The sequence below is a fragment of the Alnus glutinosa genome, chromosome 9 (genome assembly GCF_958979055.1).
Source record: "Alnus glutinosa chromosome 9, dhAlnGlut1.1, whole genome shotgun sequence".
Taxonomy (NCBI): Eukaryota; Viridiplantae; Streptophyta; class Magnoliopsida; order Fagales; family Betulaceae; genus Alnus; species Alnus glutinosa.
This window is the reverse complement of record NC_084894.1, coordinates 22,528,106-22,599,729: the sequence shown is the minus strand read 5'-3', so window position 1 is coordinate 22,599,729 and position 71,624 is coordinate 22,528,106. Positions and strand designations below refer to the sequence as shown.

At 36.2% G+C, this 71,624-nt stretch overlaps 6 protein-coding genes across 8 annotated transcripts; 3 read left to right on the top strand and 3 right to left on the bottom strand.

Annotated features, from left to right (window-relative positions):
- The first annotated feature begins 22,648 nt into the window (after positions 1-22,648).
- On the top strand, positions 22,649-28,720 carry LOC133878576 (protein NRT1/ PTR FAMILY 5.2-like). Of its 2 annotated transcripts, none has more exons than XM_062317144.1 (4): positions 22,649-22,935; positions 23,660-23,877; positions 26,998-27,509; positions 27,598-28,720. In XM_062317144.1, exons 1-4 carry the CDS (start codon positions 22,821-22,823, stop codon positions 28,475-28,477), a joined length of 1,725 nt encoding a protein of 574 aa, XP_062173128.1. In that variant the 5' UTR covers positions 22,649-22,820; the 3' UTR covers positions 28,478-28,720. The 2 variants fall into 2 exon arrangements, with proteins under 2 accessions (XP_062173128.1, XP_062173127.1); XM_062317143.1 differs by having other exon boundaries at positions 22,651-22,935; positions 26,944-27,509.
- Positions 28,721-30,874: 2,154 nt separating this feature from the next.
- LOC133877529 (heat shock cognate 70 kDa protein 2-like) lies at positions 30,875-34,323 on the bottom strand. 2 transcript variants are annotated; one of them, XM_062315864.1, is made up of 2 exons: positions 33,855-34,323; positions 30,875-32,979 (listed from the first exon to the last, which is right to left on the bottom strand). In XM_062315864.1, exons 1-2 carry the CDS (start codon positions 34,066-34,068, stop codon positions 31,019-31,021), a joined length of 2,175 nt encoding a protein of 724 aa, XP_062171848.1. In that variant the 5' UTR covers positions 34,069-34,323; the 3' UTR covers positions 30,875-31,018. The 2 variants fall into 2 exon arrangements, with proteins under 2 accessions (XP_062171848.1, XP_062171849.1); XM_062315865.1 differs by having other exon boundaries at positions 30,875-32,957; positions 33,855-33,942.
- A 5,522-nt stretch (positions 34,324-39,845) lies between these two features.
- Positions 39,846-45,302, bottom strand: LOC133876847 (protein FAR1-RELATED SEQUENCE 5-like). The gene is made up of 8 exons (XM_062315089.1): positions 44,286-45,302; positions 43,389-44,189; positions 42,918-43,004; positions 42,762-42,830; positions 42,231-42,481; positions 41,866-41,927; positions 41,697-41,758; positions 39,846-39,935 (listed from the first exon to the last, which is right to left on the bottom strand). The coding sequence occupies exons 1-8, from the start codon at positions 45,300-45,302 to the stop codon at positions 39,846-39,848; spliced, it is 2,439 nt and encodes an 812-aa protein (XP_062171073.1).
- Positions 45,303-47,779: 2,477 nt separating this feature from the next.
- LOC133877722 (inner membrane protein PPF-1, chloroplastic) lies at positions 47,780-53,158 on the top strand. The gene is made up of 11 exons (XM_062316103.1): positions 47,780-48,224; positions 48,539-48,649; positions 48,762-48,836; positions 48,966-49,026; positions 49,797-49,870; positions 49,982-50,086; positions 51,013-51,120; positions 51,215-51,318; positions 51,601-51,750; positions 51,834-51,957; positions 52,909-53,158. Exons 1-11 carry the CDS (start codon positions 47,901-47,903, stop codon positions 53,014-53,016), a joined length of 1,344 nt encoding a protein of 447 aa, XP_062172087.1. The 5' UTR covers positions 47,780-47,900; the 3' UTR covers positions 53,017-53,158.
- Positions 53,159-53,703: 545 nt separating this feature from the next.
- Positions 53,704-54,698, bottom strand: LOC133877723 (CLAVATA3/ESR (CLE)-related protein 46). Its single transcript, XM_062316105.1, has 3 exons — positions 54,286-54,698; positions 54,028-54,095; positions 53,704-53,915 (listed from the first exon to the last, which is right to left on the bottom strand). Exons 1-3 carry the CDS (start codon positions 54,452-54,454, stop codon positions 53,838-53,840), a joined length of 315 nt encoding a protein of 104 aa, XP_062172089.1. The 5' UTR covers positions 54,455-54,698; the 3' UTR covers positions 53,704-53,837.
- Positions 54,699-63,973: 9,275 nt separating this feature from the next.
- Positions 63,974-65,119, top strand: LOC133878437 (osmotin-like protein). Its single transcript, XM_062316993.1, has one exon. The coding sequence runs from the start codon at positions 64,082-64,084 to the stop codon at positions 64,826-64,828; it is 747 nt and encodes a 248-aa protein (XP_062172977.1). The 5' UTR covers positions 63,974-64,081; the 3' UTR covers positions 64,829-65,119.
- The last annotated feature ends 6,505 nt before the right edge of the window (positions 65,120-71,624 follow it).

Below are 71,624 nucleotides of genomic sequence, written 5' to 3'. Positions count from 1 at the left end.
TTTTTTTTTTTTTTTTTTTTTATAAGTTTATACTCTAATAAATTTAAGCACTTTAATTGCTCAAATCAAAGATCTTAACTTGTTTCGGTCCGTTAATTCACGTACAGAGAAATATGGACAAGTCTTGGATGTCAGCATGTAGGGGTACGACACAGTATAATGACGGGTGTAGAGCGTTCGTGGAATTTGCCGTTAGTAACTGTACAGCCGCCGAGGGTAAAATTTACTGTCCATGTAAGTACTGTCGAAATAACCAGCGCCACTCTCCAAATTACGTTCTTGCTCACCTGACATGGGGTAGGGGAATGACTCCGGGATATAGTTTGTGGTATATGCACAGTGAGACTGCGAGAAGGTTTGCTATTCCTGGCCGGTGTTCGAGTCATCTAGCCATAGATTCGATAGCCGATGGCACAGAACAGGGCGGAGGCCCGAAACTGGGTGGTGACATGCACATCATGTTGCGTGACGCCTTCGGCATGCACGATGTTAGGGAAGCCGTTAGTAGCCAGCCGCATGCAGTTAACGAAGGAACCTCCTGAGGGAACGCATTGAAGTACTACGAGTTGCTAAATACTACCGAGAAGCCACTTCAACCTGGTACCAAACATAGTAAATTGAGTGCTACTGTACATATGTACAACTTGAAGTGCGTTGGAGGTATTAGTAACAAAATTTTCTCTGATATTCTCGAGCTTATCAATCGGTTGTTCCCTCCTTCTGATGAGACCTTACCAGTTAATACATACGAGGCGAAAAAGTTCCTCAGTGACATGGGTCTCGGGTATGAGAAGATTTCGGCGTGCCGTAATGACTGTATATTATTCTGAAAAACAGCAAGGACTTAGATTCATGTATCGTATGTGGAGAATCTAAGTGAAGGGCTGATACACATTTAGACGAGGATGGTAAGGCCTTATCATCGAGAAAAAAAAGTCCAGTGAAGGTGTTGAGGTGGTTTCCACTCATCCCACGGCTACAGAGACTTTTCATGTCAGAACATACTGCGTCCAATATGTGGTGGCATGTAGAAAGCCGCACCAAGGATGGCGTATTGAGGCATCCGGCCGACGGTGAAGCATGGAGATCATTTGAGATTCTATATCTGGATTTTATGGCAAACAATAGGAATGTGTGGCTTGGTTTGACATCTGATGGATTTAATCCTTTTGGGAGCATGAGCACATCCCACAGCACATGGCCCGTAATGCGTGTACCGTACAATTTGCATCCTTAGATGTGCATGAAACAGACGTCGTTCATCTTATCACTGGTTATCCCTGGACCAAGCTCACCTGGTATGGATATTGATGTCTACCTTCAGCCATTGATTGATGAGTTACTGGAACTATGGAATGTAATGGTACGGGCATTTGATGCTTCAAAGACGAAAAATTTTAATATGCGAGCTTAGTTGATGTGGACAATAAACGACTTGCCGGCGTATGCAGATTTATCTGGTTGGCCTAACAGGGGTGTGAAGGCATGTCCTTGCTGTATGCATTCGACAAGGTCTAAATATTTGAAGAACGGCAAGAAATTTTGCTATATAGGGCACAGGAGATACTTGTCAACTGAGCATCTGTGGCGGCTGAATAAGAGAACATTTGACGATACTAAAGAATTAGAATGTGCTCCAAATGTGCCATGCGGGGACGAGATCCTCCAACAGTTGGACAGAATTGCATTTGGGGATGAGAATGCAGGTAAGAAGAAACGGAAGAAGCGGAAGACGGGTGCAGCAGGTTCTAATGATGTAGTGTGGAAATAGAAAAGTATTTTCTTCAGACTGCCGTACTGGAAAGACAATTTGTTTCGACACAATCTTGATGTCATGCACATAGAAAAAAAATGTCATGGACAACATACTTGACACTATTTTGGACATCAAAGAGAAAACGAAGGACAACCTGGTAGCTCAACTAGACTTGCAGGAAATGGGGTTGAAACTTAAATTACATCCATTCACAGCCGCAAATGGTAAAACATGTATGTCCGCAACTTGCCACACGATGTCCAGAGAGGACAAAGAAAACTTTCTAAAGATTCTTCGAAATGTGAGAGTCCCGGACGGATATGCCTCAAACATTTCACGATGTGTTTGATTCAGTGAACGTACGATCTCGAGGTTGAAAAGCCATGATAGCCACGTACTGATGCAGCAGCTTCTCCCAATTGCATTGCGCTAGTCACTGCCAGATAAAGTGGTTAGACCTCTTGTGGAGATGTCTACATTTTTCAGAGGTATATGCTCAACCAAGATAACACAAGATGAGATAGACCGACTATAGGGTAACGTCTGTATCACTTTGTGCAAACTGGAACAGGTATTTCTCCTAGGGATTTTTACCAGCATAGTCCACTTGGTCGTGCATCTTGTGTGCGAGTGTAGACTCGGCGGACTCATGCAGTATAGATGAATGTACCCGACAGAGAGGTAAAATGTAAATAAATAAATATATATATTAATTATTTTGGATGTATTTGGTTTGACAAACTCAAAATGTCTTGATGTACATGTGTGTACACCAGGAGCCTTGGAGGGTTCAAGTCTGATGTACGCAATAAAGCGGCCCCTAAGGGGTGCATTGCGGAGAGTTACATAGCAACCGAGCTAGTGACGTTCTGTTCGAGGTATCTAAATAACACACCAACCTTCCACAACAGACCTTAGAGAAATCCTGATAGTTCAAAAGGGGTGGGAACATGAGTTAGCCTGAACCGTTTGACAATGAACCAGATTCACCATTATATTGTGTTCAACTCTGATGATTTCCTTCATTTGCGGATGTAAGTAGTGTTTATATAGTATGTTGATTCAAATACAATTATGAATAATAATTAGTACGAAATTATATTCGCTGAATATATGATGCATAAGGACGCGCTTAGGCGATCATGCACTAGGGGTCATATTACGAACACTCTTATTGAAGCCCAAAATCATATGCAGTTCTGTGAATGGTATCATGCATATGTAAGGAAATAGTGGTATTTCATTATATAGTATATATATTGCATGTTCAGAGTATTATAAGATAGGATTTACATGTCGTAATTAACCAATGTGGTTTTTAATATTTGTAATACACACATAGGTCGATGGACTGGACAATCAACGTAGAGAGGAATTGGGTCACAAATTGGTTATGCATTGTAGAGGGCTGAAGGAGACAGCAGTCAAGTATAACAGGTACGTGGTCAATGGCAAACTGTTCTGCATGCTTGCCCATGATGTGGGAAGGAGGACTTAGAACAGCGGCGTATATGTGTCAACCGTTGAAGGCGAAACGTACTACATGCAGTTAATCGATATAGTTGAGGTCAAATACTATGACAGGACTACGTATGTCCTATTCAAGTGCAATTGGGCGGACCCCACGAGAGATAGGAGATTCAGGATAGACGATTATGGGCTAGTATTTGTCAACTTCAATCACCTCGTCCACAGGGGAGAACTAATTATTGATGAGCCTTACGTGTTGACATCTCAAGTAGACCAAGTATTTTACGTCGAAGATGGAAGGAACCCAAACTGGGTTTGTGCCGTGAGGACTAAACCAAGAAACGTGTACGACGTTGGTCAGGGGGAAGGGAGCCATGATGCAAGTGCAACCTATAACGAGTGTGTGCCACTTGTATTAGCCACTGCTGACCTACATGATATGAATGATGAATTTGAGCACGACAGGCCTGGCATAGATCCAACTAAAGCCCCCGTTGGATGAATAAATATTAATTGCTGGCACAATTCACTTAAATTCAATCACTTTGTTTGGAACATATAGTAATTAATAAGTGCAATCAAGTCAAAGTGTAATAAATCTCAATTTTCTAATTTGCATGTTCCTTATTAATATATAACTGGGTAATTACATGCATTAACATGTTTCTTTCGTTGTCTATATTTGTTCGTAGGTTTCAATAGACCAAAGACCTGCTCTTTGTGCGCACCGGGCACCACTCATTCCCGTGCCGTCCACATCCACGCCCACACCCCAAGGATCGCTGCATACTGTGCCACGGCCACACTACCCATATGGCGCCTATAGACCATTGCTGCCGGTACGACGGGGTACCAGCTAGAGCACGGGTAGGCCGGCTCTGCTGGGCACTGTTGTTCGCCATATTCTATGATGCCGACTCTCTCGCAGCTAGGGATCACCTCTCCGGGTCATATGGCTCGACTTTGGGCCCAAGAGGGTCTGCCAGGGATCAGCAACCCCTGGCCTTCTTTCCAGTATAGACCATACCCATGGTTTGGACCCCAACCATGTGGATCTAAAAGTGAGACGCAGGATGACATGTTCCCGATATCCCAGCTGGGGGAGAGCCAGATGCCAGCTCCAAAGGTGAGACAGATGCCGACTTCAAAGGTAAGACAGATGCCGGCCCCGGGGGAGAGCCAGGTGCCGCTTTCTGGGAAGAGTTAGGGTCGGATCTGGGGGAGAGCCAGATGCCCCATGAGGGGGACTTCGTGATGTTGGGTCCCGATCAGTCTCCCCCCGATATCCCCCAAGATACGCTTGCAGACGACGACCAGCAGCCTCCCCCTGGGGAAAGGGTTGGCGAGGAGCATGCAGATGACCCAGCAACCCAGCGTATACAGACTGACCAGATTCAGTTGATGGATAAGTACATATTTATACATCATTAAATCCCATATTATATTACTAATTAATATTGAGTTTGAAATAACATAAATTATATCATTGTTTAATATAATTTATCTCTTTAGTATATTGAATTTAATGTTTTATTTTCTTTGGTTAGGGTACAATCCAGATGGGAGCATCTACTATGAGGTGATCAGGGACCTAGAGAGGAATTGGGTGCTCCCAAGAGGGAAAAAGATTGTGTTGCAGTACAATGCTGCAACACAACCCGTAGGACGAGCCTGTAATCGTTTTAGACCTGCTACACGAATGTTTGTGAGGAGTGGGTCTCATATACATATGTAGGACGAATGGGCGAGGGTAGATAAGCAAATTAAGAAGGCTATATGGGACGCACTGATGGTATGTTTAAGAAAGATGTTTTAGTACACATTGGTATTGAAACTAATTTATTTATTTATTTTAAAAACCTTAGGGTTATGTTTTTGTTGAACTTATAAAATTAATGTTTAAATTGCATGTGCAGGAAAAGTTTTATCTCCCCGCATCTGTAGATGAGCGCAAGGCACAACATGAAGCGTGGGCTGATATTGGATGTAAGCACCGTTTGTGGAAGCATTCATTTAAAAAAGAGCTACATATTCGAGACGGTGACACGCCCGAAAGTATACATGCAAGAGTGTTGGACAGAGTTTTTGAAAAGTATGACAAAACGGACGTGGAGCACCTGCTGAGAAATTGGTGTACTAAGCGAAAAATGGTATGTAAGTCTTTGATTGTATTACTATTTTGTGTATTTTCAATAACTGCTCAATTAATTTTATGTCTCATTTAAGTGTGTCAATGCTTAAATATTATGAAATGTTCACTGCGAAGGCGACCTGTGAGCAGATGCGGGAGCAGAAAGACTTCCCCCATTGCTTGAGATCTAAAAGCTATGCCAAATTTAATCATGATGAGGTATGAACAAATATATGTAGATGTTATAATATTTGTATCTAATTGTTTTTTACACTAAATTAATATTACTATTTGTTATTTATTTCATTTGGATGGCGACAGGAAACTACTTCTGGCACGGCCCCCACTCGAACAGCGTCATTCTTGAAGACGCACACTAGGAAGGACGGGACTCACCCGAACGAACGTACACGGGTCCTATGCGTATGCTACTAATCTATTTTACTAATACTTCTAAGTTATGCGTGTGAGAAAGTATATATTAACTACATGTGTAATTTATATTGACGACATACATAAGAGGATGACACAGAGTTTATCTAGTGATCCTGCCGCTACTCAGAGCATGTTAGAAGACACGGTGCATTGGGCATCGAACAACGCGTACGAGCAGGTGTTAGGGAGGCCTGAATACGCGGGGAGGGTTCGGCAGGTTGGGCCGAACGTTACACCCGTATAGAGAACGTGTTTCTCATACCGATCTCGCTCATAGGGAGGACCATCCCAGTGTACATCTCGGGGCTGCTCCATACATGAGGGCAGGATTGCTACAATGGAGACATTGCTACAGGCTCAGACCGAGAGGAATGACACCTTGGAGCAGCGCATGCGACACCTCGAGGCTGTGCTCACCTCCATAGGAGTATCATATCCAAGCCCTGGTGCACAGCAGTCTCCACCTCCAAACGGAGGTATTACGTCGTCTGTTAGTAGTGCATCTGCAGGTATAATTAATATTGTGTAAATTGCTCATTTTTAATTAATGTTATGGACTTGATATGCATAAACTCTAATTTTTTTAATGTTTTAATTACTTGCAGTTAATGCGACAATGATTGGTTCGTTGTCGCCTTTTGGACGACAGCCGTTGGAACACCATCGTCCGATACACCGTCCCTTGCGCAGCAATCGCCTGTTGGCAAGTACACGCCTGGTACAGGAACTCGTGATCCCCAGGAAGGACGGCCTTAGATTTGTAGATATTTTGTGAAACTTTGTTTTGTTAATAACAATAACGTTTATTAGTACAAAATCTATTGTTGTTTTGGATTTATAATTAGGGATAATTGCACCGTTGGTCCCTGTGGTATGCCATAATTATTTTTCACTCCCTATGGTTTAAAAAGTTCATGGGAAGTCCTTGTGGTTAGCAATAATTACAAATCGATCCCTACAATTAAATTCCGTTAAAAATTTTAACAGATTCTGTCAAATGTCACGTCAGCGCCACGTGTCACCAATAAGATGGCGACACGTGTCCATCTTAATAAAAAAAATAAAAATTTATTTAAAAATAAATAAATATACTTACTTTTAAAATTAAAAAAATAATAATAAAATAAAAAGAAGAAAAAGGGGGCAAGGGGTGGCTGGGGGTGGCCCAACCACCCCTTGCCAATGGGGGTGGCCGCCGAGGGTGGCGCATGGCCACCCCTTGTCCCCTTTTTTCTTTTCTTATTTTTGTTTTGTTTTTTTTTAAAAAAAAAAAAAAAAATAAGTATTTTTTTTTTTTAATAAATTTATATTTTTTTATTAAGATGGACACATGTCACCATCTTATTGGCGACACGTGGCGCTGACATGGCATTTGACTGAATCAGTTAAAAATTTTAACGGAATTTGGTTGTAGGGATCGATTTGTAATTATTGCTAACCACAATGACTTCCCTTGAACTTGCAATTATCCCTTATAATTATTGCAGCAATTAATTTGATTTTGGATATATATATATATATTGGGAAGAAAAAAAAAAAAATTTGCATTTTGCCATGTGGCAGATGCCAGATGCGACATGTGGCCACTTGTCTCCAACCCACACGGCTGACTGTAGCCACGTAGATTATGGTCCATGTGGCTGAATGTGGCCATGTGTATTATGATTCACGTCGCCACAGTCGGCCGCGTGTATTACTGTCCACATGGCCGACTGTGGCCAAGTGTATTATGATTCACGTGACCACAGTCGGCCGCGTGGTTTGAGCCACGTTGCCGATTGTAGCGCTAACGTGACATTTGACGGAATCTGTTAAAATTTTTAACGGAATTTGACTATAAGGATCGATTTGTAATTATTGCTAACCACAAGGACCTCCCATGAACTTACAATTATCCCTTATAATTATTGCAGCAATTAATTTGATTTTAAATATATATGTATATATATATTGGGAAGAAAAAAAAAAAAAAAAAAAACTTTGCATTTTGCCACGTGGCAGATGCCAGATGCAACACGTGGCCACGTGTCTCCAACCCACACGGCCGACTGTGGCCACGTGAATTATGGTCCATGTGGCCGAATGTGGTCACGTGTATTATGATCCACGTGGCCACAGTCGGCCGTGTGTATTACTGTCCACATGGCCGACTGTGGCCAAGTGTATTATGGTCCACGTGACCACAGTCGGCCGCGTGGTTTGAGCCACGTTGCCGATTGTAGCCACGTGGACACTGATCCATGGGGCTAATGTGCCACGTGGATAATACACGTGGCTGTCGTGGTCAGATTGCCACGTGGCATATTAGCGACGTGGGCAGCGTGGCCACGTTGCTAATTACACATTTCGCAACAACTAGATCTATCATGCTGCCCACATGTCACCAATTACTCGTGGCTAACAGTTTGCCACGTGTATGGGCCCCATACACGTGGCAACATGCAAATAGCGAATTACATTTTTTTTTTTTTTGTAATTACAAATAAGGGCAAAATAGAAAGAGTAATTAATAAAATGGCATATGGTGCATACGTGATTCATTGACCGTTCAAGTTAATGGGTCTGACTGACGGAAGGGGAGAAAATAAGCAAAATTGGTATTTGAATGCTCTCTTATAGTCAATATAACAATTCATGCGGCATATTAATGAAGGGTGATAGTTCATAGGGAAAAAATGTAATTTCTCCAAAAAGTTATATATATATATATATATATATATGGATAATTACACCATTGGTCCCTATGGTATGCCATAATTACTCACTTCCTATAGTTTAAAAAGTTCATGGGATGTCTTTGTGGTAAATTATAATTACAAATCGATCCCTAGAGTCAAATTCTGTTAAATTTTTTGACAGATTCTGTTAAATGTCACGTCAGCACCCATCAAACCAATAAGATGGCGACACGTGTCAATCTTAATAAAAAAAATATAAATTTATTAAAAATTAAATAATTTAACTTACTTTTTAAAAAAAAAAAAAAAAAAAAAAAAAAAAAAAAAAAGGAAGGGGTGGCGCGTAGCCACCCCTAGCCTCTAGGGAGGCCGTGGCCACCCCCTTCGTTTTTGTTTTTGTTTTTTATTTTTTTGTTTGTTTTTTGAATTTTAATTTTTTTTTAAAAAAAAAATGGTTTATTTATTTAATTTTTAATAAATTTATATTTTTTTTATTGAGATTAACATATGTCGCCATCTTATTGGTTTGATGTGGCGCTGACGTGGCATTTAACAGAATTTGTCAAAAAATTTAACGGAATTTGACTCTAATGATCGATTTGTAATTATAATTTATCATAAGGACTTTCCATGAACTTTTTAAACCATAGGAAATGATTTGTAATTATAGCATATCACAGGAACCAATAATACAATTATCCCGTATATATATTATCTAAGCAGTTGTTCCAAGTTTTGATCACTTATGGTCAGGTATTTGAATAATTATAATATTTTATACAATTATCCCGTATATATAATATGCAAAATTGGTATTTGAATGCTCTCTTATAGTCAATGTGACAATTCATGCGGCATGTTGACGAAGGGTAATAGTTCGTAGGGACAAAAGGTAATTTCTCCAAAAAGTTATATATATATATATATATATATATATGGATAATTATACCATTGGTCCATGTGGTATGTCATAATTACTCACTCCCTATAGTTTAAAAAGTTCATGGGATGTCCTTGTGGTAAATTATAATTATAAATCGATCCCTAGAGTCAAATTCCGTAAATATTTTTGACAGATTCTGTTAAATGTCACGTCAGCACCACATCAAACCAATAAGATGGCGACATGTGTCAATCTTAATAAAAAAAAATATAAATTTATTAAAAATTAAATAAATTAACTTACTTTTAAAAAAAAAAAAAAAAAAAAGAAGAAGAAAAAAGAAGAAGAAGAAGAAGAAGAAGAAGAAGAAGAAAAGAAGAAAAAAAAAACAAAAACAAAAAACAAAAAAGGTAGGGGTGGCTGGGGGTGGTGTGTAGCCACCCCTAGCCTCTAGGGAAGCCGTGGCCACCACTTTCGTTTTTGTTTTTTGTTTTTTGTTTGTTTTTTTATTTTTTATTTTTTATTTTTTATTTTTAAAAAAATAGTTTATTTATTTAATTTTTAATAAATTTATATTTTTTTTATTAAGATGGACACGTGTCGCCATCTTATTGGTTTGCTGTGGTGTTGACGTGACATTTAACAGAATCTGTCAAAAAATTTAACGGAATTTGACTCTAGGGATCGATTTGTAATTATAATTTACCACAAGGACATCCCATGAACTTTTAAATTATAATTTACTCACTCCCTATAGTTTAAAAAGTTCATGGGATGTCCTTGTGGTAAATTATAATTACAAATCGATCCCTAGAGTCAAATTCCGTTAAATTTTTGACAGATTTTGTTAAATGTCACGTCAGCACCACATCAAACCAATAAGATGGCGACATGTGTCAATTTTAATAAAAAAAAATATAAATTTATTAAAAATTAAATAAATTAACTTACTTAAAAAAAAAAAAAGAAAAAAAGAAAAAGAAAAAGAAAAAGAAAAAGAAGAAAAAGAAGAACAAGAAGAACAAGAAGAAAAAAAAGAAAAAAAAAAGAAAAACAAAAAAGGTAGGGGTGGCTGGGGGTGGTGTGTAGCCACCCCTAGCCTCTAGGGAAGCCGTGGCCACCACTTTCGTTTTTGTTTTTTGTTTTTTGTTTTTTGTTTGTTTTTTTATTTTTTATTTTTTATTTTTTATTTTTTTTTTAAAAAAAGAAGTTTATTTATTTAATTTTTAATAAATTTATATTTTTTTTTATTAAGATGGACATGTGTCGCCATCTTATTGGTTTGATGTGGTGCTGACGTGACATTTAACAGAATCTGTCAAAAATTTTAACGAAATTTGACTCTAGGGATCGATTTGTAATTATAATTTACCACAAGGACATCCCATGAACTTTTAAATTATAATTTACTCACTCCCTATAGTTTAAAAAGTTCATGGGATGTCCTTGTGGTAAATTATAATTACAAATTGATCACTAGAGTCAAATTCCGTTAAAATTTTTGACAGATTCTGTTAAATGTCACGTCAGCACCACATCAAACCAATAAGATAGCGACATGTGTCAATCTTAATAAAAAAATATAAATTTATTAAAAATTAAATAAATTAACTTACTTTAAAAAAAATAAAAAATAAAAAAAAAATAAAAAAAAAAATAAAAAAGAAGAAGAAGAAGAAGAAGAAGAAAAAAAAAAACAAAAACAAAAAACAAAAAAGGTAGGGGTGGCTGGGGGTGGTGTGTAGCCACCCCTAGCCCCTAGGGAAGCCGTGGCCACCACTTTCGTTTTTGTTTTTTGTTTTTTGTTTGTTTTTTTATTTTTTATTTTTTATTTTTTTTAAAAAAAAAAAATAGTTTATTTATTTAATTTTTAATAAATTTATATTTTTTTTATTAAGATGGACACGTGTCGCCATCTTATTGGTTTGATGTGGTGCTGACGTGACATTTAACAGAATTCTGTCAAAAATTTTAACGGTATTTGACTCTAGGGATCAATTTGTAATTATAATTTACCACAAGGATATCCCATGAACTTTTAAATTATAATTTACTCACTCCTTATAGTTTAAAAAGTTCATGGGATGTCCTTGTGGTAAATTATAATTACAAATCGATCCCTAGAGTCAAATTTCGTTAAAATTTTTGACAGATTCTGTTAAATGTCACGTCAACACCACATCAAACCAATAAGATGGCGACATGTGTCAATCTTAATAAAAAAAATATAAATTTATTAAAAATTAAATAAATTAACTTACTTTAAAAAAAAAAAAAAAAAAAAAAAAAAAAAAAAAAAAAGAAGAAGAAGAAGAAGAAGAATAAGAAGAAGAAAAGAAGAAAAAAAAAAACAAAAAACAAAAAACAAAAAAGGTAGGGGTGGCTGGGGGTGGTGTGTAGCCACCCCTAGCCTCTAGGGAAGCCGTGGCCACCACTTTCGTTTTTGTTTTTTGTTTTTTGTTTGTTTTTTTATTTTTAATTTTTAATTTTTTTTTAAAAAAAATAGTTTATTTATTTAATTTTTAATAATTTTTTTTTTTTATTAAGATGGACACGTGTCGCCATCTTATTGGTTTAATGTGGCGCTAACGTGGCATTTAACAGAATCTGTCAAAAATTTTAACGGAATTTAACTCTAAGAATCGATTTGTAATTATAATTTATCATAAAGACTTTCCATGAACTTTTTAAATTATAGGAAATGATTTATAATTATAGTATATCACAGAAACCAATAATACAATTATCCCGTATATATATTATCTAAGCAGTTGTACCAAGTTTTGATCACTTATGGTCAGGTACCAAGGTTTAGTGTTTTAATGTAAAGCTTTTCAATATTTTTATACTTAATATAAAAAATATATATATTATTATACTAAAATTATAAGGACCTCATATAATTCGTCTTAGATTCCAGATAATATTCGGGCAGCCCGGCCCCAACTAAAACTATGACAGGATGGATTATCCACACTAATTAAGTGGGTCGCTTCTGGGCTACTGTGATTTGTGCTTTTTTTTCATTGTGTATATTCTTGTCTTTTCACAGTTTACCTTTGTAATGAGCTGTAAATTACTTGGGCATTTTAGGTGGCTTGTAAGCTAGACCAGGCTCTCTCTTTTTAGTTGGTTTGTGCTTCAGTGTATAGAGAGGACCCAATTGTATGTCATTTAATTTTAGTTTGTTGCTTAGGTAGCTGCTTTAAGCTAGGATTTGTTCCTAGTTTAGTGGTAGGGGATTCTGTATCTCTAGTCACTACCTCAGGCCTACGGCCGTTATTTGTAGCTTTTGGACTGGATGTTTGCCTTCGGGCTGTTGTATTTGCCTTCAGGCTTGGTTTTAAATTATTAATGAAAGTTCCAGTTCTGTTCAAAAAAAAAAATTAGTTTATGCCTTCTTGATTAAACAAAAGAGAAATGTCATATATTAAAGTTTGACTACTTTCATTACACGTCGATAATATAATATTAAATTAGGGTCTTAATCATTCTGGATCCTACTTTTGAAGCGAAAATGATTTGTGAGGACGAAGAATCGTCCCCCATCACTCTCTTTTTAGTTTTTTAATTCAAAAAAATTAAAATTTGTCTTTTGATGTGACCATCAAATGACAAATTTTTATTTTTTTGATTAAAAAATAAAAAAGAGGGTGATGGGGACAGAAGACCATCCCCATGTATCAGCTCTCCTTTTGAAGTACTCGTAGAAGAATTTGTAACTTCTACGCATCTAGAAGCCTTTGGAATTTGGATATTCCAACCGGCCGGAGAATGACATATTTGGAAGAAGACAGGAAATATTAGTTGGCTGGTCAAGGTCGTGGACTCTTACGTGCGAAGGGAAATGCTTGATATCTCACTATTTTTTTAAAAAAAAATTGGTTCCAACATGATGTATCACATGCAATTCTATAAAATTGTGACACATTTTTCAAAATGATAAATCTCATAAAATTGTGACACATTAAATTGAAACCAAATTCTAGAAAAAAGTATTTGAATGTCTAGCATTCCTCGTGTGCAAATACGCTCAAATAAGCAAAGGGCAAATGATTCTTTTCCTCTGGCATTTGTTCAAAAGTGCCCCCATTTGAAAATCTAATTTCGTAACATTTTTTTAAAAAGTCCCTTTTTTTTTCTTTAATATGGAAAACACTTATTAGATCTACCAAGTTGAAAGTTTTTAGATTTAACCCCACGAAAAAACACTTTAGAGTTTTTGTTTTCAAAAACACAATCAAATTATAAAAATGAATCACAAAACACTTCTAAAATAATTCATACACCTTCGTATAATGATATTGTTTTGAAAACATATGCTCAGTTTTTAAAATTAAGTCAAAAATAGTCTTGAAAATAATGTTTAGACATTCATATATAATATCAAGTGGAGGCTAGCCTTCGCACAGTGGATATCACCCATTCATTAGAAGTAGGGAGAGAGGTCACCCCAACGTCTCCCCCACTTAACGAGAAGTCACCTTCATTGACACAAGAGGCAGTTGTGAATACAGAGGTGATTTGCGGTCACTCCCCCACCCTAGATTACTTATATTAATATTTTATATTTTAGAAAAGGTTGACGGGGTTGTTCTAGTGTTGTTGCAGTGGCCTAAGGAGGAGATGGGGGAAAGTGGTGCTCACATTAATAAACCTTTTTGGCGCAGGCAATAAGTTGAAGTGGGATTGAAATCTCATACAATAATACTTAAGGTATTCTATGGGCTGCAATTCGCTTAATTTTGATCATTATTTTAAAATGTATGATACAATCTCTACCACATCATCTAATCTAGCTGTCTCACCCCTTTGCCCATCATTGCCTCTTCTTTTGCTCCTCTGCTAATTCTCAATCACTGTTGAGCTCTTATCCTGCTATCTCTTTTATTGTCGTCGTCTCCTTTCATAGGGTGGTCTAGCCACCTCAAAGCATGCACAATGGGCATTCGATTACTTCTATATTTTTTTTTTAGGTAATCGGCCACCCCAATACAATTTTTGAGGTAGTCAATCGCTTCCAAAGCATCCAATGGAACAACCGATCGATACCCTCAAATAGACTTGGAATGGCAGACCAACCCAATCAGCCCCTTGTGTGAGGGAACGACAAAGGAAAGCAGAGATGAGAGAATGGATGATCCTTATTCTTGCATGGTCCACACTAGGGGCTCCATAATGGGATTGGAGTCTCCAAGGTTTTCCAGAGCCGAGCTGGGAGCAAAAGATAATCCAAGCTACATTTTTTGCTCTAACCGCCTGTCATCTTTCAAAGCACTTATCAAGATTGAAGACCCACACATGCATGCATGCATTTTGTTGGGAAAATTATTATTCTCAAAGCTAAGTTGGCCCATGGCCCCAATTGGTCCAACTAACCCACTCGGTCATCAGGTTCTCGGATAATTACTATAGAAGTCTCGGGACATCAGCGTCTCGGGACACAAGCATCTCGGAGCATAAAACACCTCGGGATCTCCACACCTTGGAGGAAAAACATCTCAGGATCATCCTGCCTCGAATATGTTATCAGGCTATATTGAATGGTCTCGAGGAATGTGTCCTCAGGGCTATCATGAAACTGTTTAAATATCACTAGAAGACTATGACCGAGATTTATGGGATAAGGTTTGACCTCATAAATCCCCATCAAGCTGCAAAAGAAAGGTGATATAAAAACACCACCATCATACCAATTACATACTCATCATATCGAAAATTGTACCAACACATTTGTAGTGCACCAATCTCGGGATGTGATCCATCTCCCATTTTCTTTCCATTGTTTGAACAAAAAGCTATACAAAATGAAAAATGAAACCCAGCTAATCAATTACGTACTACGCCTTGTTATGAATGCATTCATGCATTTGGTGGATGACCATTTAGTTTCATCTATTGGAATTCTACACATTCATGTCATCTTTTAGAATTCCATAACATTCATGTAATACATTGATGTAGCCTTTTAATTAATGTCCTATCCTTTCCTATTCCTTAACCTCCCACTATGATTCTATGTATATAAAAGGGAGTATTGGGTACTTTGTAAAATACACAATTATAGAGAAGAATCTTAGAATCATACATAATTCCTGAAGAACTAGTTTCATATTTACAATCTTTTTATCTTGTCTTGTTATTTTCATTAATTTTACAACACGTTATCAGCACAAAGCTCTAGCTAGTTGTTGTGTTCTTTTGATCTTCAACATCAAAAGCTATCCGTGGGATATTCTTAAATCATTGTAAGTCTCTTTAAGATTTAGTAATCTTATTATCTATTTCGTTAATTAACATTCTAACATATGCTTAGAAATTTTTATTGTTTTAAGAATCATATTAAAACATATGAATCTTATGATCCATGTAAGATTAATATGAACTAAAATGTTATCATTTTATAATGCTATGAATATTGATGTTATGAATCTTGGAAATACTATTAAGAATGAAAATCAAGCATCCCAGCAGGATCGTGATAAAGCAATGAATGAAAATCAAACATCCTAGCAGGATCGCACTAAAGCAATAATTTTTCTTCGCCATCATCTACATGATGAATTAAATAAAAATGAGTACCTTGTAGTAAAAGATCCATTGACCTTGTGGAATAATTTGAGGGAGAGATACAAGTACCAGAAGACAGTTATCCTCCTAAAAAGCTCATTATTGTTGGATGCACCTGAAGTTGCACTCTTTAAAATCAGCTCACAGTTAAAACTGTGCACTTATGATGATATATACCATATTTCATGCCTCAAATATGCTCCTGCAGCAGCAATATCGAGAGCATAATTTTACAAGATATTATGAACTAATATCTTATCTTCTAGTGGCTGAGCAAAACAACGAGCTATTAATGAAAAATCACCAATCTCGTCCAACGACTTCTACACTATTTCCTGAAGCAAATGGAACCTCATTTTGTGATAATAAAGGAAACCATTATCGTGGACATGGATGTGGTAGAATATATATATATATTATAGAGGTCAATGGGAACGTACTCATAATTCTTACAAAAGAAATGTTCATTTCCACCATAAGTGAAACCACACTGAGGCGAAAGAATATAAAAACAAAGGTTTACAGAATAAACCTACAAAGAACTATAAAGATCGATAAATGTTACAGGTGTAATATGAAAAGACATTTGTCGCGTACCTGCCGTACACCTAAACATCTAATCGACCTATATCAAGCATCCATAAAAGAGAAAGAAAAGTGGATTAAAATGAATTTTGTTAATCACAGTAATCCTATAGTAATATATATATATATATGTTTTCATTATGTTGTCAATTTTAATTTTATTTTGTTATTTTATTTTGATTAATGAAATTTAATATTTACTTTATTATGTATGGAGGTATGGGTCATACTAATGGAATGATTAATTCCAAAATGATTGGTGAAGATTTGTGTCTAACAGACAGTTGTACAACATACATAATTCTTAGAGATAAGAAATATTTTCAATACTTAATATTAAACAAAGCTAGTGTCAATACAATATCAGGTTTATCAAACCTAATTGAAGGCTTTGGAAGAGCATATATTATATTGCCAAAAGGAACAAAATTTTGTATTGATGATGCTTTGTATTCTTCTAAATCTAGAAAAAATTTAATCAGTTTTAAAGATATTCGTCTAAATGGTTATCATGTTGAAACCACTAATGAAAGCAGTGACGAATATCTTTATATTACTTCAATAATTTCGGGCCAGAAGTTCGTATTGGAAAAACTGCCTGCTTTCTCTTCCGGGTTGTATTATACAACAATAAGAACAATTGAATCACATGTTGTGATGCACCAGAAGTGCTCTAATCCAAAAATGTTTATGCTTTGGCATGATCGTCTTGGACATCCGGGAACAATTATGATGCGTCGAATAATTGAGAACTCTCATGGGCATCCCTTAAAGAACCAGAAGATTCTTTTACAAAGTAATTATCCTTGTGCTGCATATTCTCAAGGTAAACTTGTAATAAAAGCATCCCCTTCTAAGGTAATTCTTGAATCTCCATCATTTTTACAAAGAATTCAAGGGGATATATGTGGGCCAATTCACCCTCCATGTGGGCCATTTAAATATTTTATGGTTTTAATAGATGCATCAACTAGATGGTCACATGTTTGCCTGCTTTCTACTCGTAATGTTGCATTTGCTAGACTTCTTGCCCAAATAATTAGATTACGGGCACAATTCCCTGATTATCCAATTCAATCTATTTGGATGGATAATGTGGGTGAATTTACATCTCAAGCATTTTATGATTATTGCATGTCAATCGGTATTAATGTTGAACATCCTGTTGCTCATACACATACTCAAAATGGTTTAGCTGAATCGTTTATTAAACGACTTCAGTTAATTGCTCGACCTTTGCTTATGAAATCAAAACTGTCTGTTTCTGCTTGGGGACATGCAATATTACATGCTGCATCATTAGTTCGAATCAAACCAACATCTTACCAAAAATATTTCCCTTTACAACTTGCATTTGGTCAACCACCAAATATTTTTCATTTTCGCATTTTTGTTGTGCTGTATATGTTCCAATTGCTCCACCTCAGCGCACTAAGATGGGACCTCAACGTAGACTTAGGATTTATATTGGTTTTGATTCTCCATCTATTATTAGATATCTTGAACCTTTAACTGGTGATATTTTTAAAGCACGTTTTGAAGATTGTCATTTTGATGAAAATATATTTCCATCACTAGGGAAAGAAAAGTCATTGCCAGAAGCACGACAAGAAATCACTTGGAATAATTCGACATTATCTCATTTGATCCTCGTACAAATCAGTGTGAACTAGAAGTTCAGAGGATCATTCATTTGCAGAGTATTGCAAATCAATTGCCGGATGCATTTACTGACAACAAGAAAATAATTAAGTCTCACATTCCAGCTGCTAATACTCCAGCAAAGATAGAAGTCCCTGTAGGACAATTAACTAATACAGCAGCAAATGAGTCTAAGGCACGCCTGAAGCGTGGAGGACCTATTGGTGCAAAGAATAAGATTCCTCGGAAGAGAAAAGCACAAGGAAATGAAATCGGCGCTCCTGAAGAGGCCTTACCCACAACACAGGCAACGAAAATTGATCCATCTAAACTTTCTGTACAAAATTCTCCTGGAAAGATATCCCCTGAAGAGGAACCTCTTGAAGAGGAATCTCCTGAAGAGTTACCTCCTGAAGAGGATCAGGTACCTGAAAATAATGAGATCTCAATAAATTATATAAGTACATGAGAAATATTGGATAGAAATAAAATTGTTGTCGACAACATATTTTCATTTAAAGTTGCATTTGACATTACCAGAAGTAATGATGATATTGAACCACAATCCGTCGAAGAATGTCGACGTAGAAATGATTGGCCAATGTGGAATGAAGCAATTCAGGCAGAATTGAACTCATTAGCAAAACGTGAAGTATTTGAACCTGTAGTCCAAACACCAGAAGGTGTGTCGCCTGTTGGATACAAGTGGATATTTGTACGAAAACGTAATGAGAAAAATGAAATTGTGAGATACAAAGCAAGACTTGTTGCACAAAGTTTCCTGCAGAAACCAGGTATTGATTATGAAGAAACATATTCCCCTATAATGGATGCAATTACATTTAAATTTTTTATTAGCTTAGTAGTTACAGAAAATTTGGATATGCGTTTAATGGATGTGGTTACAGCATATTTATATGGATCACTTGATAATGATATATACATGAAAATCCCTGAAGGATATAAAATGCCTGAAGCATATAATTCCAAATCCTGAAGTATTTATTCTATCAAGCTACAAAGATCTTTATACGGATTAAAGCAATCCGGACGCATGTAGTACAATCGTCTTAGTGAATATTTATTGAAAGAAGGATTTGAGAATAATCCAATTTGTCCATGCGTTTTCATTAAGAAATCAGAATCTGGATTTCCTATCATTGTAGTTTATGTAGATGATTTAAATCTTGTCGGAACTCCAAAAGAGGTCACAAAAATTGCCACTTATCTAAAAAATGAGTTCGAGATGAAAGATCTTGGGAAGACAAAATTTTGTCTTGGCTTACAGATTGAACATTTTCAAAATGGAATTCTTGTTCATCAATCAACATACACAGAAAATTCCTGAAGCACTTTTACATGGAGAAAGCTCATCCTTTGAGCACTCCAATGGTTATTCGTTCACTTGATGTGAAAAAGGACCATTTTCGCCCTCGAGAAGATGACGAATAAATTCTTGGTCCTGAAGTATTATATCTTAGTGCAATTGGCGCACTCACGTATCTTTCAAATTACACACGACCTGATATAGCATTTTCAGTTAATTTACTAGCAAGATACAATTCTGCACCAACTCGAAGGCATTGGAATGAGGTCAATCATGTTCTACGTTATCTTCGTGGAACAACTGACATGGGATTATTTTATCCAAGAGGTTCAAATTCACAGTTAGTTGGATATGCAGATGCGGGTTTTCTTTCTGATCCGCATAAAGGTAGATCTCAAACAGGATATCTATTTACATGTGGAAATACTGCTATTTCATGGAGATCTGTCAAGCAAACACTTGTTGCTACTTCTTCAAATCACTCAGAAATTATTGTAATTCATGAAGCAAGTCGGGAATGCATATGGTTAAGATCACTAATTCAACACATTCGAGAAAAGTGTGGTTTATCTACAATCAAAGATAGCCCGACAATATTATATGAAGATAATGCTGCTTGTATCACACAGATCAGATGAGGATACATTAACGGTGATAGAACAAAACATATTTCACCAAAATTCTTTTATACACATGAGCTCCAGAAGAGTGGTGATATTGATGTGAAGCAGATATGATCAAGTGACAATTTAGCAGATTTATTTACCAAAACATTACCAACTGCAACATTTAAGAAGTTGGTGAATAACATTGGAATGTGCCAACTCAAGGATCTTTCATTATAAACAATTGAAGCTCTTCATCCTAATGAGGGGGAGTAAAATGATTATGCTGATTGTACTCTTTTTCCTTCGCTAAGGTTTTTCCCACTGGGTTTTCCTTTGCAAGATTTTAATGAGGTAATCCTAAAGCATATGACGACACATAAGAATAATGTACTCTTTTTCCTTCGCCACAGGTTTTTTCCACTGGGTTTTCCTTGGCAAGGTTTTAATGAGGCATATTCTTAGTGTATGGTCATCCAAGGGGGAGTGTTATGAATGCATTCATGCATTTGGTAGATGACCATTTAGTTTCATCTATTGGAATTCCACACATTCATGTCATCTTTTAGAATTTCATAACATTCATGTAATACATTGATGTAGCCTTTTAATTCATGTCCTATCCTTTCCTATTCCTTAACCTCCCACTATGATTCTATGTATATAAAAGGGAGTATTGGGTACTTTGTAAAATACACAATTATAGAGAAGAATCTTAGAATCATACATAGTTCCTGAAGAACTAGTTTCATATTTACAATCTCTTTATCTTGTCTTGTTATTTTCATTAATTTTACAACACGCCTAAATTTTTCTGAACCACACCATTTATTGCTTCTTTTTTTTTTTTTTTTTTTTTTCTTTTTTTGAAGTTTAGACTTTTTACTGCCTAATAAAGTAACTGGGTTTATAGGCCTATATTGTCCTCTCCTCGGGCCGAAAAAATACGAGATGGAAAACAAATTTACAAAGTAACAGGTTTTTTTCTTTTTTTTTGCAAAGTTGATTAATTTACCAGATATATAAGATTTATGAACCTCATTGCCTCTATAATCTTTACTTTCCAATTTTGGGAAAAAAAAAAAAAAAAGGGAGGGTCGGCCCTTGGGGTGGCCGAACCCACCTTCAGGCCAAATGGCAGTGATCGAATCACCTCCAATATTTTTTTCTTCAATTTTTTCCCTTTTTTTTAAAAAAAAAAAAAAGATTTATGCATTTTTTTAAAAAAAATATATATATAATTTTTCTCATCCCATGTGGCACTAAAACCCTAAGTATCACATATAATTTTTCTCCTTCCACATGGCTCAACATTCTAAGGTGGGTGAAGTGAGGTCCGTTAATAAAAAATAACAAAGGACTTACAAAAGTACTAACCGAATTTTTTCATTAACGACAAATACTACCACTTGTAACACTTTTTGAAACCGAAACAACAATTTGATTTATGGCGTAACCCAAGTATCTGTAGGATATTTATCCTTCAATTTAAAGGCCTAAAGCAATCTCAACCTATACAAATTAAGATTTCTAAAACGATTATTTTGACCATTTGAGTTTCAGACTCGAAATTGGTGCAAACAGATTCTAATTCATGAGCTGGGGTTATTATAACCACATTCCGTAAATAAAAAATGAAAGGATATAAATTTTCTACACATTGGTTTGTAGGAAATTATCTTAATTCACATTTAAAAGTGACATATATTATGGTTTTTTTATTAATGCTATTAAAAAAGCATGTAAGAAGCATATGATATTAAAACAACATACACGTGCTTCTCCTCTTCAAAAAAAAAAAAAAAAAAAAATTTGTTTTTTTCACATGTCAATCTTAAATATGATTTGTATGAAATTTCCTCCGGTTTGTAAGAAATTTTGTCTAAAAACAAATAAAAATGTAAACGAATCCCTCATTATTTTCTTATCATCTTTATTATGATTTATTAAACAGAATCCCATATATATGTTTCAACTAGAAATAGCTAAGGTCAGGAAACTCAGAATTAATCTATCCAAGACAGATAGAGATTGCAATCAAGCAATATTCAATTTTTCATTTGAACTATCTTATTGTATTATAAATGAACTAAAAATAAATGCATTAATTAAAGATCACCTCGCTTGTTGCTAGATTATGGGTCCAACCAGTGGCGAACCCAACCTTGTAAATATGGGAGAGCCAAATTGACAAAAAATAAAATAAAATAAAATAAAAATTGAGAGAGTAAAACTAAAAAAATAAATAAAATTAAAGGTAAAATTTATTTTTTTATTTTTGGGTGAAATTTTGGGGTTGGGAGGGCTAGGCCTAGCCCTATATAGTTCCGCCTCAGGTCCAACGAAATTTTAAATAAACAAAAAAGGGAAAATTAAAAGTTGTTATGAGGGCATATGCGTCATTTAGAAGGTGAGTTGAATTAATTAGCTGAAGGCCTAACACGGTTGGCAAGTTGGTAGGTCTCTTGCACAACTGCCAAGAGACAAGGGTTCAGTTTTACACGGGACTCACGTGGTGAGATCTACCGCGTGGAATCTACTCATAAGTCTTGATTCCTGCACATTGTCCAGGAATCATGTCCCGAAACAAAAGGGTGCATGGGACACCAACTAGTAGACAAAAGTTGTATAAATGTATAAAAATGGTGGAGGCCAGGCCGGAGAGTTCAAACGGTGGGGGGAGCTAGCTAGGATCACTGATTCACTGTAAAACTCGATCCATCTGTAGAAGCAAAAAGTATGGCCGTGGAAGAAGGTGTTGGTGATTACACGCAGGATGGGACAGTGGATCTGAAAGGGAACCCGGTCCGTCGATCCAAGCGTGGTGGATGGACCGCTTGCTCCTTTATTGTCGGTAATATAATTATCTCTCTGACTCTTTCAGTCTTTCATCTCTTTCTCTATATATCTCTCTTCAAAGGCATCCAATCCAGCCTTAAGGATTTGGTTACCCACAACCAAGTAACCAACCCACTTCGTGCATATATGTATCGTAAAAGGGATACACGTACGTACGTCTTAATTAGGCGGCTCCTCGGAACTTGGAAGCCAATTTACGAGGGCGCTGCTCTCGTTCTTTTCAGCTGTACGCGAAGCTCTTCCAATCCATATCCATGCCTTTTTATCTTTTTCTTTTTCTTTTTTCTTTTTTTATGGTTTAAAAAATCAAGATTAGATATCGAGGAACATATCACATATCACATATCACTTGGTGGTAGGCGGTCTTGAGCCTCTCTCAACCCCAAAATCTAGTTCATGGGTGAGACTTTCCCTCACACTTATAAACTGATCATCCAATCCATTCAACAAACGATGTGAGATAACCCCAACAATCTTCCCCTCGCGTCTGGCAACTAATGGTCAAACATGTGAACAACAATAGAATGAAAATGCCTATCATCGCAAGAAACATATGGTTCTGATACCATTTGAAAGCCCATGAGCCCATTGACACTTTTAAGAAATGCTTTGAGAAAGAATGGGACATCATAACTTACAAAATGTCTAGAAAAAAAAAATTTAGCGATACGAAACACTTTAACAAAACTATATTGTTCATTAATTGGTGAAATGTGCAGTGTACGAGGTTTTCGAACGCATGGCGTATTATGGTATATCTTCCAATCTGATTTTGTATTTAACAAAGAAGCTCCACCAGGGCACCGTCACCGCTTCCAACAATGTCACCAATTGGGTCGGAACTGTTTGGATCACTCCAATCTTGGGTGCTTACGTCGCTGATGCTCATCTCGGCCGTTACTGGACGTTTGTCATTGCCTGCATCGTTTATATCTCGGTACGTCTCAATCATTATCTCATCTCTACCCTTTCTAATTTCTTTATATATTATATATGTATATGTTACACTACACCCATAAAGAAGAAGAAGAAGAAGAAAGATATGTAATATTAAATTAACGGGGTCTAGCTATTAAACCGAAACCCTAACACGTGGTTAATTCCAGTCAAACATGCCAAAGATTGATTTTTAATTCGTATTTTTCCATCAGTTCATGCATAGTATATATGCATGTTTGACTTGGAAATTTTGTTTTATAAGGCTGTCGTTGAAATCTATATAGGATAAGGGCAAGGATTTCTTGCTCCAGGGAAAAAAAAAAAAAAAAATGGTAATTAAGTGGACCAGGGCCGGGATATCTATATCACAACTTGAATCACGTTGCCCGGCCGGTGGCCTGTTTATGTTGAACAATTTACACATCTTTTGTTTTATATTAATTTAAATAGAAATTCTATTATGCTTTTAGGATAAGGTGAAGACACAAGCTTTAATTTTGAGAAGGACTTATGTATCATATATATATATATATATTTCTCGAGGATAGCGATAAACGACGACCAAGTAGATTTTTTTTTTTCTTTTTTGATCAAATATGAAATCTTCGTGACAAAATAAAGACCCAACGGGTTAACATCGAGGGACAATATATTTCCTAAAAATAATATCATAGATAAAATGTGGAATTTCTTCCAACCATATACTATTTATAACATGAGTTATAGCTGCTCGAGCTAGAATATGAGCTGCTAAATTTGTCTCTCTTTGCACTTGAATCACTTGAAAGGACCTCAAAGAACACAATTTAAATCGGATGCCTTCTATGAAGTGCCCAAATCTATTGAGGCTCTGACTTTTTGAAGTGATCTTGTTAACAACTTGCTAGGCATCGCCCTCAAGGATAATGTCAAACATCCCCATTTCCTTAAAGTAATCGCATGAAGAACTACCTACACTTCGGCCATTGTGGGGTCAATGCTAATAGAATGGGTAGTACTCCGAGCAGCCAACACATTTCCTTCATTATCCCTAGCAATGGTCCAAAAACCAATTCGTCTCAATTTCTTGTCAAGGACTGCATCTCAATTCACTTTAACTATTCTTGAGAGGGGAGATCCACATCACCGGCTGAACAGTAAGGGAAGGTTGTGGGGTCTCCACTTACAAAGTGAATTCTCCTTAGATACATCTATTCAATTTAATTTTGAATTTATTCTGAGTATATGGATTGTTCTAAAGATTCAAAATCCATTTTCTTTTCATTTTTTTGTTCTAAAGTTCTTTCTAAATAATCTAAATAAATAAAAAAAGATGAAATCCAATGGATTTCAAATTTATAAATTTATACCAAATGATTTTATATTTTTAGAGTAGGTTAGAATTTTAAAACTAACCAAGTGGAAAATAAGAACAAGACAGAAAGTATTGTTAATGTTAATAATTAGCAGGAACTTTCTCCTGTCTCTAGCTAGTCACGGACTCACGGGAGAAGGGAGCCAGGTTGTGGTGGAATTAATTAAGAGCTAATCAAAAAGTCCTACAGGAGGTCAAGATATATAAAATTATGGGAAATGATTTATCGTCCCCAGCATACTTCTATAATAAAAAAATTCTATTTAAATGAAAAGTGCCGGGCAGGGGCCGGCTGTTTTGCCCCTGCCTATCACTGCTCTAAAATTATAGCACGTTGGATATTGTTTAAAGTACTGTTATGTAAATTATGGATTTCAAATAGGTTGAAAAAATCTTAGTAAATGCATGTGCATGACCGGTGGTTCTTATTATAAAATTACGTACGAGCTGAGAGAGTAATTACTAATAAATTTTGTGCTTTTATTAGAAATAATAGGATTTTAATTTACTCTCATAACGTAATATATAATAAATAACAAGAGGGTATTACCACCGCTGGTGTTATATGTAAACGCTTTTAACATTGTGACGTCTCACATCGCTTGAATATGAGGATGTACTTATATGTATATTTGTACTTTTCTTAACACAACGTGTTTTAAAGCCGTGATGATCATAACCTATTAAAACTCTACAGTTAAGTGTGCTTCTGCGAAAGTAGTACTAAGATGAATGACCTCTTAAGAAGTCTAGTTTGGGGAAGCAAAAAACAGACAATATTGTGTCGCTTAAGGTGAGTCGTTACAATTATATCAAAGTCATTGTCCATCCTGAGATAAGGAGAGTGTGCACAAGCCCATGAAAGTCGTTAGCAGGCACTCTTTGGAACACCAAGAATGGGGTGATGATCCCATGAGGGTCGCTAGCAGGGACTCTAAGTCCCAAGAGGGGGTGATTGTAACGTCCCACATTGCCTGAGTATGGGAATGAGGAAGTGCTTATATGTATATTCGCACACTTTTTTATACAACACATTTTAAAGCCGTGATGGACAGAAACATATCAAAACTTCGCAGTTAAGCGTGCTTCTGCGAGAGTAGTATCAGGATGAGTGACCTCCTAGGAAGTCTGATTTGGGGGAGCCAAAAGTAAATAATATTGTGTCGTTTGGGGTATATTGTTACATTTATTATAAATTAATTAATAAGAAATTTAAATATTCTTCAAACGTTAGGGTGGGTCTTCACCCGGTGGCTTAAGAAATTAGGACTGACCTTTGTGGTAAGGGAAATGCTAAAAAGACAACTTTAACACAACTAATGCGCGCACAACTCTAAGGCACAATGGAGTGGGATCCATGTGTGGGCTCCACCCCAATGTGCCTTGAAGTTGTACACTAGCTGTATTAAGGTTATGCATGGATTACAACCCATTTTACTCTCTCAAAACAAAAACACTAACAAACACTCTTATGTTTAAACAATTTTCACTTTTATAAACCAAAAACAAAAAATCACCCCAAAACGCAAGTAGCTAGCACCAATTCCGATTTGCCCACCCAAGCCAACTACTGAAAGTTCTTATTATATCTTACTACATTATTTTCTCACTGTCCAACGACCAACCACAATTAGGCAAGGATCAAGAAATTATTGTTCAAATTGGATAAACCTTTTGTGTCTAAACAAGTATGTTTAACTATATTGGCAGGGAATGTCACTACTAACACTGGCCGTTTCACTTCCTGGTTTAAAACCGCCTCAGTGCTTAGAGACCGATATGGAGAACTGTAAGAAGGCTTCGACATTACAGATTGCCGTGTTTTATGGTGCACTCTATACCTTAGCCGTTGGAACAGGCGGAACCAAGCCCAACATCTCCACCATCGGGGCAGACCAGTTCGATGATTTCGACCACAAGGAGAAGGCTCACAAGCTGTCCTTCTTCAATTGGTGGATGTTTAGCATCTTTTTTGGGACACTCTTTGCCAATACAGTTCTTGTGTGGGTACAAGACAATGTAGGATGGACCTTAGGATATGCGCTTCCGACTCTTGGACTTGCAATATCCATTGCCATCTTCTTGGTAGGCACATCCTCCTACAGACACAAGGTGCCCGCAGGTAGTCCCTTCACGAGGATGGCCAAGGTCATTGTAGCTGCTTTAAATAAATGGAGGGTGCGTATCCCTGATGATCCAAAAGAGCTCTATGAGCTTGACTTGGAAGAGTATGCTAAGAAAGGAAAGTTCAGAATTGATTCCACAGCCACCTTGAGGTATATATACATGATCAGTTCAAAATTTACTTTTATCAACTGGCAGTCCATTTTTGTCCTAATTTTACTTAATGTTGCATGGAAGCAGGTTCCTTACCAAGGCGTCTGTGAAAACCGGCTCAACTAATTCATGGATGCTATGCTCAGTTACACAAGTCGAAGAGACTAAACAAATGTTACGAATGATCCCAATCTGGGTTGCCACTTTCATACCAAGCACAACGGTTGCCCAGATCAATACTCTTTTTGTCAAGCAAGGGACCACTCTCGATAGAGGCATTGGCAGCTTCAAAATGCCCCCCGCAAGTTTAAGTGGATTTGTTACCATATCCATGCTTGTCTCAGTTGTGCTCTATGATCGGTTGTTCATCAAGATTGTGCAAAGGTGGACTAAAAGCCCTAGAGGCATCACTCTCCTTCAAAGAATGGGAATTGGCTTTTTTATGCTCATTATAATTATGATAATTGCATCACTAACCGAGAGATATAGATTGAGAGTGGCCAAGGAAAATGGGTTGGTTGAAAATGGAGGACAAGTTCCTTTAACCATATTTATTTTACTTCCTCAGTTTGTGCTTATGGGCACCGCAGATGCATTTTTAGCGGTTGCCGTGATTGAGTTCTTCTATGACCAGGCGCCAGAAAACATGAAGAGTCTTGGGACTTCCTATTCCATGACTACTCTAGGAGTTGGAAACTTTATGAGTAGTTTCCTTCTTTCAACAGTTTCTCACATCACCAAGGAGCATGGTCACCACGGGTGGATTCTAAACAACCTGAATGCTTCTCATCTTGACTATTATTATGCATTTTTCGCTGTACTAAACCTCCTGAACTTCGGTTTCTTCTTGATTGTGATTAAGTTCTATGTGTATAAGGCTGAAATTTCGAATTCAATACAAGTTCTTACAGAAGAATTGAAGGGGATGACAGTGCAAGTTTCTAACCAAGAGGAATCCAGGAGGTAGATTGTAGACTGACTAATGGAAAAGAATAAAGGCCATACAGAAATCAAAGCTAATATTCAAGTTCGTGATGGTTCCGGTAAAGCTGTGGGTTGTGGAAGGGCCTTTCATAGAGCACGAAGTATTGCTATAGCTTTGGGTTCATGTTGGTTTAAGATAGTGTGTCTCTGATTTTGCTTTACATCAAATAGGAGAATAATGTTTACTCATTTTTAATAGAGAATTAACGCGACATAGTTGTGTGAAGCCAACAAGTGTTTGTCTTAGATGTTGTAACAAATTTAATTTTTAGGATCACAAAGAAGGAAAGAACAAAAAATCTCAATAAAAATAATACATTCACACATGACACTAAAATTTATCTGGTTTCACTTGACAAGCTTACATTAGGGCCGACTGGAGTCTTAGGCGAATTAGGCGGCCGCCTAAGGCCCCAATTTAAAATATATATATATATATATTTCTAAAAAATAAAAAATAAGGCTTTAATTACCATCAATACACTTTAATAAGGCTTCAAATTATGGTAAAAATAAATTTTGAGAAAGGAATTAAAATTAAAAATGCTAAAAAGATGTGGAAAGTTTCAAAAGTCATGAAGCCTTAATTACCAAAATTGAAGGTCTTAAGTTAAGTTCAACGTTCAAAGACAAAATAGAATGAAAAATAAATAAATAAATGATATGGAGAGTCTTAAAAGTCATGAAGGTCTTAATTACCAAAATTAAAAGCCTTAAGTTAAGTCCAACGTTCAAAAGACAAAATGCAATGAAAAAAAAAAAAAAAAGCTAAGAAGATGGAAAGACTCTAAGTTTCCATTTTCAAATCCTACTCTTTATAAGATCCTATCAAAAATCGTACTCTTTATAAGTTTCCATTTTTTATCTCAGTTTTCCTATTCAAGTCTTATTCGAATTTGAATTTATCTCTTCTTCTCCATTTTCATTATTTCCCAATAACTTACTATTCAATTCCTTAAAATTATTCCAAAAATTTTTATTTTCAAAAATAAAATTTTTAACAGAAATTTTACAAATAGAAGAAAGTGTTCCAATTGACAAATTAAATTATATAAAAAGACTTGATTCTTTTCCTAATGCAAGTATCACTTATAGAATTTTATTGACAATACTTGTTACAGTTTCGTCTACAAAAAGAAATTTTTCAAAATTAAAATTAATAAAATCCTACCTAAGATCAACAATGTCAGAAGAAAGATTAAATTGATTAGCCATATTATCAATTAAAAAGGAAATGTTAAAAAAACTCAAATATAAAAACTTAACAAGTAATTTTGCATTCCAAAAAGCGAGAAGAATGAATTTTAAATAAAAATATAGTTTTAAATTAAATAATATTTAATTTTAAATAAATAAATAAATCCTCACTTAAACTTCTTGCCTAAGGCCCCAAAAATTATTAAGCCAGCTCTGGCTTACATATACAGCGAGAAATGACGAGAAAGAAATTCATTATCAAAAGATAGGGTATAAAGAATAGTAGAAAGAAAACCATTCGAAACCGCCCGTCACGGAATGGAGTTAACTGCTCAGATTCTTCACGCAAACTTACACATAGAAGACAGACAGAGAAGAAATGAATCAAAATAAAAAATTTATGAGTAAAATTGAAAAATCAAAATTAAATCCACAAGAAAACTTGAAAAATCAAATAATACCAGCAGTACCATTGTCAACGGCACGACAGCTTTGAGTAGCAATGGTGAGAGGGGGAGGGGCATCAGTGGGCAACTAAGATTAAAAGACTTAGGAGCGTTTGGGATTACGATTTCGTAGATAAAAAAGTACGATTTTAAACTAAATCGCAAAAAATAAATCGTTTGGGAATTACGTTTTTAAAAAATTGTGATTTGAAAACGCAGAAAACTGCTTTTTCAAATCGCAAGTGGATGCTTTTTTGAAAACGCCGAATTTTAAAGGCTAACCTTCGATTTTAAAAGACCAAATTGCGATTTTGCCAAACGCTTAACTTCATTTTAAAATATCACTTTTTGAAATTGTACATTTTAAAATCGCTATTTTTAAATTTCACTTTTTAAAATTTCAAATCCAAACGGACCCCTATAATTTTTGAATAAAATGAAAATTATGTAGTTTATATATATTAAGGGTAGGTGGGGACAAATAGTCTCTGCCTCTACCTATCCTAACCCCTCTATCCATCCATTTTGGGAGGTGACTTCAAGGCACCATCGTAACGACGATATCTTTATAAATTTTGTCCCCTTTCAAGTGTTAAGGGTATGTTTTAGGGTTCTATTGAAAAAAAAAAAAAATATAATATATATATATATATATATATATATATTACAGCATACATACGTACCGTAGTTTTTTCAATGGTTAATATTTAATTCCAAATTTTCAATGGAGGAAAGAGTAAAATCAAATTTGAACCTTTGAAAAAACTGCAACACGCCACCTAAGCCAAATCTAACGAAATAAAAGTTAAAACACCCAACCCAAGGACACCCATAATACAATGAGAAGCTGAATCTAGCTATAAACTCTTCTCACTACCAGCTCATTGGTACATCTTGGCCATGAAAGGGTAACAAATACCCTCCAGCTCCTTCGTCCTATTCTCAAACTCTTGTGCCTCCACGAACTGGTTCCTATCAAGCGAGCGGAAGGTCTGCTCAATTTCATCTTCAGCCTTTGCCAAAGCATTCTTCACTTCTCTGATTCTGTACCTCATGTAGTAAGCACAATTTTCCAATACTTTCCTTGCCTCCACCTTCTTCTGATGCTCCCTATCCTCGGGGATGGCCTTCTCTGCCTTCTTCACCTTCTTCTCAATCATCTTCTTATGCTTCTGATCGACCTGAACCACATACTGCTGATCAGCCTCCTGAGCCTGGTTCATAATGAACGGTTTGCATATTCTCTCCAGCTCGCTCATCTCGTATTCAAATTCATCGGCCTCAGCAAGTTGGTTGCCTTCGACCCAATCAATAGCCTTCTCGATTGCATCTTCAATCTTCTTCCTGTTAGCAGATGGGACCCTGGCTGAAAACTTCTCATCTTTAAATGTTTTCCTCATGTTGTAAGCGTACTTCTCCAGTTCATTCTTTTTCTCGACCTTCATGTTATACTCCTCATCCTCAGCCTTGTACTTCTTCGCCTCCTCCACTAACTTCTCCATCTTTTCCTTGCAGAGCCGGCCCGTATTGGTGATTGTAATTTTGTTCTTATTGCCAGTGGTTTTATCCTCGGCAGAGACATCCAAAATACCGTCGGCATCAATGTCAAAGCACACATGGATTTGAGGAACTCCCTTAGGAGCAGGAGGAATGCCAGATAACTCGAACTTGCCCAGCAAGTTGTTGTCACAGGCTCTGCTTCGTTCACCCTCATACACCTGGATCGGCATACCGGGCTGGTTGTCAGAGTAGGTTGAGAAAACTAGCTCCTTCTTAGTGGGAATGCAGGTGTTTCTCGGAATCAACGCAGTCATGCCACCTCCAGCAGTCTCCAAACCAAGGGAAAGAGGAGTGACATCCACCAACAAGAAGTCCTGCACCTTCTCATTACCCTCACTGCTAAGGATTGCAGCCTGAACAGCAGCACCATAGGCAACTGCCTCATCGGCGTTAATCCTTTTGCAGAGCTCCTTTCCACCGAAGAAGTCCTGCAACAATTGCTGAACCTTGGGGATCCTGGTAGACCCTCCAACCAGAACCACATCATGGACACTGTTCTTATCCATCTTAGCATCTTTCAAACACTTCTCAACAAGCTCTATACACTTGGAGAATAAGTCCTTGTTAAGCTCCACAAAACTGGCTCGAGTGATGTTTGAGTAGAAGTCAATACCCTCATACAAAGAATCAATCTCGATCGGTGTTCTTGTAATAGATGACAGAATCCTCTTAGCCCTTTCACAAGCAGTCGACAACTTCCTAAGAGCCTTAACTCCAGTAATATTCTTCTTATGCTTTGCGTTGAACTCTTGAACGAAATGATTCACCATTCTATGGTCAAAATCTTCACCCCCCAAGTGGGTATCACCAGCTGTAGCTTTCACTTCAAAGATACCCTCTTCAATGGTGAGAAGCGAGACATCCAACGTGCCACCACCAAGATCAAAGATGAGCACATTCTTCTCACCAGTACCACACTCCTTTTCAAGCCAATATGCTAAAGCAGCAGCAATTGGATCGTTGATAATACACGTCACATTTAGGCCAGCAATGACACCAGCATCCATTGTGGCTTGACGTTGTGAGTGATTGAAACAAGCAGGGACAGAGATAACAGCACTCTTGATCTTTGAACCACAATAAGCCTCTGCAATCTCTTTCATCTTTATGAGAATCATTGAAGAGATTTCTTCAGCCAGAAACTGCTTTTCCTCGTACTTGTAGGTAACAACAATAATGGGCCTCCCATTATCAGGGTCAGCATTCATCTTGAATGGCCACAATTTCATGTCATGTTGCACTGAGGCATCATTGAATCGCCTTCCAATCAAACGTTTAGAGTCTTCATACCGCCGAAATGAACATCAACATGTAAACAAGTAATTACATTAAACATTCTTAGCTTCACAATAAGAACATTTGTCACCTGAATTTGTTGAACCCATTAGAAAGCAAAAAAAGGTCCAACTTTTTGTTAAGCTATCTCCTAGTTCAGCCAGTGCAGCAAATGCAGTAGCTGTCGAAAGTGCACCAGTTGATGAAGTCCAAGTTCAAAACAGAGTAGCATATGTTCCAAATTCAAACCAATTGGATAACACTGAAGCAGTTGCTATCGATCGTTAACATTGGAGAGGTTGTTGGTGATAATTCTTATGGTATTCAAACACAAACTCAAGCTACTCAAGCTACTCAAGCTGTATTATCAGATGACAATACACGATGGAATTCGAGTTCAAACACTGCATTACAGAATGGATGAACTCCAGCTGCTGAGACTAATTTTAATTGCAAATGTATTCTTCTTGTTATCCTCTTGACTCTTGTAAAATGTAAAGTGATAGATTAGATTATTTGAATATGAAAAAACGTATTGTAACTTATCTTAAACTCTCAATTGTAAAGTTATAAATTGATCAATACAGAACACGGTTGAATCATCTTGATCAACCATTTCATCATTCATTCTTTCACTTTTTATGCTACTTGGGGATTCGCCCGAAGCAAAAGACAGACCCCAGCGACTTAAAACAATTTCTTCTTCATTATCATGAAAGAAAACAGAACAACATTTTAAGCGAAGTCCAAATTTTCTCGCCTTCCGCCGCAATAATTAATGTCATTGACCAAGCAAGCTAACAGAACCCATATATGCATAAATAAATAAACCAAATTTTTTAATGTAAAACTCTTAACGGTATCAGAGAACCAGGAACTCACCAAAAACAGTGTTGGTTGGATTCATGGCTGTCTGGCCCATGGCCGCATCACCGATCAAACGGTGAGTCTCATTGAAAGCTACACAAGATGGTGTTTTTCGGTTCCCCAGATCATTGGGTATGATCTCCACCCGATTATGTTTCCAAACTGCCACGCAGGAGTAGCATGTTCCCAAATCGATCCCAATCGCCGGACCCTCGCCTTTCCCAGCCATAGCTTACAAGAATTGACAGGAAAAAAGATAATGAAAAGCAACGAAGAAATCTCTTGGGTTTTTCAAGAGAAAGATCAGAGACTCCGCAGTATAGTAATCGAGGAGTTTCATTCGTACAAAGTTCCGACTTTGGACATGCCGAGCCGGAAGACTTTGTTCGCAACTCTTCAGGCTTGTTTGTCGACTGATTACCTGAGTTGAAATATTAGTTGCCTGACCGTCCATAATCACCACAAATTCTATACCTTTTTTATCCGAATGATTGAAATATTTGCTATGGTGTGTAAATCAATGCATAAATTTTTTAAGAAAAAATTTCATTTATCACCCTTTATCCTTTATCCTTTACCACTTTTATAATTATAGTAGCACATGCACTCTGAAAACAAAATATGAAGAGCCTAGTAAACGTTCCTTTAAACCCGTCTGAATCATAATTTGATTCAGCTCTATCAGGCAATTAGTGAGATTAAAATAATTAATATTAATAAGATTAATAATTTCTGTTTTGAAAATCAAACTCTCACCTTAATACATATTTTAACCGCTTAAAAATTTTGTTGAGGACATTAAATCACCTACCATGATGTTCCTAACTGATACTAAAACGCATCACTTTTTTGTGCCATAAAATTGCATGCTGCAAGAAAATCAGCAGATAAGTTGGAAATAGAGCTTTTCGGCAACGCTGCTAGCTAGTGATGCTGCTATCAAAGTTGTTCAGAACCGAACGGATGGAAAAATTTGCGCCACAAATTTCTAAGATATTAGATTTTGATCATTAATGGCCAACTAGATTTGCGTGTCAAACAACAGAAATCTACCAACTGGCCAATTTTACGTGTCAATAACATAGGCCGATGTGTGTAATGGCTGCCGAATTAGAATTGTTATGTAAATTATGTAATCACATGACCCACGCAAATATCTCATAAATCTTTTATAAAGTTGATAAATAGCGTAGTAAAGTTTAGAATCTTTAAATCAATGTTATTCGAGTTATTGTTTTTCTTTAAGGGAGATTACTAGATTTGAATTTGTGTTAATTTCTTCTTTTTTTGCTGTCGTAATTTTTAGACTCTAGCAGCACTTTTTATTGCTTTAGCATCTTTTGATGGTTGGTGATGTTTTCAAGTGGAGATGCAGATAGGCTTGTACTAACGTGTTCTCCTTTAGCTTTTATAACTGTCTTGCGCCGTCCTTTAAGAGAACTAAGTCATTTGTTTGACTATTTTCATATCATTTGTAATTATTTTAATGTTGTTTTAATTTGGTTTGGATCTAGTACTTTTGGGGAGCCCACCCATTTTTTCATTAATAGGATCATTCACTTCTTATTCCTTTTGAGAGCCCCTTCTATACGACAGTGGCAAAAAACAGTGGATTTATGCCCACCAATAACCACTTGACACATCAGCTAAAAGCAAAAAATGAAAATGTTGTTGAAGTAGCCAATCCTTCCCTCTCTTCTAATGAAGTATCCCACGATTCCAAAAAAAAAAAAAAAAAACCCCACTGCCCAAATGACATCCGCCGGTCCGCCCCTAATCCTCCCCAAATCACTATTTTCACGATTTTCATACCTGCGTTAACAACAAAGCCTACAATAACAGCACATTGGTTGAGGCATTTCATCAAACACCTTATGTGCATATTTGAATTTTTGTTTGCTTTGGATTACACAAAAATATTTTGTTCCCTTTAGATTATACAACAAATCCTCCCATAATCAGGACTGAAGAAAGAATTAACAGAGGAAAAAAAAAAAGAAACACAAAAATCCAACTATCATCAATGGAACCCATCTTCACCGAATCACCATCTTCACGCCCATTAGCATTTTGTGGTAGAACAAGACAGACAGAGAGAGAGGACCCCAACGTTGGCTCTGAGAATCATATGTGAGCCAATTGTGAATGTGGGGAAACTAATTAGAGAGAGACGGAGAGAACACAGACAGAGAAAAAGACGGAGTGGGCGGACTTCGTGTGTTTTCTTCAGAAGTCCCAACGTGGCGAGGGCGGCGGCGTTCGGGCCTGGGCAGCGTTCGTGTGTTTTCTTCACCGCCCATTCAATTTCTGTAATGGCAACGTCTGTGTATGAGTTGAAGAAGATCGGGTGTTTTTATTCTATTTGAGTTTCTTGCTCAGTGCTTACGTGTCAACGTCTAATTCGCAGACAAAATGTTTCTAGTTTCTGCCATAACCTGATAGAAGTTATTCCCATTCCTTTTAGGTCATAAGTGGAAAGATTCTCCCTTGTAATTCTTTTCCTCTTTCTACTAAAAAAAAATAATTAATTAAAAAAACCCATCACTAAAAAAATATTTAAAGGCTAAAAGTGGGTAAATAACGAACGAGATAGGCCACGTCAGCCACCAGTGAGTGACACATCGCTCCGCCAACAAACATATAAGGGGCATTTCAGTCATCACGCACCCTACATTCAACAAAATGACTAAAAATCCCTCACTTTTCTAACCTGGCATTCACGGATTGGCTCAAACAGTCCATTCCTTAATTCACATGAGAAATGATACTGGTACACAAAGCTTACAACAACGTTACAACAAAGCTTACGTGGAAAGTGGGTTTAAACCTTTTTTTCATTTTTTTAATATCACATAGCCTTTTCGTCAAAACCGGTTGGGGGGAAATGAAAAATTTCATTTCCCCCCAAAGCTGAACGAACGCACCCCCCCTCTCTCTCTCTCTCTGAATTCTCTCCGTACAGTCCCCGTCCCCAACCCCTCCGTCCGTCAGAAACCGCCGCCCCCAGCCCCGCTCTCTCTCCCGCTCGCCCCGCTCTCTCTCCCGCCGGATCTGCCGAGCCCAGCCCCGCTCTCTCTCCCGCCGGATCTGCCTGCTCCGTCCGTCGGAAACAGCCGCCCCTAGCCCTTCTCTCTCTGTGGCCTGATCTGCCTGCTCCGTCCGTCAGAAACCGCCGCCCGCAGCCCCTCTCTCTCCAGCTCGCTCCGGACCGCCGCCCCCAGCCCCGCTCTCTCTCCCGCTCGCCCCGCTCTCTCTCCCGCTCGCCCCGCTCTCTCTCCCGCCGGATCTGCCGAGCCCAGCCCCGCTCTCTCTACCGCCGAATCTGCCGCGTCCAGCCCCGCGATCTCTCTCGACGGATCTGCCGCCCCCAGCCCCGTTCTCTCTCCCGCCGGATCTGCCGCCCCCAGCCCCGCTTTCTCTCCCGCCGAATCTGCCTGCTCCGTCCGTCGGAAACAGCCGCCCCTAGCCCTTCTCTCTCTGTGGCCGGATCTGCCTGTTCCGTTTGTCGGAAACCGCCGCCCGCAGCCCCTCTCTCTCCAGCTCTCTCCAGACCACCGCCCGCAGCCCCTCTCTCTCTCTCTGGCCGGATCTGCCTGCTCCGTCCGTCGGAAACCGCCGCCCGCAGCCCGTCTCTCTCTCCCGCTCGCTCCGGTGCCGGTCGTCCCTGTCCCTCCAGTAACTCTGTTTCTCTCTCTGAAATTATTGGATGGTGTTGGTATTTGCTCAATATGCTCTCTACTTCTAATAAATTTGTTATATATCCTTTGCCGTTACCTGCTCTTGATTTGCAGTATGGTCTGGCTACATTGTGAGCTTCTTTATTTAGATTATAAAATAATTGTTTCATCAGGTTTTTTGTGTGTTCTACCGTTGGCATACAGGCTGTATCTGATGATGAAGCTGAAAAGTATGAGAGGGCGTTTATTCTCCAGCTGCTAGGTTCTGACGGCTCTAGTAGTGGCAAAGAGGTACTACTTTCTCAGTTTAGCCCTTTGATTTGTATAGTTGAATGGTCTTGTGAATCGGTTGTTCTGTGTAACACTTGCTAATCAGGATATGTGGTTTATGAAGTTTAACAAACTTTTGGACATTTTGACATGTGAGCAAATTATGCAAATGAATATTCATTCATTGCTATGTATGTCGCCCTTACCTATTCGATGTTTGGGCTTCTTGTGGGGTAATTTAGCTCCTACTTATGAATTCTGGATTTCCCCAGCTATGTTGCATGAACATTGGTATGTTTTCACATGTCAATACTTGGAAATAGATCTGGTTGAGTCTTGGGATTGCTGAAGAATGCTTAACAGATGTGCCTGTTTAGCTTAGCATGTTCATCATGGTACTGAAATGACATGCCTGTGGTATAAAGAGGTAAGAAAATTAGCATATTGAAACAGCTGCCTTTGGTTATAATTATCTTTATCAGTCTGATGCACTTGTTAGGTATGTCTCCCATTTGTACACGGCATGGGACATCATACATTTAAAAATCTTGGTTCTTGGATATGGCCTGTTAAACTTGCATGTTTTAGATATTTTAACCCCAAAGAACTGAGTTGGATGCATCTAGGTTTTTGTTAGTATATGGTGTTTGATTTTTGTAGTAAATTATGCTATAAAGAGTTGTGCTCATATTTGATTTAGGCCACTTTGCACATGTTCTGGTACTTAGTTTTTACTCTATTTAGACCTTTTGAATTGTAAGATGATCAAGTCCCTGATTACGATTTTCTGAAGTGTGTTTGTTTGCTTTAAAATAAATATGAGGATCTCGGCATTGAAAAAAGGGCAAGAGTAGTTTACCCGATTGGCATGATTATTATTATTATTATTATTTTATTTTTTTTGTGTAGGCCCGAAAAAATGTCAGTAAATAGTGATGCGTCAATACCCCATCCATTATGTTACTGTGGAGTGCATGCACGTTTAAGGTACTCATGGACTAGTGACAACCCCGGAAGAAAGTGGTACGGTTGTATAAAGTATAAGGTAATTTTAAAATTAATTATTTGTGCTTTATGTTTTCCTTAGTAATTTATGACATTTACTATTATATTTTAACGCAGAAAGCTGGGGATTGTGATTTTTTTATGTGAGCTGATAACCGAATGACTTCTTATGAGAAGAGATTGGAAGAACATATAAGAGACATAGAGGAAGGGAGACGGGCTGATATTGAGAAAGTTGAGAAGATGACAATGGCCAATATTGACAGACTTAAGAAACTAATTGAAACAAGACACAACGAACAATATGAGAGACTTCGGTTGGAGTTGGGTCTTAATAGAAAAATGTTTTGGGCAGCAGTAGTTGTAATCATTTTGGACATTGTAATTTATTTTAGTAGTTATAGCAGTTCTGAAGTTAGCTACTTGATGTTAGAATGAAGGATGAAAACATTATTAGGTTAAAAATTGTCATTGTCAGATATTTTATGTTCTTATTAGTTTCAGAATAGAAGTGGTTAGGCAGAAGTGGTTGAAGGAAACCTTACTTTTGCCACTTGGATTTCCCCCATATATAATGATTGACACTTCTATTTAAATGCTATTTAACATCTCTTTTCTATAGTAGTAGATATGTAAGTGCATTAGCAACTTTAAATCTGAAGGGGGAGATCGAAGAAAATGATCAAATGGCAGTGCTATGTTCGGGTTGTCATTTGACATTGGTCTCTGTTGGGTAGTCAAGAAAGTTTTCCATTTCCATTAGCTCTAGAACAGCCCAACATGGGAAAAATTACAAAGTAAAATCCAAGTTGTACAGAGATGTGATTGCTAGAATCCACCAGACTGATAGAAATATGGGTTGCCAAGTGAGGGGCAAGCAAATACAGTTATTGCAAAAAAGAATCTCCTAAAAGATAAAAGATATATAAGGTCCATTCATACAAGTGGATATAACAAGTCTATCGATCTAACTTCTTAAAAAGAGTAGAAAAGGTAACAACATGAAAGGCAGACTTCAAAATTTAAATCCACTAGCATTTTAAACAAACACCGCTCAGACAACTTGGTAATTCTCTGTGATTAACTGTGTTCTCTGGGCATGCTTCGGAGGGGCTCCACCCTTGAGAGGTATCACATTTACAACCTGCAAGAGGAATTTAAACAAAGGCAAATGAAGTAGAAAGCTAAAATTATCTCACAATATCAAATACGAAGGAAGAAGAGCAAACATTTAGAAATTTAGCATGTACCATTGGTTTAATAAAATGTTAATTTAATTGAAAGTCAATTTAATAAAGATTACAATCATCTTCTTGTAAAGACAGAAGAACTATCTTTAGAGGCTGCAAAGCAGTACAAGGTGACCTGATGAACTCGCCAAATATTCAAATGTTTAAAGACTGAATTATTGAATTAGGATGGAGTTTGGGGCAGGCAAATATATTTGACGAACAAGAAATCACCCACCCAAGCATGTTGCATGAGGCACTTGTTTGACTATGGCTGCAGCTATACTTCCTAGCATTCGAGATGCTCACAAGCAGAGAAGACAGATAAAACAATCATGGAGTTTAAAGACGGTTAGACTCTAGTTCTTCTATCAACAGGCCTCACCCGATGCTTTGATGGTCAAAATGTTAATTTGGTTTAGAAATTTAGCATGGACCACTCCAAGGCAGAATTCCTCGAGTCATACCTACAATGAAATCTGACAGATCTACTTCTTTCAACTGATCCCTAAGGGAAACCAGAATTGGCTCAGCAACACGGGCTGCACCTAAACCAAAACTTCTATTGCTGAAGCACATTTTGTGTTAACGCTAGGAGGCCATAGTTTAATTGAAAATTGCCTGCGCTCGGAATTCAATGTTGTGGCATCCATTGCAAAAAAAACCTACAAATGCAGGTCACAAGTATGTTAACCGTTTTCAAAGACTAATGAAAAAATCTATCAGCAGATGATAAGATGTATAATGGGTTAAAAATAAAATCTTCAAGAATTAAAAGATAGGTGTGATAAAACTGTGTAGCTGGTATCAAATACTCAATTTTAAAATAAAACTACCGGGGGAAGAGAAAAGAATAGTTTGAGAAGAAACAACACAGAACAATAGTGTTCAAAAATAGGAAGTCAGATTTCTAACATATATGAATATGCATCCATACATACAGAATAGAAGGGATCATTAAAGAAGTAACTTAAACTAGAACATTTCCTACGAAATGAAACATTTACTGATTTCCTGGGAGGAGCATGAAAAGACGCTAACAAAAAGCAGTGGCAAGGGACGTAAAGTTCAGAGAAGCAAATAAACAAAGAAACAAATGTTTACATATTTTTTCATGAAGCATACACATAAGAATTTTTCATGCGTATATCTACGCATGAAGATAAATATTATGTTTTTCCTAAGAGTTTCTGATGATGCAGAATAACCATGATACATAAAGAAAGCCATTCTCTCCAGGGAAAGAGTTTCCACTAACAATAACATTACCATGTCAATGCCTGAAGATGAGAAGATACATAACTTAAAAGAGTAAATGACAATATAGCATGGGAAAAAAATGAAAAAACTAGAATTGAAGATTGTTTACAGAAGCAGAAGAAAGAATCTCTCATAGAAATATCTTGACTTAAAACAAAGTACAACCAGCAAACAGCAATCATTATACACTGCGCTTCTATTTTTGCATTAATGATAATTTGCATCATCTACGCGACCTCAAGACAATTGAGAAGCTAATAAGGTGAAGTCATCAAAAAATCACAAAACAAGTCAGGATCAATGGATTACAGTCTGACTTGGATAACAAGTTTGACTTTAGAAGAGTTAAAATCAAAACAAGCTAAAAACTTATGATCATTATGTGCGATACTGAAATATACACATATCCAAATTACCTTTTGAAATATTGGATAGTTAGCTTTGTATCTTGTGCATGGAAATGCTAAGATCTCAAAACCTGCAATCACCCAAGACAATCCTCAACTACAAACAAACAAATTTAAATAAAAACTAATATAAATGATCTAGTTGCGGTGCACAAAAGGCAATATTATGAACACAAACCTTTGTCCATGTATCTGTTGTAAAGCTCAATCAACTGGGTGTAGTTCGTATCTGAAAACCCACTGTTTATTCAAAATCAACCAACCAAAATGTAAAGAAAAAATAAATAAATAACATAAAAAAGAAAATAGCATACACCATCCAAAATTCACCTACATCTCTTTAGCTAGTACACAACATATATGAACATCATATAAGAACCAAAAAAAAAAAAAAAATTACAATAAAATAAAATAGAGTCGTCAATCTTTTCCAGTACATCCAGGAGTCCATTAGCTCCATTACAACTCCGACACAAATACCATTAACTATCATATTGGCCTCAAGGTGGAAGTAAACCATTCATCAGAAGACGTATAGTTGACCGCATAGCATCAGTATTTGTCGGCAGGACACTTATATGGTTGAGTGTGGCATAGACTTGATTGAAGATGGGCCGCACATGCATTTCAATTGCCGGATCAGTTGGAATTATGGAATTAAAAACGTCTGTCATCCAAGCAATTATTTCAGCTGGGTTGGTATTGAAACAATAGGGTAAAAGCCAGAACAACTGGAGTAATACTTCTTGACTCAAAGGCAGAGGATCCATAGTCAAGACCCACCGTATATCAACCTGAAAATCAACGTTAATATTCAGACATCTAAATTGGATGCATTTTAATAACACAATACTATCAATTGATTTACCTTGGAGCATAGCCAATTCACATTGACACATCACGCATTTGTAAGGCTGTACTGAAAGCCTCTTGGTATTTGTGTTGGCTTATCAATGTAGATAACAAATTTATGGGGTCCATTGACAAATTCACCTGATACACACATGATTCGTTTCCCTTATTGTACGCATATGAATGAATGCCAACACAAAATTTGAAAAACGCAAATTATACCTGAGAAAGAATAGAATGATGGTGACCACTGAACGTGTGAGCAACTGTCGATGACGAAGCGACAGAATCCTGCAAAAACAGACATTGAATAAGTACGTGAAATATCAAATAATTGTCAAAAACCAATTAATAAATAAAGAGATGTTGGCTAATCACCTGAGTACTATGATCGCGAGCTGCAGAAGGCACAGAAGGCAATGGAGATTGACTAGTGTTGTCTTGATTTTCCGTTGATTTGGAGGCCTACAATTAAAAAATGGTTTATGCAATGTGGAGAAGTACACATGTTTTTTAAGTAAGTAAAATGTGGACAGAAGTAATAAAAATAATAAATAATAAATAATAAATTCACTAACTTGATTTTTTCGTTTCTTCGTTTTATCATTGTTGTTTCTTGGTGGCTTGCTCGATGCTTTGGATTTCTTCACCACTGTTTCTATAACAGACACCTTTCTCTTTGTTCGTGGTCTCCCTTTACAGTCAATCTTCACAGGACTAAGCACATTTTTGCAGCTAGAAGATGCGACAGTAGCTGAATTGCCAAAAGATTGATTTTCGCAACGCCACAACTCTTTTAATTGATCAATTTTTTTCCATTAGTTCCATGCAATGTTTCTCCGTGTTTACCGACGTCAGCGACAGTAATTCTTCCAAATTGTTTCTCACTTTGTCATGTATTTGGGCATGTGGATTATCACTAATGGCATCATAACTACTCTTAACCTTCGAGTACTCTCGCTTAATATCTTTCCTCCATCTGTCAAGAACATATCTTTGTGGCAGAGTTGTCACTTTCTTTGTCCGTAACACGGAAAGTGAATGCCTACATAAGATGCCTTTTACTTCAAACAATGCACATGTGCACTTCACTTCGAGTTCATTTTCATTGAAGTAAACAAGAAATGTCTTTTCTATTAAGTGATCTCCAACTGCAACATATTCAACAACTTCGAAGGTAGAAATCGCACCTTCACTTTTGAGAAGAGCGTTATTACAAGACATCATTTTCACAAACTGCTCATGTACTTCTTTGAACTTCGCATTTGTGTAAACAACTTGAAACTGTTTCTCTAATTGCAAGGCACTTATACATGGGATTGTGCGATTGAAAGAATCGAAATCAGCACGTGCCTCACTCTCGACCATTCTCCTTAAAGCGTTATCATATTCATCAACAAATTCTTTCAATGTGGTTCGTGAGTGCACGTAACCATAAAAAAATGCGTTCATACTTTCACTTCGATGTGTAGTACTCATTCCCGCCCAAAACGTATCTTTCATGTATGCCGGCACCCAAAATGTCTTATCCATATATAACCCATTCAACCATGCATTATCATGAAGATTATACTTCTCCAGAAGATCTTTCCAATTTTCCTCATATTCTTCACATGTTTGAGAGTCATACAAACATTTATTAATGGCACCCTTAATGCCATCAAAATTAGCATGTGATCCAAACTTTTCAGGCAATTTTTTTAAAATGTGCCACATACAATATCTATGACGACTTTCAGGAAAAACAATAGCGATTGCATTTTTCATAGCTCTATCCTGGTCTGTCATAATTGCTTTAGGGGCTTGGCCATTCATGCACTCCAACCAACATTTAAACAACCACACAAATGTGTCTGTATCCTCTCTTGAAATTAGTCCTGCCCCTAAAAGTATAGATTGACCATGATGATTCACTCCTACAAAAGGAGCAAATGGCATGTCATATTTATTGGTCAAATACGTTGTGTCAAACGTAATAACATCTCCAAAGAAATCATACGCTGCCCTACTCCGTGCATCAGCCCAAAAAACATTTCTTAACCTACAATCATCGTCCACATCTATTACGTAGTAGAAGCCACTATTCTGCTTTTGCATTCTTCTGAAGTAATCACAAAGTGCTTGAGCACCACCTTTACCAAGATTGAGTTCTCTTGCCTTGTTAATATAATTCCGACAATCTCTCTCTCCAAAGGAAAGATTCTCAAACCCTCCACTTTCAACAACTAATGAATTGAAATTTTTACAAAAACGTATTCCTGCTCTGTCATTTAGCTCAAGTCTTCTTTTCGCAACGTCACTAATTTTCTTATTGCTTCTAAAAAATCTCGCCTTGCCCGGGCTTAACGAATGATTATGCATCAACTCAACTTTACTCAAAAACCACGTTCCATCATCACATAAATTTGCACAAATCCTAGCACCACACCCTGTTTTATTTGAAATTGGAATTGGCTTCGAACAATCACTTGTTTTAGGTCGCTCTGCACCTCCACGAGTACATATAAGCATTGCGTAACCTTTTCTACCCTTCTTTTTTCTCGAGCTTCTCTGCGCTATACCAAACCCAGCTTGCTTAGCATACTTCCTATAATAAGAGCAAACTTCGTCTAATGAACTAAATGTCATTGATTCTTTCGGCTCTTCAACTTTCTCATCATCCTTTAACACCACAAGTAGTACCACATTTTCTTCCTCATCATTCAACTCTTCATCTGAAATAAATGTCATTAAATCCTTCGACTTCTCAAATTTTTCACCCATATCTATCCAAAAAAGTATACAATATGTGTTTATAAAAAAGCCTAGAATAATAATGAAGAAAAAACAAAACAAAACTATAACTCAAACAAAAGTGAAAAAACTAACCATTTTGACGGTCATCTTGATGGGTTAGATCATCGTCAAATTCACCCTCATTATCCAATCGTGAACTTCAAGAGTCCATTTAGAAAAGTGCTATATTAAAAAGTAATATAAGTTAATTGAATGAAAAAACTAAACTACATAACCTTAAAAGCATGTAATTTGACAATATTATACAAATTAAACTACATAAAGGCAGTCATAGCACTAGCTTTTTAATGCCTTCATTTTTCCTCATGGAAGTATGACAATAAAAAACCATAGAAATCGCGAGTATGTTTTCCTCATTGTACAAAAGATGGGGCACTTTTCACTAGACATATAATGACATTGAACAACTGATACAACAATTGTTCATAAAAAATAGAAGAAAAAAAAAAAAAAAATTTGTTTAGGATCTACTCAAACTTAAATAGACAAGGATCCAGGCAAAGTCACATATGATGCCTAAACCAAAAAAAAAAAAAAAGAAGATAAAATTCTGCTGTTTCTTTAGTTCAGCTCATATAATAGCCACCACAGCAATAATCATATCGGCCAAACAAATTAAAATGATAGCGCACATTATGGTGCTAAATATTATTCTCAACAAGAGTGTCGGGTACAAGCTAGTCCAATTTTACTTCAACAATGACAACCAACCTATGAAAATCTCTCTTCCTTTTACAGCTAATACTAATTTATTTTCTGTATTTTTTTTTCTTGTTCTTTTCAACAAAAAATAAATTGATAAATTGCCGCTTATGTTTACAGCTAGCAACAATCAGACAAGGGTTAAGACTTAGGGATGATCCTAAGTCCCAACTCTTAAGCTGCAGAAAGAGTCCAATAATACATAGATGCGTGCATGGATGGGCTATGGATCTACACTTAAAATAACAGTACGTACTCATAAATTCTCACAATATTTATTCGGCCATTAACAGAGGAAGAGGAAACCCAAAACAACCCCAGATTTTTTTCAATAAATTTACACCCATTCGGTTCCTCACTTCCTCAAATGCAACGTAGTTCTTGCTGTGCTGGGGTTCTGGAAAAGCATATTATGCATTTGCTTTTGACACTGTTACTATTTCTTAGAGATTTATTATTGTGATTTTGTGATATTCTTTTTGTTTTGTGCCTGACAAACCTCTTTTACTGAACTCAGGGGGACTCTATTTGCACTTTGCTACATCAGTCATTCATGAAATTACAACTGCCTTGGGAATATATTGCTTCAGGTGAGAATACCAGCCACAACTTTGGAATTTCACATTTCCTTTTTGCCAAACTTGATTCAAATAAGGTTTAGATTGGATTAGTGTTTTTTTTTTTTTTTTGGTTTGTTTTGAAATCTGGTGTTACTTTGCCAATTTGGACAGGTCTGACCCATTTGTCCAAATTATATTCAAATTTGTGATATATGAGCTATTAGATATCTTGATTACTAATTATTTTCAAATTTTTAATATCTTGATTACTTATTAAAATAAAAAAAAAAGATATCAAATGTTTGTATAAAATCTAGTTTGAGTGCAGGTGGTCCAAATTTTTATTTGGTGTAGGTTTGAATTAACTCTAGTTGGCTGGTTTATTTGGGATGTTGAATACGTGCTCATTATTTAACCTAGACCCTAGTATTTATCATCTTCCCAAAAGTTTATTCCCTTCGGTTCTTGTAAATGAACCCCGTGTACCGTCGTCCAACAGTGTTGAGAAAGAAAAATCCTCCAAAACAAATCAGCAGATTGAAAACGTCTGTCCTAAGTTTTTCTTTTGGTAAGCAAATCAGAGCATATTGAGCAAAATACAAACACCATTCAATAATTTCAGAGAGAGAAACAGAGTTACCGGAGGGACAGGGACGACCGGCACCGAAGCGAGCGGGAGAGAGAGAGGGGCTGCGGGCGGTGGTCCGGAGTGAGCGGGAGAGAGAGAGGGCGGTCCGGAGCGAGCGGGAGAGACAGAGGGGCTGGGGGCGGCGGTCCGGAGCGAGCGGGAGAGACAAAGGGGCTGGGGGCGGCGGTCCGAAGCGAGTGGGAGAGACAGAGGGACTGGGGGCGGAACTCCGGTGAAGGACCGGTGAAGGATGCCGGAGGCCGATTTGGGCGGCGGTCCGGAGCGAGCGGAAGAGACAGAGGGGCTGGGGGCGGAACTCCGGTGAAGGACGCCGGAGGGCAATTTGGGGACTGTACGGACAGACTTCAGAGAGAGAGAGGGTGGGTGCGTTCAGCTTTGGGGGGAAATGAAATTTCATTTCCCCCTCCAACCAGTTTTGATGGAAAAAAAAAAAAAATGAAAAAAAAGGATTAAGCTCACTTTCCACGTAAGCTGTTGTAACGTTGTAACCTTTGTGTACGAGTATCATTTCTCGATTCACATTGCCTTTTCACAAAATATTACGAAAATACGGATAATTCGAAAAACTCATTCTCTACCTTCCACTGCCAAGCTCTCCTCATCTCCAAACCGCTCTCTCATGAGAAGCTGAGCTCGCTATCATTCTCTTCACCCATGGCGAAAACCCTAATCTCATCCCCACCGTTCATCGGCGTGCCCCTCCCGTCCCTCTCTCGCCATGGCCTCCGCACCCTCCCTCACCGTGGCAGGCTCGTCACCACCAGAGTGAGGCTCAGCTTCCAGGACATCCCTCCCATCCACTCCTTCCACTCTCCGGTCGATATCTCTGCGGTCCTCACCAAAGTCGAAGGTCTTCTCTACACGCTTGCCGACGCCGCCGTAGCAGCCGACCCGGCCTCGAGTTCCGCCGACGCCGTCGTACAGAAAAACAACGGGTGGTTCGGGTTCATTTCCGACGCCATGGAGGTCGTTCTCAAGGTAATATACTGTTAGAATATTAATTAAATGACTAAATATAAATCGGCTGATTTACGTGACTCAGTATGATATTTATGCAGTGATCTTAAGTTTGAATCTCAACTCTATATTGTATCTTTCATTTCTTTTCCTTTTTTTTAAATTCATTGTTTCTTTTTAGTTTAAACTTTTGAGACAATTGATGATTTAAATAAATTGGTAATTGTGTAGTTTTGCGAGAAATGGTGAGCGAAACGATTTAATTTTTGTGATATGTAATTTGCTAGAGACAGATAAGTACGGTTTGAATGAATGAAGGGTTTTGATTTTGTTAGGTATTGAAGGATGGGCTTGCGGCTGTGCACGTGCCGTATTCATATGGATTTGCCATTATATTGCTAACTATTATTGTGAAGATTGCCACATTTCCTTTGACAAAGCAGCAGGTGAGTATTTGCTGTGAATGCACCAAATTTCAGTTGTGCCTGTAATGATATGATGTGCTGGATTTCGGTAGTATTAGTATTATTAGGTTGTGACATTCAGTAATATATGTAGGTTGAATCAACACTAGCTATGCAGAACCTTCAACCAAAGATTAAAGCCATTCAACAAAGATATGCTGGTAATCAGGTGAGACACATTCCGGGCATATGGATCTTCAATTTGGGAAACAAATTTTAACTTTTATATGTTATTTTTGGCCCCCAAGTATTAAGTATGGTTCTTTCTGATAACGCTGACCTGTTTTTCTCTTTTAAGGAAAGAATACAACTTGAGACATCAAGGCTATATAGTCAAGCCGGGGTTAATCCATTGGCAGGTATTTTATTAATGAATCTCTAAAACATTGCATTCTATTCTCAAATTCAACATTGCAGGTATTTTTTTTTTTATTTAAAAAAATATAAAAAAAATATAAATTGTCTTATTATATGGAGCTGGTGGATTAAATCTAGTATTAGTAACCCCTAGTATATGTTTATGTGGCAATTGGTGTTGGAATATGAGTTATAAATATATGTTTTTTTGTGGTTGGTGTTGGGATATGAGTTATAGTAGTCGAATCATTTTCATCTTTATCTTGATGAAAGTCCAAAATTCTTAATTTGTCCTGGGCGACATAGTTGGTGTGTCTTCTATTTTCTATAAATGTATATTGCCATTCCCAATACCTGTTTATGCCTGGTTCTTAGTTCTTTTCTTTTTCTTTTTCTTTTTTCTCTTTTTTTTCAAGGTCATGTTATTGTTATCTTCCCCTTCTCAGATATATTTCATCTACTGAATGCACTCATTGCCTTATGCTAGAATATTAATTAAATTATTAAATTCACTATTTTATATCAACTTAAACTTTTGTAATGACTGATTGTATGAGAATAGAGATTTTGATGTCAAACCTTGTCTCCGTAATTCCACATGTTGAGCCTCACTTATTGAAGGCGAGCCCACACGTGAAAGAGAGTATTAGAATATTAATTAAATGATTAAATTCACAATTTTCTATCAATTTAAGCTTTTCGGATAACTTATGATTTAACATCTTATAGTGCTATTCGTGCATATTAATATCTTATTCATTTTTCTGCAAAGGTTGTTTCCCAACTTTGGCTACTATTCCAGTCTGGATAGGGTTATATCAAGCTCTTTCAAATGTGGCGAATGAGGTAATTAAGGGGTTAATATCCCATCATCTTTTGAGTGATGTTATTGGACAGAAATTTTATACCTTCACACAAGTTGATCATTGCTAATTTTTGTGAAAATTGTACTCGAAGGGACTGTTGACAGAAGGTTTCTTTTGGATTCCCTCTCTATCTGGTCCAACTTCAATCGCTGCTCGACAAAGTGGATCTGGCGTTTCCTGGCTTTTTCCATTTGTGGTAATAGCCTTTACATTCCCATGGCTGTGAAGCAAAAAAAAAAAATTTGTTCTGCTGCTTTTTTTATTTATGTTAAAGATTTAATTTGTTTGCATCAACTCTTAATTTAAACTCTTTCGTTGTCACGGAAGTTTTATTTGAGTCATTGATCATGGAAGTGTTAGCTTGACCTCTCAATTTGAAGCAGATATCTGCAACATTCAGTGATGCAGAGAGTTTGACCAGTAGTCAGGATGTGTTCAGTATTGTGGCTTGTTTGTTACACTGTTCTGCCTTCCAAGCCATCCTTAATCTCCTCCTGCCAAAGTAAATTGTATTAATTATTGATGGGTGATTCATTGGATATTGGGTTAGTTGGGTGTTGCTGACTGGCACAAAAATCTTTGCAAGTCCATCTTGTTTACCTCCCAAAGCAAGCAAGGCTCGTAGAATATATTTGGCAGATGGTTCATATGATAACATGTGATGTAGCAAGCGGAGAAGTTTCTAACAGCCTATGGAGATACCTTCAAAACATATGGGGAAATAGATGACCTTTCTTAAAGATGTTTTTTAGTAAGTTATTTTTGTCCTTGCTTTGAGGTAAAATTGCCCCTAATAATGGGTCATTTCTGAAGTTTGGAAGGTTAAGTTTGCCTTGGTAGGTTGTTGTTTCTGCTTATCCTTCATGTTTCTCCCTTTAGTTGGATAGATGCACGTCGTGGGTGGTAAGCATGTCCTATGATACAGATGAGCTATGTTCCATGTGAACCTTCAAGGATCTACATAATTAGATTTGCACTTTACAATAGACGGTTAGGCAAACCTGCTTTAATTCATTGGTTGTATTTTCTACATTTGTTGCACTTAATGGCCAAGGTTTTTCTTTTCTTTCTGCAAGCTTGTGCATCTGATATGGCATTTACAATATAGAATTCTTCGTGCAGGATGGCCATCCACCTTTGGGCTGGAATGACACTGCAGCATACCTTGTTTTACCTGTCCTCCTTGTTGCTTCGCAGTATTTTTCAATGGAGCTCATGAAGCCTCCCCAGGTAAAGCATAAGCCTCTTCACTGACCATTTTCACTTCCCTCTTCTCTTTTTTCTTTCTAAGCATTGTGAAGCTGTGATTGTCTTCTTTTGTCAGACTGATGATCCAGCTCAAAAGAATACACTTCTTGTTTTCAAGTTTCTTCCGCTCATGATTGGTTACTTCTCCTTATCTGTCCCATCGGGATTGTCAATTTACTGGTTGGTTTCTCTTTAACAATTTTACTTTTCCTTGTCTGTCCCTTGGGAATTGTCTGTAACCATTTACATTCTTATGATGATAACTGGTGCATAGATATATCTCTTTTCAATATATCCTGAGTAGTTTATATGTCCATAAGAGTAGGTATTTGAACTAGTTTAACACTTTGGGGTAGCCCAATGACCTTACGATTTTGCTGCATCTAGTGATTCTACCCCATAGTTTTGTGATTTGTTCAACTATGCTGAGCATGCTTGCATAATTTACCATGTGGCTTTTAGGTTCACAAACAATGTGCTTAGCACGGCCCAACAAGTATGGTTACGCAAATTAGGTGGTGCAAAACCTGTTGTGAGTGAGAATGCTGGTGGAATCATTACAGCAGGACGTGCAAAACGAGCAGCTTCTCAGCCAGTGCAGCCTGGTGAGAGGTCAGTTTTACATGACAGAATGCGTACTAGTATCATCAGCTTCTTAAAACAAATGCCTTACTGACAAAAATGGCAATAAACAGGTTTAGGCAGTTAAAAGAAGGAGAAAATAAAATGTTGAGCAAGGCACTACCTACAGAAGATGTGGAGACTCTGGCTTCCACATCTAATTCTGACGATGATTCAGAAGAAGAAACTAAGGACAAGGTGAAATCCAACTTTTAGTTTTTTACTATCCATTCAGTTGGAGTATCGTTGGTCATGTCCTCCCAAATCAATCTGTCATGAAATTATATTATTTTGTTTTCATTTTGTGAATAAATATTTTTAGAGAAATGAAAAATAAAAAGGAGCTCCATATATTCGGTGGTCATGAAACTCATGCACATGGAAGGAGCTCCCAAATCAATTTACTATATTTTCTTCATTTAAAGCAAAAGAGAGTACTAGTTGAATGTTTAGGCTCATCAGGTTGGTTTGATTTGAAAAGGAGTACATTTAGTGGGACCAAGGAATCAAAGGTTCAGAATTATCTTGTTTGTTGTAAATTTGAAGTGCTGAGAGCCACTGTAGCACTTCTTTCTGATATTCGTCCTTTGTGACTTAAAACTGATGATGTTAAAGAAGCAAAAAGAGAGGTAGTCATCTTTGACAGAGTTGAAATTGGATCCATATGGCAGCATGATCATGAGATTGTCTTGACTGTGTGGAGGCAGTAGTTGGTTCCACTGCCTAAGGTTTGTCATTTCAGCTATTGTTGGGAAGACATTGATTGGACCTTGGCTTAACATCAAACAGTTGAGGAGTAGGGAATAATATTGGTAGGCATATGTCAGAGACATTGAAGTGGAAAGCAGATCATAATTGTCTGATGTTCATAAATAATAACAAATTCGTAGCAAGATTAAAGTTAATTTCCCTTCAGCACAAGATTAAAGTCAATGCATATGTGAACTTAGTTTTATTTTGAAAGAGATTTAGCAACTGCTTTATTTTTTTATCTGAAATGGAGAATCATTATCAATCTTGACAACCCCTCCACCTTAATTGGGATCTGAGATTTGGGTGCTTATTTTTATTTTATGAACAACTTTTTTTTTCCCTGATGCTTTTGTTTTAAACTGGCTTTTTAGAAACTAACTTAGAAGTTTCTGACAGGGCGAGGAGGTTTTAGAAGAAGCATATGCTTCTAGTGTTGGCAAAGAAGTCCCAAATTATCCGCGCCCAAAGAGAAGCAAGCGATCAAAGCGGAAGCGTGCTGTATAAAATGACCGTATACTGTATGTTTGTAGTTTATGGTGAGTCCTGTATATCTCAACAAATTGTATTTTGGTTAATATAGTGGCCATTTTTCTGTTGGCTCTTTCATCTTAAAAATAAAATTTGTTCCCCACATTCCTCGGTTCTAGCCACGCGATTGTTTCACATGTTTTGAATAACTATTTTCCTTATGAAATTGGATACCATAAAATCCTTACTGTCTAAATGTAACACATCATTTCAAGCTGTCTGTATATGACAGCAATCTCATTCTTGGAAGATCTTGTGAAGCAATGTTTATAGTTTATGTTTAAATAGCTTAAACTTACAGATTATTGAAAGAGAAAACTTCTTTTAAGTAAGACATTGTGTTGATTCTGGTGGCGATTGGTTTTTCTGCATTTGGAAACTTTACGCAGCAAGCCCGATGATGTTCGCATGGTGTTTTTTTTATGCTTTTTGTAAAAATGGTTGAGAAAAATACCCATTTTGCAAACAGGGGATCCCCTTTCATCTCAACTACAATGCAAACCAAAAAAAATCTAAGTTGTGTAGAGAAATTTTATGCCTTGGTTTCTTTGCATGTTTGGTCATTATAGGCTGGAGTTTAAATCTTCTGTTGAAAGATTTTGGTGGAGATTTAGCTTATGGAAATTCTAGGATGAACACTAGCAATTGGTCAGTAACAAAGGCTTTGAAAATACACATCCCCAACTAATTTCCATTTTTGTACAAGCACAACACCCTAAAGAACAGCTTTTCCAAGCTACATGGATATATCTGACCTTGTTTTTCTCAAAATATGCAGAAAATGTGCATCCATCTATTCATTGTTTAGACGGTGGGCGGTGATTCCCCACCGGGTTGGGGCCTGATGGGCTTTTATGAATCTTCTTCCCTTCAACCTGTTTTTCATCATTCGATAGATCGAACAGTTCATTCTTTTTTTTTATGGTATTTCTTTAAAGAATAATTATAATAATAAAATAAAAATAAAATTGTACTCCTTATACTTACCCAACTAGGCAAGGCATTTCTATTGTGCGACCTTAAGCTTGGTTGTCCACGTCTGAGCCTGAAATGAGCTGCGGCAACATAGAAGAGCAGAATACAATGATACATTAGTGCTTGTAAGAATAAATGTAGGGTCTGCTAACAAGAGTTGGCCTCTCTGGTAGAATTATTCAGGGACCGGGGACCTGAGAGGCGGCAGTTTATCTTGTGGCAATATACAAAGAAGAGGAGAAGGAAGAAAGGGTTGTAGCACTAGCTTACCTGATTCTAGAGCTTGGACATTGGCAGTGAAATAAGGGTGTTGAGAAGCTGGAAGCAGGAGGAGGCATGCTAGGAGAAGAAGATGGATTAGAGTCTGTATTGTCATTTTGCGCATTAGCTTGTGCATGCTTCTTCTAGTGGGCTGTGGATGGGGGTTTTGTAGGAGCATGAAGAAGAAATCATAACAAAAACTAGAAAAAATAGGTGGGAAGATTTTGTTAAAAGTGGTTGGGAATCCTATGCTAATGCCATTGCATACTGGATTGATAAGAGATTATGAATCTGGGTTTCTCCTCATTGTGAGTAGACTTCTTCTCTGTCATCATTGCGTCCATGATAAATTTGTAAGGACTTATTATTCTGTTGTGAGTGCTTCAGCCGTGCTGTCGGCATGGCATGTAGGGACCTGCTCTTTCAGTGTTTGAGTTCCTGACATTATATATAAAAGGTCTTGGTTGTTCTTAATTTGTCGTTTATGCAGACAACATTGAGATTAATTTCCACTAATCACACTTTTAAGTTGTATCTGAGAGTAAATTCTCACATTAAAACATTTCACTTCCCCATCCTCCTGATTGCCCATTATAGGCCATGTTAGTTTGTACTTTTGTTTTGTTTTTGTGTTTTGCTTTCACAATAAATACCCTAACAAATAATTTAAAATGCAAAATATTTTTTATTGTAAGAATATTTTGATAAAACATGTGCTTAACTTTTATAAGGGCAAGAGCTAACTTATAATTTTATATTTCTATGCATCTACAAAACGAGTATCTTCAACTATGAATATTGTCAAAATTAGGCGTTGCAACAAAATTGAAGTTAATTTTCTAACTGATTTTTTGATTTTGTGCATTGAAAGAAAAATTGCTACGAAATTTAGTACAAATTCAATCGTAGGTGATTTTCGAGATCTAAAAAACCTTCGAGTTTCATTTTTATAGGTGTTTGAGTTGAAAATTGAAATATATTAAGAAACAATAATTTTGTTTATTTTGGGGTTTTAAATGACACATGCATTGACCAAAAAAAAATGCCCAGAAAAATCTAAAATAAGTCCAAAAAGAGGTTCAATGAAAGCCCAACATCCAAAAAAATACGCCTAAAATGTTCAAATTTAAAAGTGATTATGTGATACTGTTATAGTTTTAAATAACTGTTAATCACCTAATGCGAGGCGGTTACGATTATAAAAATAAAATAACTACTTAAAACGTTTATGATTAGCAGTTAAACCCAATAACCGTTAACTATTATCGCCTTTTCAGCCCGGTGAATCCTTCGAATAATAATTTCCGTCCTGTCTATACATGGACGTGAACAAGTTTCTCGTTTTATTCATTTGGCAGCACCCTATTCCTTTCATGCACTTATCTTTCTAGCAAAAGTTGAAAAATAGTGGAAACAATTGTAAGACAAAACCCTTTTTGCCTCATGGTGCTGAGCCCACACTCCTACCTACCAGATTACTTATAATAATTTACTGTATATGAAGTGTGTATTTATGGTTAGAAAATGATAGGTGGGAACAAACAACCGTCCCTTATCACCCTCTTTTATTTTTTTTAATAAAATATATATATATCTATAAATTGGTCCTTTGATGTCACATCAAATGACAAATTTTAATCTTTTTTTTTGCTTTAAAAATGAAAAAGGGGGTGTTGGGGGACGAACATGTATCCCTGTTCTTTATGGTTTTACAAAATCATGGGTTCAAGAAAATCATCTATTTAATTGTTAAAATATTATTTATTAATTTAAATTTGTTAGATTAATAATAATTTAATATGATATTAAATAGAGGTTCAAAAATCAAACCTCAAACTCTCCACTTACCCGTTTCAATTAAATATTCAACGCTGATTTAATCTTATTTGGTGTTGTACACACCTACATATCAATCTTTAATCAAAATACCTATTTTTCTATTATTATCTCTTCTTTCAACATTAATCATTGATTACCTTCTCAACTAAGGATTTTGGCTACGGGGAGGGTAGGATTTTGGTTTTTAGCTGAATGAGATGTATTTATAGATTCACCAAAACGATGTCATATAATAAAAAAAAAATTAATTAGGTTTAATATGTCGTTTGGATCAAAATTAGTAAGTATTTCTTAAACAATTTCGACTTCCAACCCGACTTTGTTATAAATGCAATATGAGTTTCGACATCTAACCCGACTCCGGTCGAAAGTCAACCTACCCGTGTCAAAATCAGGGACGGAGGAAGGGGGGTTGGCAGGGCCATGCCCCCTCCCCCAAATTTCCTTAAAAAAAAATTTTATAGGTGAGAAAAAAAAATTAAAAAATATAAGATAAAAATAAAAATTTAACTTATTTGGTTCTTAGCAAAATAAAAATTCGGCCATTTGACCCTTGCCCATCAAAACTTTTAACTCCGCGGTCAAAACTTATTCGGATGTCGAATCCAAGATTTTTGCCCCCACCCTTATTTGTCATAAAAATCTTGAGCAACTCTTTTTAGCAAGGAAAAGGAGGTAGTTGACGGCAGCAGTAGCAAAGCAAGATGAGTTGTAAAGCAAAAACTTGAATCTAAAGTCAAATCACACATAATAGTTACTTCTTCCCTTTCTTTTCTTTTCTTTCTTCTTTATTATTATTAGGTGCTAGGCGATAGTGACTTGTTTGGGATTTGTTGATTGCTAGTTGCTACCAAATTAGATTAATCACTATCCACTATTGAGTTTATAATAAAATTTTAATCAAACAGTTTGGCTTTGGCCGGGGAGGCACAGTTTTGAAAAGAAAATAAACAAAAAGTAAGACCAATTGATCGCTAATGCCATGGTTAAGACCTCACAATCAATTATCGTGGCCTGCTAGGTAAAGAAGTGAGGCTTAGAGCCAATCATATCCCGACCCACTGACCGTTTGAAGGTTCTCGGTAGGTGCACCAAAGAGAATTTATATTCATGTACGTCACTGTAATTGTCTGCTAAGAGAAGGAAGTTACCATAGCATGTATGACCATTTTAGCTTCGCATTGTCAATTTTCTTTTGCCTTAAAGTTTCCTTCAAACAATTTTATTAATTTAAGCATCGAAGGCATTGCTGTTGACACACCTAACAAGCTTCTCTACTTACCTCTCATCTCTATTTGCAAGCATCAATCCTTAGCCAAACTAGTCAATTATATTAACATTTTTTTTTTCCTTGGTGTTTTTAAAGGATGAATTAGGTAGAAATATCAAGTTTTCATAACTTGGATAGTAAAAAATTAAATGGACATCTTTATCCATGTGAAAAATTTACCCATATAAAGAAAAATCAAGTTTTTACTAAATCACCTTTGAACTTCCTTCTTTTGGGTGAAAACGTTCTGATCATCTGCTGAATTATTGGGCCCAATGTGGCCCAGCAACATCACTCAAATGGGCCCTCCAAACTTTTGACAACCCAAAATAAGAGCATTCACAATGGATGTTTTAAAGAGACATTTTCTCAGTATTTTAAAGACCGCATCTAAAATTCACCCTTCATCCGATTTTTCTCTACAAAGGATTATTATTGTTCATCCTTTATATCCTTTTTTATTTTTTTCTCTCCTTTAATCTAATAAAAAACTAAACTTCCTCTCATCTTTTTTATGATTGAGAAATGATTCATACACTCATTTCTCACAACAGCTTCACAACAAGCTGACGTAGCTGGTAATATTTTATTATTTTTTTACAAAAAGAAATAAAAACAAAACAAAAAAATAATAAAATATTATCAGCCATGTCAGCTTGTTGTGAGGCTGTTGTAAGAAATGAGTGTAGAAATCATTTCTCTTTATGATTTCCCGTTACGTGGGACCCATTTTCCAACCTAACAAAAAAAAAAAATCGTTTTCTAAAATTTAAAATAATAATAATAAAAAAAAGGATATAGTGTTTTTAAAAGTGATGCTTTATTTTTTTTTTTAGTCTTGAGTTTTAAATTCCAACCACACAAGTGATATATCATTTATTCTCTCTAACTTTCTAGTCTTCTAGAAAGAGAAACTCTTTGTTATATCCTTTTGAGAAACCCTCTCCTCCGAAACTCTCCTATGCCTTTGTTGGGAGCGTTTTGCTCCTAGGGGCTACTTAAATAATAGAGATAAAGGATAAGAGAAGTTATTATGGAGCACATTTAAATAAAAAAAATGAAAAGTGGTTTAATTCTCTAAATTAATTAAAAGTTTAAGAAAAATTACTGCCGGTGCTCTAATGCGATCCACATCTTCATCGGTTGCCATTGCGGAAAACGGCTCAAGCAAGCTTCTCTTGGGTTTGCATAAAAACCGCCTTGTGTAGCTCTTTCTTGGCTTCCGGCCCAAAAATATTGGATCGGATCAAAAAAATTTATTTGATTGTATTTGATCCAAACACTATATTTATTGTTGGGCCTAATCGTTTTGGAGCCCACTCCTTATTTTTGTGTTTCCTTGTAATCCTTCTCTCTATATTAAATAGGAAAAAAGAAAAATCCCCATCACCCGATAGAAGAGTTTGTGATTCCCACGTTCCTCGTAAGAAGAAAGGTTCCACCGTAACGCTGCCTGCAGCTTCCTCCTTGGGTTGTCGGGTTCCGAAAACAAATGATAAATATATATATATATATATATATATAAAGTTTTTTCAAAAGAAAGGTTCCACCTCAACTTTTTTACGTGGATGGTCGAAAGAAAGGAACATGGATATTATTAAAATGTTAATTAAACTTTTATATTAATTTAAACTTTTAAAATAAGTAATTAATTATATCATTTGGGCTTTGCTAGTTTGTGCATGGATATTAAAAAAAATTATTTTTTGAGGTTTAATTATATAATAAACTCGACAAAAATAAAATTCAACCCCCTTAAAAAATTTACTCTACTAGTTAAAACTATATTACGTAATAAACTGAAAGATGAGTTTCTAGCAGATCATTTACTAGAAGAAATATCTAAGAATTTTACTACAAAAATAATAATGGAGGAGTTTTATTCGATGGAAGACCGTCGTTTAGCAAAATTCAAAAGAAATACCAAGTTCTTTTTTGGATTTTTTTTTTTCCTTTTTTTTTGGTATATGTTTATAGCAAAATAAAACACTTTTGTATTCGTAAGAAAATTTATTTTTAAAGATGATTTTACAGACATGTAATTTTTGTATACTGTACTTATTACTTAATATGAAGTTAAGTTTAAAGCTTGTCTGTATATATTTATTTAAGTTCATACCCCTAAAAAAAAATTTATGACTCATCCCTCGTAATATTCATATTCATCTCTTTCAAATTGTGAGTTGCAACGAACCATTTAATGAGAGTATTCCTTGAAGCCTATAGAAAAAAAGTTAGAGTGCTCATTTTCTTCAAAAACATTGCCAAAGTTCAATTATCTATTATTTTCAATTAACACTTTCAAATCGTCAAAAGTTAAAACAACCAAGTCAATAACAACGTTTAATAAAAATTAGGGTTAAATATATTTTTTATTCTTGAATTTTGAAAACTTTATTTTTTAGTACTTAAGTTTCAATTTGCATCACAGATGGTACCTCAATTTTGAAAAAAGACCAAATTAATACCTCAGTTAAGTTTTTATCCAAAAATTAACAGTTCGACATATGTCAACCCTTGAAGGTTGACACATGTCACAATATAAAAAATTACAAAAATAAAAATCTTTAAAAATTTATTATAAAATTTAAAAAATAATAAAACTAAAATAAAAAAGAAAAAAGAAAAAAAAAAAGAAGATGAGCCACCCTCATGACAGGGAAAAAAAATTGAAGCTTTTTGGCCTTTGGGGGTGGCCGAACTACCCCCGTGGCCCATAGGGGTGATTCGGCCACCCCCGTGACCCATGGGGGTGGTTCGGCCACCCCATGGGCAAACCCTCTAAATTTTTTTTAGAGGATTTTGATCCTTAAGAGTAGCTGAACCGCCTCCATGGCCAGTTTGGGGGTGGCCGAACCACCCTCGTGGCCCATGGGGTGGTTTAGCCACCCACAAGGACCAAAACCCTTGAATTTTTTTTTTGCCATAGGGTGGTTCGGCCACCACCGTGGCTAAAACCCTTGATGATTTTTTTTTTTTCGCCCTAGGGGGACCGAACCATCCCATGGGGGGTAATTTGGCCACCCAGACCGGTCAAGAGGGGAGCCACCCTCTTGGCCAAAATAGGGGTGGCCATGGTGACTAGCCACCCATCTTTTTTTTCTTTTTCTTTTTCAATTTTTTTTTTAAAGTTTTTAATTAATTTTTAAAATTTTTTATTTTTTATTTTTTTATATTACAACACGTTTTAACTTTCGAAAGTTGACATGCGGCAAACCGTTAGCTTTTATACGAAAAAAAACTGAGATATTAATTCGGTTTTTCTTAAAATTAAAATAGTATGAGTGATGGTTAAAAAAAAAAAAAAAAAAAAAAAATCAAAACTCAAAAGAAAATTTATTTAACCCTAAAAATGAATTCAAAACGTGTACGTGCGAATGCGATTCAGCAGGAACCAAAAAGCAAACCGACATGAACCTCGGAGACGGTGCGGCTTATCCTCTTTACCCAAAGTGTTTGTCGTGAGTCCACCTCGAAACGGGCGCTGCTTTCCCTCTCTCACACGCACCACGTCTTCGCCAACGCCACCGGTTGGATGATTTTAAAGGCCCACAGCATCCCGAGAAACCTTACCTCCAATGAAATTTACGTTGACGTAAAGTTCCAATCTCATCACTTTTGAAATACGACTCTTTTATACAGTGCAAAAAGTGTGAAGGGAAATATCAAATACGAGAAAGAGTCTACTAACTACTAACACTTAAGAAAATAATAATAATTAAAAAAAAAAAAAAAAAAAAGCACTTCTTAACCTTTTTATCCTGACGTTAATTTTTTTTTTTTATTATTATTGTGGCTTATTTTAAAAAAGAACAACAATTTTTTACAAATCAGTTTATAAAAAAATCCTACAACTCACGTGTAAGAGTAACATGTGTCCTTTAACATGTAAGAAATACATATTTTTTTATTAATGCTATTAAAAAAAACATGTGAGAAGTACATGTTATTAAAACAGTGTGCTTATCACATGCCAAGGGACATATATCACTCTTACACGTGAGTTATACGATATTTTCTACAAACCAGCTTGTATGAAATTTCTATCCAAAAATATCACTTGTCAGGGCTGTTCCAACTTTCTTGACACTTCATTTGACGTGTCAGGAAAATTTATACTTTCGCGCTTGATCTAACCGGTTGTCTCTAACTCTTCGACACACACGTACGCGCTTGATACTCATTATATTGTAGATATGTTCTGCTTCAGATGGGCTCAGAGATGATGATGATCACATGGCTTTTGTGGACTTACAAGATCTACCTTGTTTGTTGTTGGCTATGGAATTGATTATATTAATTTTTTTTTGTAGCAATTAGTATAGACTGTATAGTATTTTGGATGTTTCTTAATTAATAGTCGAGATTGTTTAATGTTATTTTGTTATATTAATCAAATGTATAATATGGTTGACACTATATATTTGTCAATTTCGATTCATTTCTTTATTTTTAAGATGAGTTATAATGAATTTCATGAATTCCAATAATTAGTTCTCATGAATTTCATTTTTTGCGTTTATTTGACGTTATTTACAAATTTTTTAAAATGGGAACACTGTTTCCTGGCACATAATCTATGTGCCATGAAGAACATATTTCCTATGTGCCAAGAAATGTATTTTATCGACTAAGGTGCCGCAACTTAAGTATAGTGTCAAAAATTAAATGTCAAAAGGAGGTTTCTTAACTTTTAATACCTACTTCCTGGCTCGCCAAAAATAATGAAAAATTATACCGTCTTTTTTTTCTTTTTTTTCTTTTTTAAGTTGTGTATGTTTAATACCAGGAAGGATTTGAGAGGATTTGACTTAGTGTCTTAAAAAAAATTGGCAAAATTAGTCCACGTGATTTATTTAATTTGTAATTAGTCATCTTTAATATCAAAATGAGTTCAAAGATTTTTGTGCTATACTAAAAAAACAATTTATTTTTTATTGTCAAAATTCATCCACTGACTTAACAGATTCCGTTAATGTTACACTGACTAATAAAATCTGTTAAGTCAGTAGATAAAATTTGATTGTAAAGAGTAAATTATTTATTTAGCATACTTTAAAGACTACTTAATTCATTTTAATATCACAATGAGCTAATTGCAAATCGATAAACCACATGCTAACATATATATATATATTGAAGATTTATTGTAATTATAATTTTTTTAAATAGAAATTTTTTTAAAGTGCTATTTTTTTTTTAGACGGTTTGGATTCAATTTTAAGTTTTTTACAAAAGGACGAGAAATTTATGTAATGGCAATTACTTTATTGAAGAAAAACATATCAGAAAAGATAACTATATAGAATTTCTTTTTCTTTTTTCTTTTTTCTTTTTTAAAAAGTAGGAACCTCTTAAACATATCCCGTGAAAGGAAATGCTGCCCTTGGCTCTGCAACGTATAACCTCTCAAACTAACGGTCAGTTTGTTTTGGTGTAAAATAATTTTAATAATTTTAATATTTTATAATAATTGATATGAGTGAAAATAATAATTAATAAATTTTTTTTTAATTTGATTATAAAAATCTCTTTAAATTTTAGAAAACGATTTACGGTTGAAAACTGTAAATCGTTTTCCGAATTTAAACTATTCGTTCTTATACGCACGTTTGTCAGTTTGTGAGAATTTACTACTGACGAACATCGGAGTTTGTTAATAGTTCGAATCTATCAACCAAAATCTCAAATTTTGATATCCAATTGCTAGAATTCGGTGGATGCCACTGGATACTCGCCAGATTCTGACAATCATCGGCAGCCCGTGTCGGACTCCAATGACGTTAGGCCACCGTCATTGGATTTCGGCCAGATCTGGCCAAAATCGCTGGATATGGCCAAAATGGTCGGAATCCAGCTGGATCTAGCAGAGCCCGGCCAAAATCTGGCCAAACTGACTCGTTGGAATCCGGCAATGGATCGGACGGTGCCAGATTTTGGTGACGGTTGCTGGATTCCATTTTTCGTCATTCGTAATTTTTTTTGTACGAGCTAAACGCCAAAAATTATTTATGAGAAAATTATTTTTTCTGAAAAATAATTTCATCAAAAAATAATTTACCACGAAAATCATTATACCTCGAAAACAAACGGAAGATAAATTGATTTGACTTTCAGCTCTAATATTTTTATAGGACCAATAGCAGCTTTCTTTAATTTAAAGAACTAATTTATTTTTTTGCTTTTTTATTTAAATATATTTCACAATAATTTATCTTATCATTTTTATATACTATTTAAGTATTATTTAAATTAAATATTAGAATAATAAGATAAAAATATATAAATCATTTAAATATTGTAGGGTTTACTTTCTTCATCCCTATTCCCTCTAGTTTCAGACCATTACACTCACAGGATTACTTTGCCTATACTTTCCCCAGTTTCTGACCATTACAGTTCACAGAAAGAAAAACAACAGGGAACGTACAGCAACAGTCACAAACAGACACAATAGTACACTGCACAAAAAATTAAAAAAAGAAAAAAGAAAAAAAAAAAAGAGCAAAACTTTTGCGGACTACCGACTACCCACAAGATGTGAAGCATACAACAGACTGAACAGAAGGGCAGGTTGGTCTTTCCAGTCTCACTGGAAAACCCAGTTCAAATTATACCCCCGGCCCCAAACACATCTCTTAAGCTCCTTCAAGGCCTATAAAACCCCAAGCAAACCCTTCACCTACACTCACAAAAATGGCTTCCGCTCTCTTTTTCACCGTCACACTTCTTGTCCTGTGCACCCTCTCCACGGCTACGTATCCAGGGTTTATCTTGACCCTGGTCAACAACTGCCCCTTCACGGTCTGGCCAGCCATCCAGCCGAACTCGGGCCACCCCGTCCTCGAGCGCGGCGGCTTCGCGCTCAACACCCTGACCCACCGCTCCTTCCCCGCTCCGACCCAACACTGGTCTGGCAGGGTCTGGGCACGCACCGGGTGTACCTACGCCCAGAACCGGTTCTCCTGCGCCACCGGCGACTGCGGCGGCCGGCTCGAGTGCGGCGGCCTAGGCGGCTCCACCCCCGCCACGCTGGCTCAGTTCAGCCTACACCACGGCCAGAACGACCTTTCCTCCTACGGTGTCAGCCTAGTCGATGGCTTTAACGTGCCCATGACTGTGACCCCTCACGAGGGCAAGGGCCACTGCCCCGTTGTTGGCTGTCGCGCCAACCTGCTCGCCACGTGCCCCGACAGGTTGCAGGTCCGGTCTCCGCCCGGTCACGGGCCGGTCGTGGCGTGCAAGAGTGGGTGCGAGGCGTTCGGTACGGACGAGCTGTGCTGTAGGAACCACTACAACAGTCCTCAGACGTGTAGGGCTTCGAGCTTCTCTGAGTTCTTCAAGCACGCGTGCCCTGCCACGTTTACGTATGCCCATGATAGCCCAACTCTTATGCACGAATGCTCGTCGCCACGTGAGCTGAAGATCATCTTCTGCCACTAGACACCAAGATCTTCCATCTATGCATGCCCTGCAGCCTGCATTTTTAGTCTCGTCTTCACGGTTTTTGTTTGAATCTGGGAAACAAAAATAAAAATAATGAACTTTGGGTTCTTTTTCCTTGTCTTTTTGACACTTTGCTGTGTCTTATGTTTTTTCTTTTTCTTTTTGTAAGTAGCTGTGTCTACAGTGTCTTATGTTGTATTGGAGTGTGAATGCGTGTATCATTTGGATTTTGGGGTTTGTTTAACGTATGCTAATCTATGTTAATCGCTTGCTTTACTTAATCCAAAATTTAATAGCAAAAAATTCAAAAAATGTGATTGAGAGTGAGAGTGAGAGTGAGAGTGTAGTATTGAGTAACATTTCTCTTTAGACAGACAAGGGACCGAATCTGTGAGGAATATGTCATGGGGAGCAGGAACCCTTGATTGTGACGTTTGTGCATGCAGACGTCCAAGTATGGTCAGCGAAGGCCAAAGCTGTGTTTCTTTTCTCGAAAACTCCAGTCTTTTACTGCTCCAAAAGCATCACTGCGACTGTCACGACTCACGTGTAGTTTCCTTTATTTTGGACACCCTGCTTTTGGTTTGAACCAACCTTCAACCCGGATTTCGGGCACCCAAATTCCCATCTTTCTGGTGGTTTTTTTTTTTTTTTTTTTTTTTTTTTTTTTTTTTTAACTTTTTATATGACAGTAATAATTTTTTACTTTTTCATACAATATTTTATACTTTGTCACATTAATTCATTTCGTACTATTAAAAAAAATTCAACTGAACCATCTTTACCAAATACACCCATAAAAAAAAAAAAAAAAAATTCTTTTAGAGATTGAAAAAAAAAAAATGAAAACCCAAGGGATGGCCTAGACTGAAAATTATATAAACAAAATCTAAAAAAAAATTCAAAAAAATGATATAAGAATATCAAACTCGTGGGCCCAAGCCCATTGATCCTGGCAGATCTCTCTTGATAGATGGATTTTAACAAGTTGATGTCATTAAATAAATGAAATTCTTGGGTCTCATTCCATTTACGGCCCATTGTCCAAAATGAGATCCCCAATGCAAAGCTCTCAGGAGGAGTAAAGAGACCCATGATTGATATTGGGCCTGAGTATCTGGGAGAGGCCCCTTTTTCCACTATACTTCTGATACTGAGAATTTCCTTCTACAGCCAAGAATATCTGGGTGGGATAGAGGCTTGAAAGAAATTTGCTTATTTAATAAGACACTTGACCCGAACAACTTGTTGGAAAAATTGTGAAATAAATCAAGGAAACATTATGTAGGCAAGAAATAAGAAATTTGGCAAGATATAGTGAAGCTCTATAGTTATTTTAAAATTAGCACTTTCTAAAGTGAACTAAAATCATACAAAAGAAATTTGTGGAAGACAATAAAAAAGCTATTTGCCTGTGTGTCTTTGTATATTAATATGATCAAATGGGTATATTTATAGTAATTTTGGACACATCCAATGGTCCAAAATCGTAACCATCAAATCTAAGTTAATAGATATCTTAAATAGCATATTATTTCCTTTCAACAGGTAGAAATGTTCAAATTTTCTTTTAATTTTGCACATGAAAAATGGCTAGTTCGGTCTATTGAGGCACTCATATTTTTGTATAGGGCCATGATGCATCATCTCGGTCGACCCGTGCAAAGTGTGCCTCAAAGTGCCCATTGCCCATGCTTGTGACACGAAGGGCTAACTCTCTTCTCCATCGCCTATCTATTATTAAGATGTTGAGCGAATATGAGATAAACTTTTCTCTCTACACTACAAGATTTTGGTTTTTCTTCCAAAATTTTGGATTGACTTGAAATATGTAAATATTTCAATTTAAAAATGCATATAATACTTGTATATTAAAAAATATATTCCATAATTATTTGAATTACCAAAAATAAATAACTTTATTTATTTATTTATTTTAAATAAATCTAACACAACTTAAACCCAAAGAAGCATTTCATTTCTTAAGATTTTCCACCCAAGCTTGCTAGTGATAGAAATCATAAACAAATGACAAATAAAGATTACGGAATAATAAAATAGACAAAGGAATTTTACGTGGTTCGGTCTATGACCTACATCCACAGGGTAAAGCCCTAAGGCTACATTATGCTCATATTGCTTGAATGATTTACAATACAAATCATCCCTATTTATAGGTATAACCCAATTTGGAGAATATAATACAAAATGGTATGTAAAGAGAATATAATCAAATTAGAATTGAATGTATTCAAATCTGATTTGATTATAATCAATTACAATTAATGAGGATTAAATCAAATCCTACAATATATGGAAAGTACCGTAATATACGGTATCAATATATTCTCTAACATCCCCCTGCAAACTCAAGATGGAAGATTCTGAAATCTTGAGTTTGAATTTTTTTTTTTTTTTTTTTTTTTTTTTTTTTTTTTAATGTTGGGTCAGATATAACCCAATTTGGAGAACATCTTTCTTCTTCTTCTTCTTCTTCTTCATCTTCCTTCTTCTGCTTCTTCTTCGTCTTCCTCCTCCTTCTTCTTCTTCGAGCCAACTGGGGGCTAAATGGGCATGGGCTTAAAATAAGACCACAAATGCCAAAATACAAATAATGGGCCAACTATGGGCCAAATATGAAAGCCAACGATGGGCTGAAATGGGCCTGGGTTTGAAACAATACCACAGGAGCCAAAAATATGTAGGGCCAACTATGAGCTGAAATGAACATGGATTGAAACAATACCACATGTCAAATAATATGGGCCAACTATGGGCCAGAGCCAACTATGGGCTGAAATAGGCCTTGGTTTGAAACAAAACCGCAAAGGCCAAATACAAATAATGGGCCAACAAAGGGCCAAAAACAATTTGGGCAACTTTGGCCTCTTTTAATGATTTTTTTTTCTTCTTTCTCTCTCTCCCCTTATTTTTTTTTTTTCCTTCTCTTTCCTTTTTTTTTTTTATTTTTTTTTTTATTTTTTTTTTTTAATTTTTTATCTTTTGAAGGAGAAAACCACCGAACCGATCAGAAATCACACTGAATCGGTCCTAGAATGCACTGACCCGGACCTAAAAGGCAATGAACCGGTTTGAAAACTGGTAAATCGGACCAATAAGGCACTGAACAGAAAAAAATACCTGAACCGGATACAAAATACCAAACAAGAACCAGAATCTCCAGACCCGCACCAGAATCTTTACTGAGAGCTTCTACCGAGGGCTTGTTAGACTGGAGCACTGAGAAATCACGTCTCTCTCGTGGATCAGAATTGCCGGAACCACCAGAGGATGTCGATAGACTCCTTCAAAATTCTAACCAGAATATAGGCCACGCAACAAAGCCACAAACGATCTGAAACAAATTCCACCGAAGAAACGCTGATCAGCTGCCACATATCCCAGCAGCCACACTCCATCACAGTTACCCACAAGGATAAAATCGCACAGGCACGTACGGCAAGAATCGCACAGAATTGCACAAGAAGGCACAATATTGCACCCACAGATATCAAAAAAAAAATTTTTTTTTTTTTTTTTTTTTGGTGCGTGAAAATGCAAGAGAAAACTATTTGAAAAATGGTTTGTTTTGTTTCCAAAGGAGACACAGGCAAGCACTGGATTTTTTTTTTTTTTTTTTTGAATAAAAAAGAACAACAATACAAAAAGAAAAGACATCTGCGGGAAAGGAGAATTTTTGATTGAACAGCAACATAGAAGACACAAGTGACATGGGTTGGAGGAAAGTTTATCTCCAACTCACGCACACCACTGATTGACAAAACAAAAGAAAGAGAAATAGAGAATGAAAAGAAAAGAAACAGAGGACATTGATCGAACAGAGGAATGATGAGAAAACTGAAATACAAGAAATTGGAAAAAAAATAAAAATAAACAAGAGAAATAAATCACAGAACCATTGGATCAAACACTAGCGTTAGCCTATAGCTCTGATACCATGAAAGAAAACATAAACAAATGACAAATAAAGATTGCGGAATAATAAAATAGACAAAGGAATTTTACGTGGTTCGGTCTATGACCTACATCCACAGGGTAAAGCCCTAAGGCTACATTATGCTCATATTGCTTGAATGATTTACAATACAAATCATCCCTATTTATAGGGATATAGAGAGAATACAAAATGGTATGTAAAGAGAATATAATCAAATTAGAATTGAAAGTATTCAAATCTGATTTGATTATAATCAATTACAATTAATGAGGATTAAATCAAATCCTACAATATATGGAAAGTACCGTAATATACGATATCAATATATTCTCTAACATCCATGATAGAAACATAAACAAATGACAAATAAAGATTGCGGAATAATAAAATAGACAAAGGAATTTTACGTGGTTCGGTCTATGACCTACATCCACAGGGTAAAGCCCTAAGGCTACATTATGCTCATATTGCTTGAATGATTTACAATACAAATCATCCCTATTTATAGGGATATAGAGATAATACAAAATGGTATGTAAAGAGAATATAATTAAATTAGAATTGAATGTATTCAAATCTGATTTGATTATAATCAATTACAATTAATGAGGATTAAATCAAATCCTACAATATATGGAAAGTACCGTAATATACGGTATCAATATATTCTCTAACAGCTAGAAGGCCTTTGACTCCAAAATTATTAGTCAAGTTGCAATTGAAGCTCTTTAAAATCTCTTATAAAATATAGTATCATCTAATAATAAACTAACGTGAGACTTAGTACCATGAGTTCTTTTATATTCTAACCAATTATGAGGTTTCACATGTTATGTGTAGTACATTTTGTGAATGACAAACCCATTTCGAAAAAGCAAAACAATTCATTAACAAAAGGAGTGCGCCTTAACTAGTCAAGATTATTCTCCAAGGTTTATGGACAAACAATTACGTTTTCTCTTAGGATAATACTAGAAATTACGTTTTATTTCATAATTATCTCATAATGTTGGCGTATCAATCACAACAAATCCATGAATGAGACATTATTAATGTGTATATATCCAATGGTTGGTTGGGACTGCTACATCAACATTATGAGAAGATTATGAAATAAAAATAAAGTATATAACATTTTTCTTTCTATTAACACATAAAAACTAGTTCAACTAAAAATAAATAATTTATTTTCTTAATGCCTAAAGATGATTGAATTGAACACACTTATTGAAAGTGTTAGCTGATTGGTCAAGTGCATTCCAAGTTTGAGTGCTATTAAAGGTATTAAACCTTTTATTATAAATTGTTATGGTAGTTCCCATTACATTTTTCACACCGGTCACCAAACAATTAAATTTACTCGTCAAATTTTATTACTTAATTATTTTTACTATTAAAATGCTGAGATATGAATTTATAATTAATACCTCAAACATTTTACTTTCATATTTTGATCGAAGCTCTTTTCTTAATTCATAAGGGAATAAGATCCTCTCAATTTCAAATTAAATGAATAAAGTTTATGTATCTAACGATGTAGATTATTTCACATCATTTTTTTTTTAAAAGACGCGTCAAAATTGATTTTATATACACAATTAGATACACCAACTTTAAATTCTGATAATTAAATATATACAATCCATTTCATTTTAAATGGAGAGGATCCTATTCCATTTCTATGTCCAGGTTAGATTTCACAATAATTAACGGTGTATATGTTGCCTATGTTGTCACATCATTTTAAATTTTTAATCGATGTGACATCATGTACACCATTAAAAACTATAAAATTTAATCTGAACTATAAAATAATTTGTCTCGAGGATCCTATTCCATTGACCAACTAAACTAAGTATTGATTATTGAAGAAATATTTCTGTTATCTAATTTGTACGAAATAAACTTTGCCAAAGTGATTATCACCTTTACTTCCTTTCATATAAAATCTCATTTTCTTTTGTTTCCCTCTTATGACTAACACAAGTATCCACTTACCTAGAAAAGAAAAGTAAAATAAAATAAAATAATAATAATAATAATAATAAATTACATATCATCCAATGAATTTAAGCTCGTTACGACACTTACTTTGGTGGTGACAGAATGGCCATTGACAAATGGCCTTCAATGAAAGTAAAAGCTTGGCCTGCCTAATTTAAATGATTGGATCTAAATCATAGGCCGCAGGATCCTGTAGGATCTTATATTGTGATTTGGGTCTGTTTATTAATGTATTTTAAGAAGTATATTTTATATTTGGGAAAACTTCATGTACTATTGTCCACCCCTGATCTTTCATCTCGTTGTGCCAACCATGTTTTATCTTTCTAACCAATCATAAAGTCGGCAAGGGAAGCTTTTGGTCAGCATAAAGAAGGTTGATTGTCAATGGCCGGTAACTAAAAACTATTTTTCAGAGATGATGGAAAGGTAAAAGAGGTGTGAGAATGAAACAGCAACATGGGAGAGTAGGAAGGTGACTGAGAGGTTGTTGGGTCAAGCATCCTAAATAGTCGGCCTATTGACCAATGAATTTGGATACCGCCACAAAACGTCATACCAAATCCCATCTCTCTTTTTTTTTTTTTTTGAAATACCAAATCCCATCTCTTAGTACATTAGCATCGGTCCTCGTGATCCCACTAGAAAGTGATGTTTTGCGAGTGTAATGTTTCTAAAATTAGGTAATTCTGTTTACTTAACTTGGAGAGTTACTGACAGCTTCTCTATATCAATTAACTCGTAACTGACTCGTGAAATTACTCACAATGACTTATCAGAGTAAAAATAAGCGGAAAGGAAAACCGTGATGTGAAATTACTTAAATCATCC

Coding starts and splice junctions, on each gene's coding strand:
- LOC133877529 (XM_062315864.1), bottom strand. CDS start 34,068: ATGGCTGGGAAAGGCGAGGGTCCGGCGATTGGGATCGATTTGGGAACA. Junction 32,980..33,854: donor TCCAACCAACACTGTTTTTG/GTGAGTTCCTGG, acceptor GGCGGTATGAAG/ACTCTAAACGTTTGATTGGA.
- LOC133877722 (XM_062316103.1), top strand. CDS start 47,901: ATGGCGAAAACCCTAATCTCATCCCCACCGTTCATCGGCGTGCCCCTC. Junction 48,837..48,965: donor AAAGATATGCTGGTAATCAG/GTGAGACACATT, acceptor TTCTCTTTTAAG/GAAAGAATACAACTTGAGAC. Junction 49,027..49,796: donor CGGGGTTAATCCATTGGCAG/GTATTTTATTAA, acceptor TTTTCTGCAAAG/GTTGTTTCCCAACTTTGGCT.
- LOC133878576 (XM_062317143.1), top strand. CDS start 22,821: ATGGCCGTGGAAGAAGGTGTTGGTGATTACACGCAGGATGGGACAGTG. Junction 22,936..23,659: donor CGCTTGCTCCTTTATTGTCG/GTAATATAATTA, acceptor TGAAATGTGCAG/TGTACGAGGTTTTCGAACGC. Junction 27,510..27,597: donor GATTCCACAGCCACCTTGAG/GTATATATACAT, acceptor GCATGGAAGCAG/GTTCCTTACCAAGGCGTCTG.
- LOC133877723 (XM_062316105.1), bottom strand. CDS start 54,454: ATGCTCCTACAAAACCCCCATCCACAGCCCACTAGAAGAAGCATGCAC. Junction 54,096..54,285: donor TGTCCAAGCTCTAGAATCAG/GTAAGCTAGTGC, acceptor ATGTTGCCGCAG/CTCATTTCAGGCTCAGACGT. Junction 53,916..54,027: donor GAAATGCCTTGCCTAGTTGG/GTAAGTATAAGG, acceptor GATGAAAAACAG/GTTGAAGGGAAGAAGATTCA.
- LOC133876847 (XM_062315089.1), bottom strand. CDS start 45,302: ATGGGTGAAAAATTTGAGAAGTCGAAGGATTTAATGACATTTATTTCA. Junction 44,190..44,285: donor TGAAAAATGCAATCGCTATT/GTTTTTCCTGAA, acceptor GATGGCATTAAG/GGTGCCATTAATAAATGTTT. Junction 43,005..43,388: donor AATTACTGTCGCTGACGTCG/GTAAACACGGAG, acceptor TTTTAATTGTAG/GCCTCCAAATCAACGGAAAA.
- LOC133878437 (XM_062316993.1), top strand. CDS start 64,082: ATGGCTTCCGCTCTCTTTTTCACCGTCACACTTCTTGTCCTGTGCACC.